At 43.2% G+C, this 72,089-nt stretch overlaps 1 protein-coding gene across 1 annotated transcript; it reads left to right on the plus strand.

Annotated features, from left to right (window-relative positions):
- Nucleotides 1-7,027: 7,027 nt before the first annotated feature.
- Nucleotides 7,028-58,821, plus strand: TIMP2 (TIMP metallopeptidase inhibitor 2). Its single transcript, XM_073684097.1, is given in 7 exon segments — nucleotides 7,028-7,186; nucleotides 7,189-7,219; nucleotides 7,222-7,590; nucleotides 31,035-31,135; nucleotides 40,819-40,927; nucleotides 51,070-51,194; nucleotides 55,695-58,821. Coding segments are annotated over 7 exon segments (1,077 nt in total). The 5' UTR covers nucleotides 7,028-7,042; the 3' UTR covers nucleotides 55,893-58,821.
- The last annotated feature ends 13,268 nt before the right edge of the window (nucleotides 58,822-72,089 follow it).

Below are 72,089 nucleotides of genomic sequence, written 5' to 3' on the forward strand. Positions count from 1 at the left end.
CGACCCACCGAAAGAAACCCTGAGAATTACAGCTCATTTAAGCTAGAGTTCCTGGCAGTGGTGTGGGCAGTCACCGAACGCTTTAAGCACTACCTCGCTGCTTCCCGGTTCACCGTGTACACGGATAACAACCCGTTGACACACCTGGACACTGCAAGACTCGGTGCCCTAGAGCAGAGATGGATGGCCCGCTTGTCCAACTATGAGTTTACAATCAAATACCGGGCAGGACGCTCCAATACCAACGCGGACGACCTGTCCAGGATGCCGAACCTACCGGACGTAGGGGAAGATTCAGAGGAACTAGAGGAAGTTGAACTCCCCGCGTTTCACCGTCATGGGACTATCCAGTATTCCCACCGTGTAAGGAGTAAGCAATCCGCTACGTTCAACCCATTACCTCATTACAACTGGGCGGAGACGCAAGACAGTGACCCGGCCGTCCGACTGGTAAAGGAGATGCTGACTCGGCCAGATGCACGCCTTGACCCAGACGCTCCGGAGGAAGCCAAGCAACTGTGGGCTGAGAAGAGTCGACTGTTCCTTTACAAGGGAAAGTTGTGCCGCAGAATGGTTAACTCCCGGACGCATGAACTAATCTGGCAAGTAGTGGTGCCAAGAAGAGACGCAGCTATGGTGATGGAGGCATACTACGACGGAGCTGGGCATTTCGGATGGAAGAAGCTGGAGTTCCTGCTGCGCGGGCGGTTCCATTGGGTAGGCATGAGAGGAACCATCGAGAGGTGGTGCAGAGACTGTGGCCCATGCAACTTAAGAAGGAGGGACCGTGCCAGCCAGAAGACTCCCCTGCGGTCCATCATCACCAGACAGCCGTTGGAACTGGTAGCCTTGGATCATGTAAAACTGACCCCAAGCAGAAGTGGCTACGTCTACGCGTTAACCATCGTGGATCACTACTCCCGGTTCTTGGTTGTCGTCCCCGTCAAGGACTTAACGGCTCACACAGCAGCTAGAGCCTTCCAGCAGCACTTCTGCCGTCCGCATGGATACCCGGAGCAGGTGCTGACGGACCAGGGGCCTGCCTTTGAAGCAGAGGTCTTCCAGGAGTTCTGCACCCTGTATGGCTGCCGGAAGATTAGAACAACACCCTATCACCCGCAAACTAATGGACTTTGTGAGAAAATGAACCAGGTGGTGATAGATCTTCTGAAAACATTGCCCCTGGAAGAACATAGTCTGTGGCCTGAAAAGCTGCCCGACCTGGTGGACCTATACAACCACATTCCTGTAGGTTCCACCAACTGTACCCCGGCTTACCTAATGAGGGCAAGACATGGTAAGCTTCCTGTTGATCTGGAGATGGGAGTCCTGACACCCGAGGACACTTCACCAGAAGCAGACTGGGACACAGAGAGGCAGCAGCAGTACCGGAGAGTACAGGAGAGCGTGGAGCGAAGTCTCTGTCAAGCTAGGGAAAGACAAGAGAAAACTTACAACCAGTATGCTCCCGCTGTTCCCCTGGTGCCCGGAGAGCAGGTCTTGAAGAGGAAAAGACGGCTCCATAAGTTGGACGACCAGTGGGAGAAGGACCCGTACACCGTACTGCCCTCAAGCCACGACAACCCAAAGATCTGTACAATCAGTAAAGACGGAGGGGAAACCACAGCCATTGTATCCCGGGATCACCTGAAGAAGTGTCCCGAACAGCTACGGAACCCTGAAGAGGAACAAGAAGACCCTCGACCCGTAGAGGCAAGGGAAGATATGTTTAGTACTGTGCTCGGAGACTTCCCTCGGTCTTGGACTCAAGTCAATGGTGCTGTAGTGGTACCCGTCCTCACGTTCCTCCAACCAGCATCCCAAGTGCCTACGAAGACACAGATAGAGCTGGAAGAACAGCCGGTCCAGGAGGCAGAAGACCCCACACAAGCAGACCAGGAGAATCAACCCTCTGCTTATAGTGAGCCTGCCATACCCCTAGTGAGCCAAAGAGTCCGTAGACGGCTGCCCAGTTTACCCTTGACAGCTCCTATACCCTGTAGCTCGGGACCAGTCAGCCAGCTCCGTAGGTCCACTAGGGTCACTAGAGGCCAGTTGCCCATACGGTGGAGGATCTAAATGTTCAAGCTATTTTATTAATGTTTACCTGTTTATTGTTGCTTGTGTATAATTTTGTGTTTCTAGTTATTTGTAGGAGTCTTTGGTGGATTTACCGGGAATCCTTTGTACATATGTTGGAGCGTAACCCAGGAATGGACTAAAAGACTGATAAGGACTCGGGGCAGGACAGACCCCTACCTGGTTACGTCTCCCTGTTTTGGTGAAATGGACACCTTTGTTTTCTTCAAAGACTGCACCCGGTTGCGGACATGCCGTAACCATCCTAATGTGTTTTTCTTTATTGTACTGTTTTTGTTTTTACTTGTTATGTTTACAAAAGTATGTTTAGTCCCGGAGTACTAAATTTCACTAGGGGGGAATGTGGCACCCCAGGGGTCTGGTTTCCACAGTAATAGCAATATTATGTCTGAGAGCAGGTGGGAGGTCTCTTGGTCAGGAATCCTATGCATGCCACACCTCCTGCCCAGTCCTGGGAGGGGAAGGACTTCCCCTATATAAAACTGGGGCTGAGGCAGGGTTAGTGAGTTAAGAAGAGTAGAGTTAAGAAGAGGAGCAGCTATAGGAAAGAAAGATCAGGAGCTCAGTGGGAGCAGTGCTAAAAGGAATCAGGGGCTGGCAGCTGAAGAGCTCGCCCTGATTGAAGAGTTACCACCGGACCCGGAGTCCGAGGCTGTGGGGATTAACCTTGACCCAGCAGCAGAAACCGACCGGCAGGGGATTTCAGGTCCTCTGGCCAAGAAACCCGAAGGCACGGTCACACGCGTGGGACCAGCACCGCCGTCGTGGAGCGGAAGCCACTAGAAGGCCCCGAGTCACCGGCCATACGGGTGAGCACCACACGGTACACTCAGGGACGTGGGCTACCTTTACCGCCTCTAGCAAGGTAGCCAGAAGAGTACAATTAGTTGGGGAGGCCTACAACTCCGCCTGGCCAAGGGGGATCCCATCTGCTCAAGGACTGACCAGGCCCCGACCGCTAGCCAGTACTCCGGGAGGGTCTATCTTTGTCACCAGTAAAGACCCTGAACTACACCGCATCGTCTCTGAGTGGTTCCTGCTACCCCCATCATCCACGTCGGCTGCCCTGAGGCCATACCCCTCCCGTTGGGGGTTATACCATCCACGCTGCACAATCCTTCCACCGGCCTCAGCGGTCTGCCCTGCAGCGGCAGCTCCATAGCTGCATTCAACGGGTGGCGTAGTCATCCAACATCTACTGCTAATACACCGCCACTTAGTCTGACACCCTGGGCACGGACCGGGTCACCGCCACAAGGACTACTACCCCTATCCAGATCCGGCTCCGGGTATCCCTTGAACATGGCCCAGGGGGCGCGTCACATACACACACCTTCACCTTCCACCTCAGACCACCAGAGGGAGCCCGTTAGGGATATAAAAAGGGAAGGTGGAGCTAGGCAGTAAGTCTGGAGAACAGTTTCCTCTGGGACAGAGCTAGTTCCAGTCTGTGAGGATCCAGTCTGTAGAAGGAAGCCTGTTGAGAGGAGCTCCTGCAGTAGCCATCCTGCAGTGGAGCACAGTCCAGACTCATTGAGCTCAGGTAGTGAGCCCAAGGCATGCCGACGCCATAAGAGGGGTGAAGAGTAGCGAGGCCTACTGCCAGTGTGAAGCCTAGTGAGGGCCCCGAGCAGGCCGAAGGCAAGTGGAGTAAGCGAGCTACATAGGGGGCAGAGGAGCTTAACCAGCTCACCCCAAAGCATTTACCGGACACCGGGTCCGTGTCTGCAAGGATCTCTAGGACCAGCAGAAACAACCGGGATCCCTGGCGAACTACATGTCCCAGGAGTACCAAAATCTGACCGTAATACCAGGGTCAGGAGTCACTGAGGCCCAAGAAACCAGGGAGTGTGAACTCCAACAGAAGGCCCTACCACCAAGTCAGCAGGTGCAAGACAGAGACCAAGTTAGGCCTAGCTTCTGGCGGGTCATAAACTTACTAGGAAAAGGCAAGAAACAGGAGGCCCCACACCCGCTCACTGGGGAGAGTCCTGAAATGCACCCTTCACCCTACAGTACCCCGGATCGTGCCTGAAAACACCACCAGTAAAGGTACTGAAGTGAACTGTCGTGTGTGTGCCTATTCTTCCTTTGACCCGGCTGGGTCCCCTCTGTCCTGCATCCCTTCTCCTACGCTGCCCTGAGGCCCCACTCCACATGTGGGGAGCAGAACCGACTAAGCTGCCCACCACCGGCCTCAGAGGACTGCAGCAGCGCTGGTGAGTCTCACCAGACACCACAGGTGGCGTCACAAACTTTCCCCTTTTCCCATACACCTTTCCCCCAATTCCTTGCTTTTTTTTAAGAGTGACCCCAGGGTACGGCCCCGGGAGCCCGCCACTGCGGCATCCCCCAAAACTAACAGCAAGGCCCAGGCGACGAGTCCCCATCCCTTGGGCACGTCACAAATGCTCATCACAATTTTCAGATTTATATTTTTTAAATAATTAGAAAACCATGTGTCATTTCCTTTACACTTCATAAATGCTTGCTATTTTATGTTGGTATATCACATATAATCCCAATCAAATACATTTAAGTTTGTGGTTGAAATCTGAAAAAATGTGGAAAGGCTCACTGGGTGTGAATACTTTTTCAAGGCACCGTATATCGGTGACCAGATGTTTTGGGTGACACACAGAATAGCATTGTGGGGTGCATTTGGTTCTCCAGGTCACAGGTTGTGTTCATCTCATTTAAAAAGAAGATAATCATTAGATGATACTAGTCGGTAGAAAGGAACTAGTTGGTAATTGGCAACACATCAACACATTTATTATGTCATTAATTGCAGTGGAGGAGTATAGTTTGGGATGTAAACCCCTATAAAAAAACTTTGTGTCAGATCAGGCAAATTAGAATATATTTGTCATTCGCATCAGTGATTTCTATGAATGGATGAGATTGCTTAACCAAGACTGTGGCGACTGTGGTGCCTCTGGCTAATGATCAATGTGGAATGATATGACCACCCAAATCAGTGTTTTCTTAGTAGAAGGAGACTGTCCCTAGATATGGGTGTCTCTTAGAGACCTATTAAATTGACAACTTGGTTTTGCAGATACAGTTGAAACCAGAAGTTTACATACAGTACATTATATAAAAAGACACATATGCATGTTTTTCTCAATATCTGACATGAAATCAGAATAAACGTTTCCCGTTTTAGGTCAATTAGGATTACCAAAATTTTTAATATTTGCCAAATGTCAGAATAATGAGAGAGAGAGAATTTTTTAAGGCATTTTTATTACTTACTACAAAGTCAAAAGTTTACACACACTACACTCACCGCAGCTGTCCTCCTCAGCCCCTCAGCTTCCTACCTCTTCTCCTTGAGCCACCCCCCTGCTCACCGCAGCTGTCCTCCTCAGCCCCTCAGCTTCCTACCTCTTCTCCTTGCCCACAGCCCTGCGCACCCCAGCTGTCCTCCTCAGCCCCTCAGCTTCCTACCTCTTCGCTTTGCCCACACCCCTGCTCACCGCGGCTGTCCTCCTCAGCCCCTCAGTTACCTACCTCTTCTCCTTGCCCACACCCCTGCTCACCGCAGCTGTCCTCCTCAGCCCCTCAGCTTCCTACCTCTTCTCCTTGCCCAAACCCCTGCTCACCGCAGCTGTCCTCCTCAGCCCCTCAGCTTTCTACCTCTTCGCTTTGCCCACACCCCTGCTCACCGCAGCTGTCCTCCTCAGCCCCTCAGCTTCCTACCTCTTCTCCTTGCCCACAGCCCTGCTCACCGCAGCTGTCCTCCTCAGCCCCTCAGCTTCCTACCTCTTCTCCTTGCCCACAGCCCTGCTCACCGCAGCTGCCCTCCTCAGCCCTTCAGCTTCCTACCCCTTCCCCTTGCCCACAGCCCTGCTCACCGCAGCTGTCCTCCTCAGCTTCCTACCTCTTCTCCTTGCACACACCCCTGCTCACTGCAGCTGTCCTCCTCAGCCCCTCAGCTACCTACCTCTTCTCTTTCCCCTCTTCTCTCCTGAGGCTTTCTCTCTTATGGGGGTATTGTGGCTTGCTCCCTTATGGGGGCTGTGAGGCTTGCTCCCTTATGGGGGCGCTGAGGCTTGCTCCCTTATGGGGGCACTGAGGCTTGCTCCCTTATGGGGGTACTGTGGCTTGCTCCCTTATGGGGGTACTGTGGCTTGCTCCCTTAGGGAGGGCTCTGAGGCTTGCTCCCTTATGGGGGCACTGAGGCTTGCTCCCTTATGGAGGCACTGAGGCTTGCTCCCTTATGGGGGTACTGTGGCTTGCTCCCTTATGGGGGTACTGTGCCTTGCTCCCTTATGGGGGTACTGTGGCTTGCTCCCTTATGGGGGCACTGAGGCTTGCTCCCTTATGGGGGTACTGTGGCTTGCTCCCTTATGGGGGTACTGTGGCTTGCTCCCTTATGGGGGCACTGAGGCTTGCTCCCTTATGGGGGTACTGTGGCTTGCTCCCTTATGGGGGTACTGTGCCTTGCTCCCTTATGGGGGTACTGTGGCTTGCTCCCTTATGGGGGCACTGAGGCTTGCTCCCTTATGGGGGTACTGTGGCTTACTCCCTTATGGGGGCACTGAGGCTTGCTCCCTTATGGGGGTACTGTGGCTTGCTCCCTTATGGGGGCACTGTGGCTTGCTCCCTTATGGGGGCACTGAGGCTTGCTCCCTTATGGGGGTACTGTGGCTTGCTCCCTTATAGGGGTACTGTGGCTTGCTCCCTTATAGGGGTACTGTGGCTTGCTCCCTTATGGGGGCACTGAGGCTTGCTCCCTTATGGGGGCACTGAGGCTTGCTCCCTTATGGGGGTACTGTGGCTTGCTTCCTTATGGGGGTACTGTGCCTTGCTCCCTTATGGGGGTACTGTGGCTTGCTCCCTTATGGGGGCACTGAGGCTTGCTCCCTTATGGGGGTACTGTCACAGGCTATGTTGCTGCAGGATACAGTGGCGGGGTATGTGCCCATCTTTATACATGGTGACATCGGAGCTGCCCTCACTATTGGGCGGCAGACACCGTGCTGATGACCTGCAGACTATCCGGAGTTTTCTGGCGGTGGTCCCTGATCACTGCGGTGCTGCTGCTGGAGCCATGACAGACAGACGTCCCTGTGAGGAGTCGCGCTGTCGTGCACACAGGGCTCCGCTGTCAGCCCCTCGGTCAGACATTTTGGGGTGAGCCGCATCCCTGCTCTCCGTCCCTCCTCTCAGTCTTCCCCGTGACTCTCGCACTCCCTGGCTCCTGGCCGGCTGCCCAGAAGGAGGCGGAGTCTGCGCCCCAAACCCCTCTCACTCCAGTCACTGAGTCAAGGCGTAGACAGAAGCCACAGCCCGGGACATCCAGCGATCCGCTCTCCTCCAACCTGGTCCTACATGCGGCTTTGAGAATGCGGACGGCCCCGGTTTCCGGCCTCCTGGCCCCCGTGGCCCTTCTGCTTCTCCTGTGGCCCTCAGAGCGAGTGACTGACGCCTGCAGCTGCTCCCCCGTGCACCCTCAGCAGGCCTTCTGTAACGCGGACATAGGTGAGGCCGGCGTTGCGGTGTGTGGACGGGCAGGGGGTGATGGGCAGCGGGCGGCTGTGTGCCCCTGACTGCTGATGAGAGGAGAGCATTGCGAGGCATCAGTCACAGGCAGGGCTGGGCATGGTGGCAGAAGGCTGTGTGCCCAGGTCTGTGCCCAGGATAAGAGTGAGAAGTGTCACCGCTGGTGGGGGCACTGCTGATGGATACATACTGGACCCCAATGCTTGGCAATGTATTCTGCTGTGGTCCCCAGGGTCAAGGCTGAGGACATGAGCTCAGCCTCTATTATCCTGCATAGCAGTACCCCATCAGCAGAAAGTCAGGGGTCAGCAGTGCTGCCAATTCTTCCCCAGGCCCAGGTGTGGTCCCCAAGGTCTGCTCTTTCACTAGTTTCCCCAGTCCCAGGTGTGGTCCCCAAGGTCTGTGCTGCCACTTGTTCCCCAGTCCCAGGCGTGGTCCCCAAGGTCTGTGCTGCCACTTGTTGCCCAGTCCCAGGTGTGGTCCCCAAGGTCTGTGCTGCCACTTGTTGCCCAGTCCCAGGTGTGGTCCCCAAGGTCTGCGCTGCTACTTATTCCCCAGTCCCAGGTGTGGTCCCCAAGGTCTGCGCTGCATCTTGTTCCCCAGTCCCAGCTGTGGTCCCTGAGGTCTGCGCTGCCACTTGTTCCCCTGCCCCAGGTGTGGCCCCCAAGGTCTGCGCTGCCACTTGTTCCCCAGTCCCAGGCGTGGTCCCCAAGGGCTGCGCTGCGTCTTGTTCCCCAGTCCCAGCTGTGGTCCCCAAGGTCTGCGTTGCATCTTGTTCCCCAGTCCCAGCTGTGGTCCCTGAGGTCTGCGCTGCCACTTGTTCCCCTGCCCCAGGTGTGGCCCCCAAGGTCTGCGCTGCCACTTGTTCCCCAGTCCCAGGCGTGGTCCCCAAGGGCTGCGCTGCGTCTTGTTCCCCAGTCCCAGGTGTGGTCCCCGAGGTCTGTGCTGCCACTTGTTCCCCAGTCCCTGGTGTGGCCCCCAAGGTCTGTGCTGCCACTTGTTCCCCAGTCCCAGGTGTGGTCCCCGAGGTCTCCGCTGGTACTTGTTCCCCAGTCCCAGGTGTGGTCCCCAAGGTCTGTGCTGCCACTTGTTCCCCAGTCCCAGGTGTGGTCCCCGAGGTCTCTGCTGGTACTTGTTCCCCTGCCCCAGGTGTGGCCCCCAAGGTCTGCGCTGCCACTTGTTCCCCAGTCCCAGGCGTGGTCCCCAAGGTCTGCGCTGCGTTTTGTTCCCCAGTCCCAGGTGTGGTCCCCGAGGTCTGTGCTGCCACTTGTTCCCCAGTCCCTGGTGTGGCCCCCAAGGTCTCCGCTGGTACTTGTTCCCCAGTCCCAGGTGTGCTCCCCGAGGTCTCCGCTGGTACTTGTTCCCCAGTTCCAGGTGTGGTCCCCAAGGTCTGTGCTGCCACTTATTCCCCAGTCCCAGGTGTGGTCCCCGAGGTCTCCGCTGGTACTTGTTCCCCAGTCTCAGGTGTGGCCCCCGAGGTCTGTGCTGCCACTTGTTCCCCAGTCCCAGGTGTGGTCCCCAAGGTCTGTGCTGCCACTTGTTCCCCAGTCCTAGGTGTGGTCCCCAAGGTCTGCGCTGCCACTTGTTCCCCAGTCCCAGGTGTAGTCCCCAAGGTCTGTGCTGCCACTTGTTCCCCAGTCCCAGGTGTGGTCCCCAAGGTCTGTGCTGCCACTTGTTGCCCAGTCCCAGGTGTGGTCCCCAAGGTCTGCGCTGCCACTTGTTGCCCAGTCCCAGGTGTGGTCCCCAAGGTCTGTGCTGCCACTTGTTCCCCAGTCCTAGGTGTGGTCCCCAAGGTCTGCGCTGCCACTTGTTCCCCAGTCCCAGGTGTAGTCCCCAAGGTCTGTGCTGCCACTTGTTCCCCAGTCCCAGGTGTGGTCCCCAAGGTCTGTGCTGCCACTTGTTCCCCAGTCCCAGGTGTGGTCCCCAAGGTCTGTGCTGCCACTTGTTGCCCAGTCCCAGGTGTGGTCCCCAAGGTCTGCGCTGCCACTTGTTGCCCAGTCCCAGGTGTGGCCCCCAAGGTCTGCGCTGCTACTTGTTCCCCAGTCCCAGGTGTGGTCCCCAAGTTCGGCGCTGCATCTTGTTCCCCAGTCCCAGCTGTGGTCCCTGAGGTCTGCGCTGCCACTTGTTCCCCAGTCCCAGGTGTTGCCCCCAAGGTCTGCGCTGCCACTTGTTCCCCTGTCCCAGGCGTGGTCCCCAAGGTCTGCGCTGCGTCTTGTTCCCCAGTCCCAGGTGTGGTCCCCGAGGTCTGTGCTGCCACTTGTTCCCCAGTCCCAGGTTTGGCCCCCAAGGTCTGTGCTGTCACTTGTTCCCCAGTCCCAGGTGTGGTCCCCGAGGTCTCCGCTGGTACTTCTTTCCCTGTCCCAGGTGTGATCCCCAAGGTCTGTGCTGCCACTTGTTCCCCAGTCCCAGGTGTGGTCCCCGAGGTCAACGCTGCCACTTGTTCCCCAGACCCAGGTGTGGTCCCCGAGGTCAGCGCTGCCACTTGTTCCCCTGCCCCAGGTGTGGTCCCCGAGGTCTGTGCTGCCACTTGTTCCCCAGTCCCAGGTCCCCAAGGTCTGCACTGCCACTTGTTCCCCAGTCCCAGGTGTGGTCCCCGAGGTCTGTGCTGCCATTTGTTCACCAGTCTCAGGTGTGGTCCCCGAGGTCTGTGCTGCCACTTGTTCCCCAGTCCCAGGTGTGGCCCCCAAGGTCTGCGCTGCCACTTGTTCCCCAGTCCCAGGTGTGGTCCCCGAGGTCAGCGCTGCCACTTGTTCCCCAGTTTCAGGTCCCCAAGGTCTGCGCTCCCACTTGTTCACCAGTCTCAGGTGTGGTCCCCGAGGTCTGTGCTGCCACTTGTTCCCCAGTCCCAGGTGTGGCCCCCGAGGTCTATGCTGCCACTTGTTCCCCAGTCCTAGGTGTGGTCCCCAAGGTCAGCGCTGCCACTTGGCCCCCAGTCCCAGGTGTGGTCCCCAAGGTCAGCACTGCCACTTGTTCCCCAGTTTCAGGTGTGGTCCCCAAGGTCTGTGCTGCCACTTGTTCCCCAGTCCCAGGTGTGGTCCCCGAGGTCTGTGCTGCCACTTGTTCCCCAGTCCCAGGTGTGGTCCCCGAGGTCTGTGCTGCCACTTGTTCCCCAGTCCCAGGTGTGGTCCCCGAGGTCAGCGCTGCCACTTGTTCCCCAGTCCCAGGCGTGGTCCCCAAGGTCTGCGCTGCCACTTGGCCCCCAGTCCCAGTTGTGGTCCCCAAGGTCAGCACTGCCACTCGTTCCCCAGTTTCAGGTGTGGTCTCCAAGGTCTGTGCTGCCACTTGTCCCCCAGTCCCAGGTGTGGTCCCCAAGGTCAGCACTGCCACTTGTTCCCCAGTCCCAGGCGTGGTCCCCAAGGTCTGCTTCCACTTGTTCCCCAGTCCCAGGTGTGGTCCCAAGGTCTGTGCTCAGCACTACAAGTTGGAGCAGCTCCTTGTAAGTCTGGACTGTTCTTGTGCCTTTCTCCTACCATAGGCTGTGGCTGTACTTGTATAGGGATGAAGCATGTAGAATCCTCTGTATTCTGTAGGTTGTAAACACAGTTATCTTCTGTACAATGTAGAATATTCTCAGACGCTGTGACAAAACACACAAGCCCACATCCAGATGTAAGGAGGGTCTACTGTGTGCAACCAGACAAATGCTAGAAATGGTGGTTAACAGCCCAATCTGCCCTATAGGATGATGGCCTCTGTCCACATTCTTCTTACTTAAAGGGAACTATTGATTTGTTATTAGTTATTAAAGGGAATCTCACATGATTCATGCCATCCATACACTGAGAGTATGACTTAAGAGACCAGCTTGGTTTTTTTCAGGCATGTATATTCCTCTGAAACTTTGTGAAGCTTCAGAAAAAACATACTTTTAGGCCACGTTCACACATTCAGTATTTGATCAGTATTTTACCTCAGTATGTGTAAGCCAAAACCAGGAGTGGAAAAATCAGAGGAAAAGTATAATAGAAACACGTCACCACTTCTGTATTTATCACCCACTCCTGGTTTTGGTTTACAATACTGATGTAAAATACTGACCAAATGCTGAATGTATGAACGTGGCCTTAGGACCACGACCCCACTATCAGTATTCGGTCAGTATTTTTTCTCAGCAGTGGGAGCCAAAACCAGGAGAGGAACAATCAAAGAAAAGGTATAATAGAAACAAGTCACCAATTCTGTATTTATCACCCACTCCTGGTCTTGGCTCCCACTCCTGAGAAAAAATACTGACTGAATACTGATAGTGGAGCCGTGGCCTAAAGGTGCAACTAGAATGACTAGTCTAAGCGGTCAGTGTGTTCTGCCCACCCTGTTTTCCCAGACTGATTTAACAGACAGTCGCTGATTCATGCTGCCCAAACCACCATTGTGAGGTTCCCTTTAGAGTTGCTGGTGCTTTTGGACATTACAAAGGCATTTGACGCTGGCCCATACAGACCACTGATGAGTAAACTAAGGTCCATAGACTTATGAAGTAAGTTTTATAATTGGATTGAATACTGTCTCAAAGACCGCACCCGGAGAGTTACTAGTCTGAATGGTCTCTCATTGTAATTGGTGGTCCCCAAGGTTCAGTGCTTGTTTCGCTATTATTCAGTTTATTTATTAATGATATAGAAGACTAGATTAATAGTACAGTTTCTCTTTTTGAAGATGACACCAAACTATGTAGTACAGTGCTATGGATGATGTTCATGTGTTACAGGCTGACTTGGACAAAGCTTGGGCATCCACTTGGCAGATAAGGTGCAATGTTGCTAAATGTAATGTTATGCACATGAGCGCTAATGATATGTGGGCATCCTATGTTCTAGGGGCCATACAACCAGGAGAGTCACCGGTATAGAAGGGTCTGGGTGAACTTGTAGATCACAGGCTAAATTGCTTGCAGCAGTTTCACAGGCCAGCATGACAGGGATGTCATACTACCACTTTACAAAGCGGTTTAGTGCGACCTCATCTGGAATATGCATTTCAGTTCTGGGCACAAGTTCATAGAAGGGATGTGTCATTGATGAAGAAAATAAAGAGCCACAAAACTGATAAGGAGCATGGGGGATCTTTGTTGAGGAAATAACTATATTTATTTAGTCTTGAGAAGAGACATCTAAGGGGAGACAGTATTAACTTGAAAAAGTACATACCCCCCCCCCCTCAAAAGACAAGGGGGCACTCCCTCCATCTGGACTAAGATAAGTTCAATCTCCAGAGGAGACCACTTCTTTACTATGAGACCTATTAGTCTGTGGAATAGTCTTGCTCAGGAGCTGGTCACAGGCGGAACCATCCATAGTTTAAAAAAAAGTTTTTGATGTTTTTTTTTATAAGAGAATAACATAAATGCTTATGTACAATATGTTGTATCAATCAACATGGGATCAGAAGGGGAAAAGCTTGCTCTTTAGGGCAGACTGGGTCATGGATTATGGATGTGCATATACCCCTTCCTTCTATCCTTTTCCACCCCTCTGTTGAATTTGATGGATATTTGTCTATTTTCAACCGTATCATGTTACTGTGCTGATTGTCTGTGATGCCCGTCATTTGCATTATTCTACTATTCTACATTGACCTCAGTCTAGAGCTTGAGAAATTTTGAAAAGCCAGTTAGCCATTGTGCCCAAAAAATTTTCATTGGTGTCTAACTTGATGGATTGTTTTCTGTTGGTCTATGAAAGTTCTTATAAGATCAATCCTATTGTCTGGCTTCTGAAACCAAAAATTGGTTGAATCCTGAAGTGGGCTAACTAGCTCCTAAAGTCTGTACTATCCCCTCCATACCTGTTTTAGCCTTAGGCCATGTTCATACGTTCAGTATTTGGTCAGTATTTTACCTCAGTATTTGTAAGCCAAAACCAGGAGTGGGTGATAAATACAGAAGTGGTGACGTGTTTCTATGAGACCACGGTCACACGTTCAGTATTTGGTCAGTATTTTACCTCAGTATTTGTAAGCGAAAACCAGGAGTGGGTGATGAATACAAAAGTGGTGACGTGTTTCTATGAGACCACGGTCACATGTTCAGTTTTTGGTCAGTATTTTACCTCAGTATTTGGAAGACAAAACCAGGAGTGGGTGATAAATACAGAAGTGGTGACGTGTTTCTATTATTATTTTCCTCTCACTGTCCCACTCCTGATTTTGGCTTACAAATACTGAGGTAAAATACTGACCAAATACTGAGTGTGTGGACCTGGCCTTACAATGTAGCTCGGATTTCATTTCAAGGGGCGGTTCCAGCTATATTTCCACCTGGAAGCTTAATAGATGACTCGGGAGAGCACTCGGTCCAATTGCCTAGGCATCCATGCAATGCCATAAGTGTCTCCTTAATAGGATAAAAAACCTTGAAGACACCTGTCACTGGGTCAAATGTGGCCAGTTTGTGCTCCGATTGTATTCCTGCTCTTTCCCTAAGTGTGCTCTTTGTTTGTTTTTGTATAATCCACCATACCATTCCAGAGAGAAGGGCCTTTATATTTAATACAAATTTTTATCTTTAAAAAGGGAGCGTGGATCACATGGTAATAATGCGGATCAGCCTATAGACATGCTTCCAGAGAATCCTCTGAGCCATGCCCCATTGGCAAACACCATAACAACTAGCACTGAATAAATCATCTCATATCTCTGGAACCGTATAGCAGATTTAAAAAAAATAAAATATGGGAAGTAGGGGAATAAAATAAGAGCAAATACTGGAAACTTTTGACCTGTTGATTGGTCCTTTTTAAAGTGTCTGGCATTGTACAATTGCCTAGCAACCGTATACACCACAAGTCATTTTTATTCTCTTGGGGAAACATGGCCCTTTTCATTACTGGAATTACCCTTTAAGGGGTATCTGTCACTAGATGTTGTGACAGAGATCCTGATTCCAGCGATGTCACTTATTGGGCTGCTTGGTGTAGTTTTGATAATCTCCTGTGGATAAAATAGTGATTTTATCACTAGAGGACAGTAAACCTGCTGCCATGTAGTCATTCATATTCATGAGTTCTGTATAACCCCTCCCCCACTACTGATTGGCAGCTTTTTGCCTATGCACAGTGTACACAGAAAGCTGCCAATCAGTGGTGTGGGCGGGGTTATACAGAGCTCAGCATTCAGAGAACTGTTAGATCTGCAGCAGAGAAAACAGTGATTTTCTCAAAACTGCAGCAAGCAGCTCAGTAAGTGATACATGGCTGGTATGGTCTTCGTTTCTACACGATGCTTCTCTCTGATGAGGTAGAAAAACCTGGTGGCAAATTCCATTTAAAATGGCCAATGAGTCTCTCTCTACCTGTGCAGTGAGTTTATTTATTTATTAATTATACTTATATAGCGCCATTAATTCCACAGTGCTTCACAGACAATATAGGCACTGTCCCCATTGGGGCTCACAATCTAGATTCCCTATCAGTATGTAGTGTGGGAGTTTTTGGAGTGTGGGAGGAAACCGGAGAACCCGGAGCAAACCCACGCAAACATGGGGAGAACATACAAACTCCTTGCAGATATTGTCCTTGGTGGAATTTGAACACAGGACCCCAACGCTGCAAGGCTGCAGTGCTAACCACTGAGCCCCCTTGCTGCCTGTTGGTAAATGTATGGTTCCATCAGTCTCACTATGTAGGGTAAGCATGTTAAACAGGTATGCTTAAATTTGGAAGTTATCCCCTATCCATCAGATAGGAAATAACTTCCCGATTGCTGAGGGTCTGACCGCAAGGACCCCCACCAATTCTGAGAATCATTTAAATGGAATAGTGGAAGTGCTTATGGGAGTGCTGAAGACCATCAGTGCGCAGCATTCTCACTCCCATTAAGAATGAATGGATAGGCGGGAGGCCCAGCGGACAGTCCCCCTGCAATCGAGAAGGTATCTCCTATCCTGAGGATAGGGGGATAGCTTTGAAACTTGAGTACCCCTTGAAAGGTGTACAGAAGAATATTGAGGATGAGCCTGATGAGCTGAATGGCCCGATTGGAGGAAGGTACCGGCACTATAGGGAGTGCAGAGATAAGTTGTCACTACAAGATGGAAGGCAGCTTTTTGGGGATGTGAAGAGGGGAGTGTCGTCCTGATGTCCTTATTTAATCTCTAGCTACAATAACCACCGGAAACCCTTTAACACGTGTGAATGATGTGAGCGGATCTTTGTGTAACCTTGTTTGTATATACTGTTTAGGCTGAGTGTTCCTTTATGTCAGCTGTTTAATAACTTCTCTGAAGTAGATGACAGTAGAGGCAATAGTCATTGCTGTAGCTTTCTGGCTGGGCTAGAAATACCTGATCTATGCATACTCTGTAAATATGTATGACTTTTCGTAGAAAGCCCTGGCTACCTCCCCACCTTTGCACAGTAATGATATCCAGATGAAGGGAAATAGGGAGGAGAGATGCTGACTTAAAGGAAACATTCAGTGTTTATAAGAGGTAGTCATGCTTCCTTCAATGGGCAGTCAAACACATGGGCACAGTTTATTGTACACCGACAAGATGCCTGTTCAGCATATTTGTATATTTACATATGGGGATATGCTTTGTGGACACTTCTGGAATTGGAAACAGTCCAGATTGAAAGACAATCTGCCAAAACATTTCAACAAACAATAATGATAACTTTGCTGATTTTTTTTGCTGATGAAGCATAGAGGAAATGGTACCCAGAATTCTTGCTGGATAGACATTTGGTTACATTGTAAAAATAAATGATGTTTCTTAGAGTGCTTTATCTCCCTTCGTTTAATATTCAGAATTCTTTTATTTTCTAAGATTACCTGCTACCAGTATAATTTCTTAAACTGTTGGACACCCCTTTTAATCCCCTAACATACTGTTTGTTCAAATGTGATAAAGTCAGAAAGACAGCCCCGGGAAACAAAACACCAGGGCCTACACGTTTTCAATGGAGAACACAAGGTACAAACAAAGCTGCAGGCAACTGTAACGGAATGTGATGTATTTGATTTCTTCACACTGTTAGGCCATTGGCAGAAAAAGTCTTAAAGAAAAAAATTACAAACTTATAATGTACATTGATAGGGAAGACCTATGCCAAATGTGTGTATTTTTACAGAAAAGCATGGGCTGCTGAGGTTATAAAACAGAGAATAACCGAATAACCGTAAACCGAATGTTGTATAACAGAAGATCAAATATGAATGTGAATCAGTTCCTATTTCTATCAGCTGAGAACAGAAAATGGCAAAATGGACATAGCTTTTTAAAAGTTGGATAGTTGAAGATTAAGAAGGATGAGACTGTTGTATTTCAACATACCCAATCTTTCATTCTCGTGGTTAAGACACAATCAGTGATGTTTCACAGTGGCTTAAACATTGTAATATATTTTATCAGATAAATCCTCTTCCTTCCCAACTTATCAGACTCTTCTTCCTCTCCCTTCTGGCTCCTGCATTTGTCATCCACTCTTAAAAAAAACAGCTCAAATATGTTTGTACAGGTAAGGCACAGCTTATTGTACTCTATGGAGGGAAGATGAAGAGTGAGGAGTAGGCAGAGGAAACAGGCAGAACATTGTGCTGAGCTCTCTAGCAAGTGTTTTACCTGACACCAAAGGTTGACTCAGATCTAGACAGCTCAGCACTGCTGTTTAATTTTTTCCATGTGCTACTGTTTGTCTATATGTTCCAAAAAAACAAATGAAAATCCGGAATCCCTCTGTGTGCTGTGCTGTCTATATGAGAAATCATGGCAGCTAGTCTTCTTCCCCCAGCTCCCAATGGATTGCAAATTAGAGATATAGGCTGTAGAGGGGAAAACTGGTGAAAATGCATGTTACAGGTCATATAATGGCTAGAAATGGCTTTATTCAGCAAACACACATAGGACAATTTCCTCTGAAAAAGTACTTCAAAATACAATTCATTTAAAGAGAAAATTAATAGTGTGCAAAGGAATGGCACACCAAGAATAGGCATAAAAATCATTTTTTTTTTATGCTTTTTATATTTTTTCTCCCAAAAAATGAAATAATTACACGGCCAGCAATGTTTCAGGTGAAGTACCTTTCGTCATGCTAAAAAATGGGAATTAGTCATTTCCACACTCTATGGATCCCTAGACAGCCCTGCGATTCCATCCCTTCATAAACTGATACAAATTGATTTTTTTCTTTTTCCCTTCATACATAACCCGAAACTTTGTTATACTTCACCTTCTGATGTAATTTTTTTGGATATGAGGATATAAAAATAAAAAGCATAAAGAATGTTCCATTTACAATGACTCATTGTTTCCTATCCCTTGACCAGTTTTTTATTCATTTGCATATAGAGTCCCATTGTCCCTACTTCTGTAGCTTCAGTATAAGGCTGTTATGTGGTACAGTATCAAATGCTTTTGCGAAGTCGAGATAAATCACATCAGCAGCGTTACCAACATCCAGATTTACACTTACCTCCTCAGAAAACCCCATGTTGGTTAGACACAAATTATCTTTCATGAACTTATGCTGGTTGTCAGTTATTATATTATTCTCTGCAATATATTTTTGCAGGTCATCTCTTATAATGCCTACATTTTTTTGCACCAAACTGATATCAAATTTACCAAATTGTAGTTGCACGGTGACACTTTCTTAACCTTCTTGAGTATTAGTACCATATCAGCCATCCTCCAATCTTACGGCACTGATTCTGTTACAAGAGAGTCTAAGAAGATGAGATACCGCGATCTGTCAATTACTGAGCTAAACTCCCCCAATACCCGTGGATGAATGTCATCGGGCCCTGGGGCTTTGTCAGTATTTAATTTACTCAGATGCAATCTTTTATTCTCATGGATAAATGACAGTCAGTGATGTTTCATAGCTGCTTATTCTCCTTTTCAAATTGAAAATACATGGAGGGGAATGATTTCTGCAGGGATAAGAGACTTCCTGTTTCTTCATAGAGCAGAGAAAACAGAAGAATTAATTGAGTAGAAGGGCAAACTTAGCAATTGTAAGTACGCAGTTCTATATAATATGATGGTTGAAATATATTAAGAGGATAAATGCTTTGATGGACTGCTTCTTTAAAGTATTTACTTAAAAGAATAAATATTGCTCAAAGTAGTTTTCCTAGGCTTGCTCTATGTGAATATGACAAAATCAGCTGTTACTCACCCTCCGCAGATCTAGCTCTGCCTTATTGACTCCTATATTGACAGGCTGCAGCGGTGACTTCATAACTGCAGCTCAGGTGATCGTCACAGGCAATCACTTGGCTCAGCAGTGATTGTTGGTGCTGTATTCCCTAGTCCAGAAACATCGATTTGTTGGGCTATACCTTAATGTAGTCTGGAGCCTTTGCTTACATTTTCTAAAGCAGAATGAAGAAGTGCTATCTGATTGTAGATGTTCTTTTAAAGGGAACCTGACAGGTGATGCATGCTGCCCAAACTGTGAGCAGCATGTATCAGGCACTGGCTGAAAGATCACAGCCAGGTATGTTTATCTATGAAACACTGCTGCGTTTCAGAGGAGGACACACTGCCAGTCACTGTCAGCAGGCGGGGAGAAGTTGCCAGGGACTCGCCTTTACGACTAGTGCACAGTGCGGCTCGGTCTCTGGCAGCTATTGAAAGTGTGTTTTTTTCCTCTTAAACACCACAGCGTTTCAGAGTCAAACACACAGCTGGTGGCTGGTACATGTTGCCCACAGTTTGGGCAGCATATATCATCTGTCAGGTTCTTTTTAAAAAATTGTATCCAGTCATTTTCCCAAAGAGGCATGTAAGAGAATTTCTCTGAAAATAGTGGACCACATATGTAATTATTCTCCAGGTGGTATGCGCTCCCGGAACACAGTAGGTAGCATGCGAAGATATATAAAATAACCAAATTTTATTAGCATACAACGCGTTTTGACTCTATATGACCCTTCTTTTCAATAGCATATATAAAATCCATACACAAAATTCATATCTCATTAAAAAACTTGTATTCTTTCTTTCTCTTTTCTTCTCTCTTTTATGTATATTTATTTTATTCTTGTACTTTAAGTATTTAAATGCTATCTTTTATTTTTTAAAAACTTTAAAAAAAAAAAAACGTACATTTTTTTTTTTTTTTTTTTTTTTTAAATAGTGGAAAAGATGCTACCAAAGTTTTTCAATATGTTTTTGGAATTTGAAAGGTAATGGTAACTTTGGTAAAACTAATTTAGTTAATGAAAAATTTTATCAGATCTAAAAAAAAGAAGAATCTGAAAAAGGACCTAGTTTATCGATTAAATAGACTTTGCTCCAAATCTTGACATGCTATGTGTAGAAGCCATGGTTGTTAAATATATAAGTACCAAAAGTAGGAAATCTGGTCTTTAACTCTTGTTACCAGGGGTTTCTGGACATTTTAAACTTCTTGTAGCTGGGACTGCCTCAATTAAAATTTGTAAGATACTTTCATACCTAAATATTATCCAAAAGTATACCCTGGCAAAGTCATTCAGCGGTTTACACTCATGGGCGCCTTCATGCAATTTTTCATCGTAGTGTAATGTTTTCTAAAAAAAAAAAATGCATACAGAATTCATCTCTGTGGCCAACTTAGGCCCAACACCATTTTCTAAACATAAGAGTTCAAAATATGCAGAGTTCATAAGTTTATATTCATAAAATGGATATATCTTGACAAAATCATGCAAAAAAAATTAGATTGCAAATATAAAATGTAATATTTAGTAACGACTTTCTGGGATATATTCAGTAAGCCATGGTTAGTTCCTACCAACAGTGGAATCCGCTAGGATAGCTAATGTGCATCAGAGGCAAAGTCTGTCTTGTCTGTTCCCTCAGAAGAGCTACTGTAAAGCCAATGCTGGCTACAATAGAAAGGAATCAGAAGACAGTGCTTCATGTAATGCTTATGGGGAGGCATAGCCACTAGCAGGTCACGGTGTCTGTGCTAACTCCCATCCACTAACAAAAGCACTAATGATTTGAAAGTGAGCATCAAAGCTGGACCATGGCGGAATGGTAGAAGGAGCCTGGACTGATGAAGCACATTTTCTCTTAAAAATGGCAAAGAGTTTATTGTGTAGACTTGTCTGCCAATGTCCCATTAGTTCAGTTGAGCTTCTGTGGGATATGCTGGAAAAACAGGTCTAATGTGGGATATCCTACTTCTCAGCTTTACAGGACACCTTCAGAGGTCTGTAGATTCCATGCTTCGACAGGTCAGAGCCAGTTGGCTGCATGATCGGACCTACACACTTATTAGGCCGGTGGTTTAATGTTATGGCTATAAATGGGGTGACTTGTATTTTTAACTCTTCATGCTGTGGTTGGTAATGGGCTAACTTTATGGTACTTGGTAATACCCTACAAAGCTTGTCAGACGACACGGATAGAAATCAGCAGCAATTATCACAAAAAGATTTTTCTTGATCGGAAGGCAAGAAATCCACAGCATCTTCTCCTTTAAATAACCCACTAGGCCTGCTGGCAGTCACAGGGGCTTATGGGCATAGAAATCCTTTTCACCTGAATTCTGGGGCAAAACTTTTTGAACGGAAACAACATTTCTACGGCAGGCCTGGCACGCTTCGCCAATGTTTTAAAACGTGAACGGAGATTAATTGAATTGGTGCTTGTGTAAGGCCCTCGTACAAGAGTTAAAGCAAACTGCATGGGGTCATTACCCCATACAGTTGTATTCTGTGTACATGGGAGGTGTGCACAGAATGACAACAATGATTTTAAGGCCTGCAGAAATAATCAATGCTTTTTGCTCGTTCAGTGGTTTATCACTGCCATGTTTACATGGGCCAATGATTGGGAATGAGCAATTTTACAAACCTGTGTAGAGGGATTTTTAGATGATTTCCCTTCATAGCAGATTGGATTGTGCCTTATGATTTCTTGCAATTTCCTTTGGATGAATAGAGGAAAACAAAGTTCTAGTATTTACCATTTCCCGCCATCCACATTCTCTCTATTACCCGGTTTGAACTTGATAGTCCGAAGTCTTTTTTTCAACCATACTATGTAACTACTTTGTAACTATGTAATTTTCTTATAAAGGAAAGGCTTCCCGGTGCTGTTCAGTTCAACAGTATGTTGTGTATTTTCAATGATGCCTTGTTTTCCAGCCTGAAACTTAAATATATTTCTCAGGAAGCATACAGACCACATTGTGGCTAGGAGGGATAGCAGCTCATTCTGAGCGTCAGCATTGGCTCCCAACAGAGAGCGTGCCAAAAAGTTCACCTACCCCCATCTCTACAAACAAGTACGTTTCTTATTGCCCATCTCTGTGTCAAAAACTTCCATACGATCAGACATCAGACCTTTCTTTTCTTACTTTTTACTTTTTCTTTAGGGTTTGTTCCAAATTGGCAAGTTATCAATAATCCATAGAATAGTGATAATTTACTACTTAATCCATAGAATAGTAGTAACTTTCAACTATTGATTGTTAGGGGTCCGACCTTTGGGACCCCCATCAATTCCACATAGACCCATCTGAATGGCGCAGAGGTCATTGCACACCATTGTTATGTTCTTTATGAATGGGACTGCTGGAGATAGATAAATATAAGCCAACCAATAATGAAAAACCATTGGCTTTGTGTGTAGATGAGTAATTAGACTTAAATATTTATTGACAATAACCTCTTTTCTTAGGGCTCATATGCTCATTTTTTCTAGTGAGACTTCAAGAGTTTGTTTTATTTTTTTAAATAAATCACTAGTACACATGAAAATAAGCAACTTTGTAATATATCTTAGCAGAGAAATTAGCTTTTTTCTCCATATTCTCCATTCTGTAAGTCTGTAGAAATCAATTTTTTCCATGGACTCATTGACTTGCATGGCCGAGTGCGATCCGATTTTTGGATGCTAATCGAGCATGCTGCGATTTTATTTTTTTTTTGCAGATAGACTCAGTCCAAGGAAAAAAAATCGGACATGTGCATGGCCCCATAGAATAACATTGGTCCATGTGCGATCCAGTATTTTGACAGATCACACTGACACCGAAAATACGGTCATCTGCACCAGCCCTAATGATAGGTCATCAATATCATATCAATAGGGGTCTGACACCTGACAACCCCACGATTCAGTTCTTATTTTCGGCACCGGATGTAAGTAGGCAGTTGTAGTAGCTGAATAGCACAATTGTGTAGTGGCCTCTGCCAGGTAGTGCAGATCCCCCCTGTTCAAATTAAAAGTATTGAATCTGCAGTACTTGGCAGTGGCCACTACACCAATATGATTATCAATATAAAAATAGTGGAGCAATAGCTTGTAAAAGCCGAACAGTGCAAAATTTTTGATAAAAGCCAACTGCAAAATGATTCTAAGCCAATTCATCCATTTAAGTCAAATAAAATCCCCAAAGGTGTTCATATCCTTCTAATACTGGTAATAATTAGCTTAGTGTGCAAGTTAGGCTAGGTTCACACATCCTTGTGATTGTTGCCATCCCAGAGAAATGGACAATTTTTTTTCTCAGATGTGCACATGTGTGGGGTGCATGCACATGTGTCCAGCAGTTATTTCATGGACAATGAATTAACACCCATCTCTCTTCACACAGGTATAACATCTCTGCTTGCTGTATCTATATCATCTGCTGCATTCTCATCTTGAAACAAATTCATGGTATAACATCTCTGCTTGCTGTATCTCTGCTATATGTTATCTGTTGCATTCTATTCAATACTCACTGATATATCTGTCATTCCCTCATTGTAGACTTTATCTGATGATGAAAGGTATGATTTAGTGTAGATGGGAGTCATAGTGTTAGATCTGGTCTTTGATCAGCTATTCATCCCCTGGTGTGCTCACCAGCTGCTAATTTATCCTAAAGCAGCTCCCACAATCCCCCTTACCTGATCCTCTAGTCATCCCTAAAAATCTAGATACATCATAAGGGGTGCACGTGTCCTCTTAAGTAAAATGTCCTAGTCAACAAGTGTCCAGCAATTATTTAAGTGGCAGTTAGTCAGGGCAGTAGTCAGGTAACCCACACTTTGTACTTTTTTTTTTTAACTACGTACTTTATTTCTACTTCCATGTTCCTGTGTGCTTTTGTCATCCACATTCACCGCCCCATCCCCCCCTCCATCACCACTCATCCACATCTGCCTCTCTCGCCTTCTCTCCCCTATGTACAGCTCCCATGCTCTTTTCAACTTAGTGCAAAATCTCAGCCCATCTTGTCCAAAGATACTGCACAAGAAACCATGTCACAAATCCAAAATCTATTTGCTCTTTCTCTTTTTACTGCGTCTACTTATTTCAGGGGATGTCTCATCTAACCCCGGTCCTCCCTCCACCAACTTCAATCCCTCTCACACCTCACATCGTAAGCCTGCTAACTTTATTAACATCTGTTGTACTCCTTCATCTCCCTCTTTTAGTTGTGCACTCTGGAATCCACGGATTCTATGCAACATGCTTCCTTTCCTACACAACTACTTTCTGACCAACGCTCTCAATCTGCTGGCCCTCACTGAAACCTGGATTCAGGAATCTGCCACTGTCTCACCTGCCACTATTTCTCATTGCGACTTATTTTTCCCACTCCCGAGACCCACAAACAGGCTTGGTGGTGGAGTCCGCTTACTCTTGCCCCCACAATGCACTTTCCAGGTCATCCCCCCAGTTCTATCACTTTCATTCCCTTCTTTTTAGGTCCACACCATCAGGCTCATTCATCCGCTCTCCCTCAGAGTAGCGGTCGTATACCGTCCCCCAGGCTCACCCACCCAGTTCCTCGACAATTTTTTTGCTTGGCTGCCGCACTTCATGTCCTCAGAATTACCAGTCCGTATCCTGGGAGACTTCAACATCCCCATAGCCTCTCACAGCTTTCAACCTATGAGCCACACAAAGACGGTAACAACTTTGATCTGGTCTTTGTCTGCCTCTGTTCAATCTCCTACCTAGATAACTCTCCCCCCCCCCCACCCTCTCTGACCATCTGACCACAACATTCTCTCCTTCATGCTCACAAATCTTCGCCCACCCCAGCACACTCCTACCTATCACACATTCAGAAATCTACAAGCCATAAACCCCAGGGCTGTGGAGTCGGTAAGCCAAACCTCCGACTCGTCAATTTCTATAACACCGACTCCCTCATACATGGCTCATGTTTAAGTGATGCATTAACTGTAGCACAGATTAATCTCAGCTAAAAGTCTAGACCCTTAGATCAGGAATAGGACATTTCATAACTTTCCCAAATTCTTATGAAAAAATATTCCCCACAAACTGCATTGAACTACTGTACCCAATTTATTATATATTTTAGGAGTCGGAGTTGGTCCATTTTATTGCGACTCTACCAAAGTGGGCGCCGACTCCACGACTCTGACTCCACAGCCCTGATTAACCCTCCCTACACTCATCACTGTTCCCACTCTCCTCTTTTTCTTGTCCTAATCAAGATGTATATCACTACAACGATGCTCTCAGAAGCACCCAGAACCAAGTAGCGCCCTCACCATCCTAACCTCCAAACATAGATTAAAACAGCCTTGGCTCACAACGCAAACTCGATTTCTCCAGCGATGCTTTAGGAGTGCTGAGCGCCTATGGAGGAAAACTCGCACACCAGAAAACTTTATCCACTATAAATTTATGTTAAGAACCTATAACTCTGCCCTTCACCTCGCCAAACAGACCTGTTTCACCACCCTCATCTCCTCACTATCCAACAACCCCAAAAAAACCTCTTCAACACCTTTCACTGCCGCCACAGTCCTAAAGCGCAGGACTCTATCACAGACATTTGTGCTGATGATCTGGCATTACAGAGAAAATAGAAAATATCCATCAGGAAATCAGCTCCCAGCCACCAAGTGCCATGACTCCAATCCCTCCCCACATCTCCTCTGGCTCACTGTCCACATTTAACCCAGTCACAGAAGAAGTCTCCAGGCTCGTGTCTTCTCGTCTTATTACATGCACTGTTTATCCCATTCCCTCACACTTACTCCAGCCTCTCTCTCCAGTCGTCACTACTCACCTAACTAAAATCTTCAATCTCTCCCTCTATTCTGGTATCTTCCCCTCCTCCTTCAAACACTCTATTATCACTCCCTTATTAAAAAAAACCCCTCTCTTGACCCATCCTGCACAAATAACTACAAAACAGCCTCCAATCTCCCCTTCGTCTCTAAACTCTTGGAGCGCATGGTCTACTCCTGCCTTACCCGTTACCTTTCCACTCACTTTCTTCAAGATCCATCAGTCTGGCTTCTGCCCCCTACATTCTACAGACACTGCACTCATCAAAGTGATCAATGACCTTTTGACAGCAAAATGTAAAGGTGACTTCTCTCTGCTCATTCTTCTTGACTTCTCTGCAGCTTTCGACACTGTTGACCACCATCTCCTACTCTCTATGCTCCACTCAATCGGCATAAAGGACACCGCTCTCTCCTTGTTCTCCTCCTATCTTTCTGACCACTCTTTCAGTGTATCGTTTGCTGGCTCCACTTTTTCTCCTCTTCCTCTCACTATTGGGGTACCTCAAGATTCAGTCCTTGGTCCTCTTCTCTCTCTCTACACGGCCCCAATTGGACAGACCATCAGCAAATTTGGCTTTCAGTACCATCTTTATGCTGATGACACACAACTACACACTTCATCCACTGAAATACCCCTTCTGTACTATAGAACACCAGTGACTGTCTGTCCGCAGTTTCCGGCATCATGTCTGCTCTCTATCTGAAGCTCAACCTTTCCAAAACTGAACAAATTCTTCTCCCAACTTCTACTAACCGCCCCAAATCTGACACATCTCCTTCTCCGTGTGTGGCACCACAATAACGCTGAGCCAGAAGGCGCGCTGTCTGGGTGTTAAGTTTGACACCAATCTTACCTTCACCTCCCATATTTAATCTCTTGCCCGATCTTGTCGCTTGCTCCTGAAGAACATCTCTAGAATCCGCCCCTTTCTCACCATGGAAACAACAAAAACCCTCACTGTTGCCCTGATCCACTCCCGCCTTGACTACTGTAATTCTCTATTAATTGGCCTCCCCCTCAGTCGACTTTCTCCTCTCCAGTCCATCCTTAATGCAGCAGCCAGGGTCATCTATCTGACTAATCGTTACTCGAACGCTTCTGCTCTGTGCCAGTCATTGCACTCGTTGCCCTTACATTATAGGATCTAATTTAAGTTGCTTGTTCTCACCCACAAAGCTCTCCACAGTGCAGCACCCCCCTACATCTCCTCCCTCATTTCTGTTTATCGGCCTACCCGTTCTCTGCGCTCCGCAAGCGACTTTCGACTAACATCCTCCCACTCCCTGCTCCAAGACTTCTCCCGAGCTGCACCTATTCTTTGGAATCCTCTACCCCAAGAAATTAGGACGAACCACAATTTACACCCTGTCTAGGGCGGCTTATCACGTTCCCTAATCAAAGTCCTTTTTATATATAGCCCATTCACTATTTCCCTGAAAATAATTCTCCATCAAACTCCACCGCATCCAAAAGCACTACAAATATTGGCTGGTGACTAGCTCATGCAGCCTTTATCCATCCCCCATTCCCTCAAGATGGCTGGACCATCATTGTAAATAAGCCTCTGTATTTTGTGCCACCCCCACTTCATTGTAGATTGTAAGCTCTTACGAGCAGTGTCGTCATTATTTTTGCTTTAATTATTGTATTATCTTTTACTTTGGTACTTATGACTGTTGTATATGAACCTCTGCATTGTAAGGCGCTGTGGAATATGTTGGCGCTATATAAATAAAGATTATTATTAGATTTCATACGACTTGCATTCTAGATGCTTCCCAGTTGCATCAGTTTTTGTTTCATCCTTTTTTACTGAAACAGTTAGATTTTCTGAACTTTTTTTTATCCATTGACTCTTAATAATGGATCAGTTAAAAACGGATGAAGCTCTGATGTAACTCTGACCAAGGCTAGGCTCACTCGACCGTTTGCTCTCCATCTCAGAAAATCGGTTTGATTATGGCAATCAGACTGATCAGAGTTTGTTGAAAATGGGATAAGATTTTCTCGGAGGAGGAGTGGAAAAAAAGAAAAAGTCTACACCTTCTCTATTATGTCAGTCCATGAAAATTAGACCACACTTGGATGTCATCCGAATGGGGTCCAGTTTTTTTCACGGACCCATAGACTTGAATGGGCGACTGCCATCCAATTATGGGAGGCAAATCGTGCATGCTGCGATTTTTTTTTTCCACGGACCACTCCTTCTGAAGAAGAAATCGGACATGTGCATTGCCCCATAGATTAACATGGGTACGAGTGCGATCCGTCAAAACCACGGATAGCATTCGTCATCTGCACGAGCCCTTACAAAGTATGTCTTCCTATTTTCATCTGTCTCACTTTCCATAGACTTTAATTGCTGAGTCTAATTCACACTCTCATAGACCGTAGACACCCTTTTTTAAAACTGATAAGTGTACAAGTCACAAATTTAATTTGGCCTAAATTACAGGGACCAGCTCCCTGATTGCAAACATCTATGCTTGACTCAGAAACGCTGCAGCTTTTAAAAAACATACGGTAGTTTATGAAAAAGCATGAAACGTGGAGACTAGTCATCTGGGTGGCTCCCTGCCGACTCCTACGTGCTCAGCTTAATCTTGTGACAAGTTCTCTTTAGTCATTGGTTGTTTGCCAAATAGGAAGTTACTGTATAGTGTAGAAATTGACTGTATTGGTATACTGAGAAGATTTCCACAGCGAAATGTAACTGAAATATTTCCACATATACAGGTCCCCTCACTTGCTTATTTTAGTTTGCATGAGGTTCTGTAAGGCAATTAAATTAAAGAAGGAAAGTCTGAAGTCTCCCTAGGCGACTGTAGATTGTCAAATCATGACAGTGTCCAATATGCACACTATCACAAATCCCCTTATTCCCTTGTGAGTAGGCGGTCTATGCGATTTGCATACTTGCGGTCATGAGACGACTAGTCTCATTCAACTTCTCTTAATTCACGTCTTAGAAATCCACCACATCTTTGGTTCTGATGCTTCCCTCGTCATCCAACAGTTTCTGGACTCCCTGCTCTGTCTGAACTGGTATGTGATTGCTGCATCCAATCATTGGCTGCAGTGGGGGCCAATAAATCACCACTACAGGCAGGCATAAAGAAAGTGAGAATCCCGGGTGATGTGTGTGCTCTGTATGGGAGACATCATGGTAGCTAGTCTCCAACCACTATCTCAGAGACCACTGAAAATCAAAATAGAGCATATTGAGGGGGGAACTAGTGGAGATGCAGGATAAGTCATATAATACGGTTAAGTCATATAATGACCAGAAATAGAATTGTTCCTCATGTACACATACAGGACAGCATCTCCTGATAAGGCACCTAAAGCTACAAGTGTGCTGGAAGGGGTTTTTCTCAAGTTGTATTTTGAGCAGTACACAGCTCTCCAGTCTTGCACTTACATGTTTTTAGAGGGAACGGGAACTCCTCCTTGAGTGACAGTTCTTGTTCAGTAGGTTCTTCATACTGCTGAGCTACTGAATGCTACTATGTCACAGTTTGTCAGTGCTTGTTCTGAAGTCTAAATTGTTATTACTATGTTTGCATTTAGAGATAACAGGAGATTGAACAATCATTTGACTTTCGTGTGAGCAGTAATTAGGAGAACTTATTTAGAAAATGATGTCGGCTGATGGTTTTGCAGGACTGATAACAGCAGCTCAGTCAGGAACTGAGAGGAAGGTGGGAGGTGAGCAGCTAACTGCTGTATATAAATCAGTGGGTTGGAGAGAGGTGGCTGGGAGCAAAGTTATCACCTAGGCCTGGAATGTAACTACTGGGCATAGTCGGACAGGTTCTGGTGATTGCTTTTCTTGGCAACAAACTGTACACTGAGTAAGCTAAAAGCTTGCAGAAGAATGGCAGCAGGGAGAAAAAGCAAGTCATTTGCAAATTTGCTTATTTTCATTCTGTCTTACAAGCTATACCAATTTCACAAAATGAAAATACCCCTCTAAGGGTTATTCCCAACTTTAGAAGTTATTCTTAGAAAGCACTGAGCTCTTGTACTTGGCTATCTCTAGTAGACCCATACAGAATGAATAGAGCAGCGGTGAGCATATCTGACTACTGCTCCTTTCAGATGGGACATTTCAGAGCCCCATTCTCAGGATCAACTCTGCTGTGGATAGGTAATAAATTCTGAAGATGGCATACATTTGACTATCAATTATCCATTAGTTAAGGAAACAGTGACTGTGAAGAGAGAAGCGCACCATATGGTAAAACCCTAATATAGCAGACAGTAAAAACAATAGTTTTGCTCACCTTGGGTGGTTGTGTGAAGACACAACTGCTATAAAGATTTAGATAACCAGCTGCCGCTGCCTCGTAGGCTGGGCTGGTTTTTTACACTTGATAAAGATACCAGTACGGTATTGAAACGTGTAGTGGATAATAAAGAACCTTCTAAGAATATCGCAGCAAGAGACTTCTTTCCAGCAACGCAGCCAATTTTTTAACGTGTTTCTATCCTGTTTTTGATAATTATCCATTAGTAGTATATCGGAAACTGGAAACCATTTTATCAAGAAAACTTTCTGGACATTTGTTTTGTAAATAATTTGTATCGTGCTGCAAACAAAACAAACACAAGCTACCATCATATTACAACAGTCCTATCAACATGAACAATGTGCACAGACAATGCTTTTATAGCAAAGAGATGTAAATGGAAAGTTGTAGTAATCAAGCTTCAGTTTACAATGATGGTACAAGTGTGTCACATTTATTACCCTTATTGCATCTAAATCTTCTGGCGCCCAACCCCCTTCCTCATCTTCACTGTGTTTCTCCTCTCTTCCATCATGAATTTTGCACTAGCTCTGGCTCTGTTGCTTTGGTTTTGGCTTGGAAAGTGCAGAGTAGCAGTTCCCTCCACAAAGCTTCTCTGTTTCCAACAAATCCTCTCTGAGTTTGGATGCATTTTTGTCTAATGATTCAGCAGCACGAGAGGAAAAGATCTGGATCTTACCGTGACCCATAGCCATCATTTGTCTCTACCACCCACTACTGCCGATGATTTCTTTGCTTTTATTAATGTCTTCCTACACACCTTGACTAAACTCATTTTTCTAAATGTCATCTTCTTTAAAGTTATGGAAGAATCAATAGAAATGTTTAAAGCAAGATCATGTTACTGAAAGCTGCAGCTTGTAAGATGGTAATGCACTTAACTGTTGTCATATGATTCACCTGAAATACTTCAGTGCCTTTCTCACTAGGAAATAACTCATCACTGTCTGCAAAAGCGTTTAGGCATGGGCTAAACTTCACTTTATGAAGATTGTAGTATATAATGGCAAATTAATTTCCTTTCAAAATGCAACTGTGGTTTCTTTTGTGTAGTATTCATGAAAAACTTGAGTATGGGCATGTATGCCATTGTGATTTTAATGTTTTCTTCTCTTTACACACAGTGATCAGAGCAAAGGCCATTGTGGGAAAAGAGGTTGACAGCGGGAATGATGTCTATGGAAATCCCATCAAAAGAATCCAGTATGAAATCAAACAAATTAAGGTAGGAAGTGTAACTTCAGCTGTTCACATACTCCACGTGTCATGGCAGATGGGCATTTTTGACTATGTAGCTTATTGGCTACATCTTGAGAATAAGAATACTTCCTGTAGTGCTTGTGTATAATCAAATGCAGTGGTCCGCATCCTTATTTACCTGGAGAGCAACATTCAGCACTTACAGAGGTTTGCTAGCCACATCCAGACCTCTCTCTTCTCCAAATTAGTGACATCCTGCTCCCACCCCCCTTTCAGAAGTTGTCCACTACTTGGACAACCCCTTCTCATACCCCACACTTGGCCTGGATAAAATAAAAAAGCTTATACTTGCCTCCCGTGCCGACGTCGTATAAGCTTTTTAATTTTATCAGCGCCAAACATTTTGATCAAGAAGGTGTTGTCCTAGTAGACAACCCCTTTAACCCCTTAATGGCCCAGGGCGTATTAGTACGCCCCAGGCCATCACCACCGGTTGAGTGAGAGCATCGGCGGTGAGCCCCCCTTTTGCCCCATTCAAAATAAAATAATAAAAAAAAACACATACACATATTTGGTATGTCCGAGTTCAGAATCGCCCGATCTATCAATCTAAAAAAATAATACGATCGGTAAACAGCGTAACGAGAAAAAAATTCCAAACGCCAGAATTACTTTTTTTTGGTCGCAATAAAATGCAATAACGGGCGATCAAAACATTGTATCTACCCCAAGATGGTATCAATAAAGACGTCAGCCCGGCGCGCAAAAAATAAGCCCTCACCCGGGCCCAGATCACGAAAAATGGAGACGCTACGGGTCTCGTAACATGGCACCATTTTTTTTATTTTTTTTTAGCAAACTTTGGATTTCACCACTTAAATAAAATAGAACCTATACATTTTTGTTGTCTATGAACTCTTAATGACCTGGAGAATAATGATGGCAGGTCAGTTTTAGCAATCGGTGAACGTGGTAAAAAAAGGACCCAAAAAACAACTGTGGAATTGCATTTTTTTTGCAATTTCACTGCACTTGGAATTTTTTTCCCGTTTTCCAGTACACAATATGTAAAACTAGTAATGGCGTTTAAAAGTACAACTCGTCCCACAAAAAATAAGCCCTCACACGGCCATATTGCCCAAAAATTAAAAATGCTACGGCTCTGGGAACAAGGGGAGCAAAAAACGAAAATGCAAAAACGGAAAATCCCAGGTCGCGAAGGGGTTAAAGTAGCTTCAAGCATTTTCTCTGACTTTCAGTGTCCTAGTTTCTCCAGATTACTATTCTTAAAATATATCTAAAGCCCCAAGGCTGGTATATATGCATCCACATCTGCTTTTCTGTGTGGAGCGACTTATAAGTCACCATCTGGAGACCTGCCCTTCATAGCTGTTTACTAGACCTGGTGCAAATGCAACAAGCTGACAGACAGCTGGGAGCCACAGATCATAAGCCCATGAGCCACAGGTGGGGACGGACCCCTGGTCTAATGTGCATGTTAATTTCTCGTTATTCTTGAAATTTTTGCTTTCTGCGAGTGTATAGGGGTATTCAGAGGCTTATATCCTAGAGATATGTCTGCTACAGTGTATCCAGACTAGAGAATCCTCTTGGAGTTGAACAGATAAATTGTATTAAACTACAGTATTGGGACAGGAGAAAGAATGATGCTACTGATATATTAAGTTTAGGCCTCATTCACATTTAAATGGTGTAATTTTCTGAGCCCTGCGTCGGGCTATTTAAATGTCTCTAACCTCTTAAATGCTGCTGTCCACCTCTGATAAACAGTACCGTTAGGTGCTAACGTGCGTCACATGTCAACACATAATCACTGTTGTCAGAGGCTAGCCCCTATCTCTGTTGTTAAAGGCACGTGTCGGCTGTATAACTCAGCCAGCACCTGCCCTTTGTGGAGCCGCACCAGTTCCTGAGTCCACTCCATTCCACCGCATTCGCTTCATGACGTAATAATATGCTGTGGTGCAGGAAGGGGTTAAAGTATGTTGCTGGTTGAATGACCATTGTAATGACGTCACGTTTGAATCAATATCTGCCTTCATAGTCATAAATGTTCAGTGAAGCCAAGCCACAAACGAGCACCTTTCTTGGAATAGTCTTTCATCCAAATTTAGGATGTAAAAAGATCAAACCCTGCATTTCAGATGAGGACGGTTGGCTAAAAACGATCACACGCTCTTATGTTTTTACTGGACAAACGATCTTTTAATTTCGTTTAAATCATTCCTATTTATGAGCTTTCATCTAACGTCTGTGGATACAAAATGAATAAGGAACAATAAAATTCAATAAGTCAATAACAGGAAGGCATGTACAATCATAAATGCCAGTCACTACATGAAAGTTCAATATGGCAAGATACATATATATATACACAGTACAGACCAAAAGTTTGGACACACCTCATTTAAAGATTTTTCTGTATTTTCTTGACTATGAAAATTGTACATTCACACTGAAGGCATCAAAACTATGAATTAACACATGTGGAATTATATACTTAACAAAAAAGTGTGAAACAACTGAAAATATCTCTTATATTCTAGGTTCTTCAAAGTAGCCACCTTTTGCTTTGATGACTGCTTTGCACACTCTTGGCATTCTCTTGATGAGCTTCAAGAGGTAGTCAACGGAAATGGTCTTCCAACAATCTTGAAGGAGTTCCCAGAGATGCTAGGCACTTGTTGGCCCTTTTGCCTTCACTCTGCGGTCCAGCTCACCCCAAACCATCTCGACTGGGTTCAGGTCTGGTGACTGTGGAGGCCAGGTCATCTGGCGTAGCACCCCATCACTCTCCTTCTTGGTCAAATAGCCCTTACACAGCCTGGAGGTGTGTTTGGGGTCAATGTCCTGTTGAAAAATAAATGATGGTCCAACTAAACGAAAACCGGATGGAATAGCATGCCCCTGCAAGATGCTGTGGTAGCCATGCTGGTTCAGTATGCCTTCAATTTTGAATAAATCCTCATCAGTGTCACCAGCAAAGCACCCCCACACCATCACACCTCCTCCTCCATGCTTCACGGTGGAAACCAGACATGTAGAGTCCATCCGTTCACCTTTTCTGCGTCCCACAAAGACAAGGTGGTTGGAACCAAAGATCTCAAATTTGGACTCATCAGACCAAAACACAGATTTCCACTGGTCTAATGTCCATTCCTTGTGTTCTTTAGCCCAAACCAGTCTCTTCTGCTTGTTGCCTGTCCTTAGCAGTGGTTTCCAAGCAGCTATTTTACCATGAAGGCCTGCTGCACAAAGTCTCCTCTTAACAGTTGTTGTAGAGATGTGTCTGCTGCTAGAACTCTGTGGGGCATTGACCTGGTCTCTAATCTGAGCTGCTGTTAACCACTTCGCACCAGAGCCTGTTTTTGACCGGGCCAATTTTTTCAATTCTGACCACTGTCACTTTATGAAGCAATTACTCTGGAACGCTTCAACGGATCCCCCTGATTCTGAGATTGTTTTTTCGTGACATATTGTACTTCATGATAGTGGTAAAATTTCTTTGATATCACATGCGTTTATTTGTGAAAAAATCGGAAATTTGGCGAAAATTTTGAAAATTTTGCAATTTTCAAACTTTGAATTTTCATGCCCTTAAATTAGAGAGATATGTCACACAAAATACTTAATAAATAACATTTCCCACGTGTCTACTTTACATCAGCACAATTTTGGAACCAAAATTTTTTTTTGTTAGGGAGCTATAAGGGTTAAAAGTTGACCAGCGATTTCTCATTTTTCCAACAAAATTTACAAAAACATTTTTTTAGGGACCACATCATATTTGAAGTCACTTTGAGGGGTCTTTATGACAGAAAATACCCAAAAGTGACACCGTTCTAAAAAATGCACCCCTCAAGGTGCTCAAAACCACATTGAAGAACTTTATTAACCCTTCAGGTGCTTCACAGGAATTTTTGGAATGTGGAAGAAAAAAATTAACATTTAACTTTTTTCACAAAAATGTTACTTTAGACCCAATTTTTTTTATTTTCACAGGGGTAACAGGAAAAAATGGACCCCAAAATTTTTTGTGCAATTTCTCTTGAGCGTGCTGATACCCCATATGTGAGGGAAAACCACTGTTTGGGCGCACGGCAGGGCTCGGAAAGAAAGGAGCGCCATTAGACTTTTTGAATGTAAAATTTGTCTGAATAATTAGCAGACACCATGTTGCATTTGGAGAGCTCCTGATGTGACTAAACAGTGGAAACCCCCGACAAGTGACACCATTTTGGAAACTAGACCCCTTAGGGAACATATCTAGATGTGTGGTGAGCACCTTGAACCCCAAGGTGCTTCACAGAAGTTTATAATATTGAGCTGTAAAAATAAAATTTTCACATTTTTCCCACAAAAACGTTTTTCATCCCTTAATTTTGCATTATCATAAGGGTAATAGGATAAATTGCACCATGAAATTTGTTGTGCAATTGCTCCTGAACACGCCGATACCCCATATGTGGGGGAAAACCACTGTTTGGGCGCACGGCAGGGTTTGGAAGGGAAGGAGCGCCATTTGACTTTTTGAATGTAAAATTTGTCTGAATAATTAGCAGACGCCATGTTGTGTTTGGAGAGCCCCTGATGTTCCTAAACAGTGGAAACCCCCACAAGTGACACAATTTTGGAAACTAGACCCCTTAGGGAACTTATCTAGATGTGTGGTGAGCACCTTGAACCCCAACGTGCTTCACAGAAGTTTATAATAATCAGCTGTAAAAATAAAATTTTCACATTTTTCCCGCAAAAACGTTTTTCATCCCTTAATTTTGCATTATCATAAGGGTAATAGGATAAATTGCACCATGAAATTTGTTGTGCAATTTCTCCTGAACACGCCGATACCCCATATGTGGAGGCAAACCACTGTTTGGGCGCACGGCAGGGCTCGGAAGGGAAGGAGCGCCATTTGACTTTTTGAATGTAAAATTTGTTTGAATAATTAGCGGATGCCATGTTGCATTTGGGGAGCCCCTGATGTGCCTAAACAGTGGAAACCCCCCACAAGTGACACCATTTTGGAAACTAGACCCCTTAGGGAACTTATCTAGATGTGTGATGAGCACCTTGAACCCCCAGCTGCTTCACAGAAGTTTATAATATTGAGCCATAAAAATAAAATGTTCACATTTTTCCCACAAAAAATGTTTTCCTTTCCCTAATTTTGTACTATCATAAGGGTAACAGGATAAATTGCACCATGAAATTTGTTGTTCAATTTCTCCTGAACACGCCGATACCCCATATATGGGGGAAAACCACTGCTTTGGTGTACGGCAGGGTTCGGAAGAGAAAGGAGCGCTATGTTGGCTGGGATAGGCAGCAGACACCATGTCACATTTGAAGAGTCGCTGACATGCCGAAACAGCAGAAACCCCCACAAGTGACCCCATTTTGTAAACTACACCTCTCAAGGAATTCATCTAGGGAAGTAGTGAGTATTTTTTAATTTTTAAATTTATACCATTGGGCAGTGAAAAAAGCATAATTATATTTTTACCACAAAAAAATGTTTTACCCTCAGATTTTCCATTTTCACACAGGGCAATGGGTAAAAATGGTGCCGAAATGTGTCACACAATTTCTTCTAAAAGTGGCAATACCCCATATGTGGCTGTATCGTACCGCTCAGCCATATGGCGAGATCTGGGGGGGACGGAGTGCTATTTGACAATTGGAGAACAAATTATTGTAGAATAGGCATTTGGATTTGGGAGCACAAAATTTTTTGAATTTCTTTTGGGGGGCAAGGGCCATTTCGCTTTTCCAGAGCCTTTCTGCTACCAGTAACTTGGAAGTCCCTTATATTTTTAACAGATGACGGACCTGAGTGGGGACTAGCTTTTTTTGAGGACTGAGTTGAAGCTTTTATTGGGAACATTTTACGTAACATTTATCCGGCGCTCTAGGCTGAGCACTTAAATCGGGGTTTCCATCTAAATTTCCAAGTGATGTAATTCAGATGAAACCCCTGCGGGATCCATTCACTGTAATGAGGCAGCAGAGTTACTCTGGACTCCGTCTGGCCTCTGTTTAGTGGTGTCCTTTTTTTTCAGAAGTGCACAAAACTGTGGCCAACCGCACTTTTATGCACGCCTAAAACAAATGACACCGTGGGATCACAGGCCAGACGGCATCCACAGTGGCCTATATCTGCCTCATTACAGGGAATCTTCCGTCATGGGTTCCGGCTGAATCACGTATTTCAGAGATTTACACGGAAACTCTGGTGTAAGCGCAGAGCGCAGGATAAATGTGTGCCGAGCCATACTGCCATCTTTGGGAGACATAATAAACAAATCAGTAGCAGGTGAAGAATTGGTTTTATTTATTTTTTACGCCGTTCCTAGTGTGATATAACTGATTAGATTACTTTATTCTTCGGGTCGGTGCGATTACAGAGATACCAGATTTATAACGGGTTTTTATGACTGACAGCTGTCACACACTAAGAGGCGCTTTTTTTTGCAAAATCTAGTTTTTGCATCGCCATATTTTGAGAGCTATAATTTTTCCATATTTCGGCCGACAGAGTCATGTGATGGCTTGTTTTTTGCGGGACGAGTTGACATTTTTATTGGTACCATTTGTGGGTACGTGACATTTTTTGATCGCTTTCTATTCCGTTTTTTGGGAGGTAAAATTAACAAAAAACAACAATTCAGGAATTGTTTTTTGAGGTTTTTTTTTATGACGTTCTGCGTGTGGTAAAAGTGATCAGGCAGCGTTATTCTTCGGGTCAGTACGTTTACAGCGATACTACACTTACTGTATATTTTTTTCTGTTTTGGCGCTTTTACACAATAAAACAATTTTATAGAAAAAATATTTTTTTTGCATTGCTTTATTCTGAGAGGTATAACTTTTTTATTTTTTGGCTGATTGAGCTGTATAGCGGCTTGATTTTTGCGGAACAAGATGACGTTTTCAGCGGTACCATTTTTATTTCCATTTTGCTTTTTGATCGCATTTTTTTCCACTTTTTGTTTGGCGATATGAAGAAAAAGCATAGTTATTTGCTCAGTTTTTTATTTATTTTTATTACGGTGTACACATAAGGAGTTAATTAGCATGACAGTTTTATAGCTCGGGTTGTTTCGGACGCGGCAATACCAAATATGTGTACTTTTTTTATTTTTGCATAAATATATGGATTTATCGGTTTAATATTTTATTTCTTTATTTTTATTTATTTTTTTTTTTTTTAACAGTTTCAAAACATTTTTTTTTACTTTTTTTTACATTTTTACTTAGTCCCTGTATGTGACATTAATTTTTATTTTTCTGATCCCTGATCTCATGTAATGTAATAGACATGTATTACATTATATGAGATCTTCACTGACTGTTTCACAGTCTCCTGTCTGGCATCAGCTACAGGCTGAAGCCAGACAGGAAGGACACCATATATGGCAGAGCTGGAGGCGGTCATGTGACCTCCAGCTGCCATAGCAACGCCAGGTCCTGAAAACAATCAAGGGGTCGTCGGAGAGGTAAGTGGACGACCCCCTCTCCTCCTGCTATCTTCTATATGCCGCGATCACTATAGATCGCGGCATATAGAAGACAGCAAAGGGTTAACATCACTGGGACCTGATCTAGTCAGGTCCCGATGATGTTCCCTGTCAGAGCTAACGCTCTGCACCGCTCTCACAGCGCTTGCAGGACCCTGGGGGTCCTGAGCGCTGCGAGACCACCCACCGTTTTTAAACGTCCGCGCTGCACAGAGCCCAGGCAGCGCGGACGTTTATCTACAGTGGGCGGTCGGGAAGCGGTTAACCTGCGATTTCTGAGGCTGGTGACTCGGATAAACTTATCCTCAGAAGCAGAGGTGTCTCTTGGTCTTCCTTTCCTGGGGCGGTCCTCATGTGAGACAGTTTCTTTGTAGCACTTGATGGTTTTTGCAACTGCATTTGGGGACACTTTCAAAGTTTTCCCAATTTTTCGAATTGACTGACCTTTATTTCTTAAAGTAATGATGACCACTCATTTTTCTTTACTTAGCTGCTTTTTTCTTGCCATAATACAAATTCTAACAGTCTATTCAGTAGGACTATCAGCTGTGTATCCACCAGACTTCTGCACAACACAACTGATGGTCCCAAACCCATTTATAAGGCAAGAAATCCCACTTATTAAACCTGACAGGGCACACCTGTGAAGTGAAAACCATTTCCGGTGACTACCTCTTGAAGCTCATCAAGAGAATGCCAAGAGTGTGCAAAGCAGTCATCAAAGCAAAAGGTGGTTACTTTGAAGAACCTAGAATATAAGACATATTTTCAGTTGTTTCACACTTTTTTGTTAAGTATATAATTCCACATGTGTTAATTCACAGTTTTGATGCCTTCAGTGTGAATGTACAATTTTCATGGTCATGAGAATACAGAAAAATCTTTAAATGAGAAGGTGTGTCCAAACTTTTGGTCTGTACTGCATATATATATATATATATATATATATATATATATGTATATATATATATATATATATTATAAAATGCAATCTATTCAGTAAATGTAGCTGACATGAGGCACACTCCAACACACATATAAATATATATATATATATATATATAAAAGTTCTATTATTTAGATATCTAGAAAGCTAATTGTGCGTTTATTTGCCACCTTACAACAGCACTGAACAGTAATCAGGAGTAAACCATACCAATCATATGCCATTATGTGTCAAACTACACTGCCCAGTATCCCAACGTGCATTTTGCGTGCAGCTTCGTCAGGGGCCTCCTATATGCCTGGGAAGCTGGTATATTTCGGTTAGGAGACCTGTAGGTGCACTGCAATTGGTGGACATGTGAAACTGGCCTTAATCTTCACAATGGCAAGGACCTTAAACAAAGTATATTAGAATGTTGCAGAGGATACATAATGGCCTGATTCATCAAAGCAATTTCACCCAAATGTTTGTGGTTACTGGCAGTTTCTCCCACTTCGGCCCATTTTTGGCTGGGATTGGGGCATTACACCAAAACTCATCTAAATCATGATGAGCTATAGAGTTACTACATCATAAATTTTACTCCAGGATCAGTTTTTAACATGCTCTTTATTCGTCATGTGAACTCAGCAACACAACAACCTGTGATTAGCTTATTTTTTGAAGACTCATTTATTAAGAAAAAAAATCCAAATGCTGCATCACTTTAAAGGGGTTTTCCAGTACTATGAAAGTTAATCATAATGGGGCTTGGTCAGTGTAAAAAACAAAAAAAAACTATACTTGCCTTCTGAACTTATCAAAGCTCCCCTTCACTCTAATCTGTGTCCCCCACCAGTCTAATGACATCAACATCTGGACGGGGCATCACGTGACCACTGCACCCAATCAGCAGCTGCTGACCGCTGATGTCAGCACATCCGTCCGGACAGGCTCTTCCAGTTTGGGCAGAATGAGAACACTGCAGCCAATCAGCAACTACTAATTAGCTGCAGTGGTCCCAGGAAATCCCCTTCCCAGCAGAACACCTTGGAGTACAGTAGCGAAGGCAGAGCAGTGTCGTTTGTCCAGGATGTTAATATTGTTGTTTTTTTTTCTTTAATTGCCACCATGAAATATAAGCTGTAAAGTAGGAGACAACCACTTTCTATATATTCATGATCCATTTATGGAAGGATTTGTCATTCATACCGTGTACATATTTTTTACATGCTTTTGTAGATGTTCAAGGGACCAACCGAGGATATACAGTACATCTTTACTGCTCCTTCATCAGCTGTATGTGGAGTGACACTGGAGACTGGAGGCAAAAAAGAGTATTTGATTGCAGGTTTGTACTTTTTACATGTGACTGTGTTCGCTGTGATTTTGGTAATATTATATATCTTAGCTTTATACAATACTTGGAATGGTAAATTAAACTAATTATTTCATCTACTGATGACATAACAAAATAAGCCTGTTAAATCCCCTGCCTCACCAGCCACTGACAGCATTGGTGTAAACAGGCTGACGGAAAAGATGGAGGATTTAAAAGGTGTAACTTATTATGGTGTCTTATGTTATGTCTATAATCCTCAATATGAAAGGCATCTAACCCGGGCGTTGGGCATCTACTTTTCATTAACATTCTCGACTTGTCTGTTTCACTAAACACTTATTCTCATGAAGTTACATACTTTCTATGCTCTCAGATCACTGTTTTCTCATTGAAATGTATGAATTCAATGACAACTGGTCGTTAACAGAGGAATGGCATAATGCATTATGAAAGTATTAATAGGGAATGTCTCATCAGAAACTGACCTGTTTGAATTATGTTTTCTGTTAAATGCATTTTTTTTACATTTTCATAGTCTTTTTTGTTTTGTTTAATTTTTTTTATATATTTTACCAATAAATATACATATACGGTACATGTATTTACACACACAGTGGATATGAAAAGTCTACACACCCCTATTACAATGCCAGGTTTTTGTGACATAAAAATCATACCAAGAAGAATCATTTTGGAATTTTTCCACCTTTAATGTCAACCATAACCTGTACAAATCCATTGAGAAACAAACTGAAATCTTTTCTGGTGGAAAATAAAAATAAAGAACTAAAATAATGTGGTTGCATAAATATGCATACCCTTAAATTAATACTTTGTTGAAGTATCCTATGAATTTATGACATAATTCATTGTTTTTGGGTAGGAGTCTATCAGCATGGTACATCTAGAATTGGCAATCTTTGCCCACTCTTCCTTGTAGTAGCTCCAAATATATCAGATTGTGAGGGTATATTCTATGTACAGAGCCCTCTTCAGGCCAACCCACAGATTTTCAATTGGATTTAGGTATGGGCTCTGGTTGGGCCATTCCAAAATTTGATCTTCTGGTTAAAGCCATTCTTTTGTTGATTTTGAGCTATGCTTAGGGTTGTTGTGCTGAAAGGTGAAATTACCGTATATTCCGGCGTATAAGACGACTTTTGAAGACTGAAAAATCTTCTGTCTAGTCTGGGGTCGTCTTATACGCCGGTAATGCTTTTGAACTTTCAGAAATTGACATGCGGGGATACTCTGGGGGTGTTAATAAGCTGTCGTGGCCGTATCCCTGCCATGTCGGAGTTAATATAAGGTGGAGGGAGTTAAAATACGGCGGCGGTAGGTCCAGACAGTCACCGCTTCTGTGCTGAAACTGACACATCGCTGCGTATTCCCAGCTCCGGACACAGCGCAGGGCTTCTGTGCCGACAGCTTTCACTTGTCACAGAAGCGCTGCGCTGTGTCCGGAGCAGGGAAGTTCGCATCGCTTCTGTGACAATATATGAAAAGCCGGCAATTCAGCAGCGGCATAAGCCGGCACCCGACAATTTAGAATAGAAAGAATAGAGCATCACACATAGATTAGATAGATAGAAACATGTCAGTCACATATATATGAAGTACAGTGACAGTATTGCTTACTGTACTTGTCATTTAGTGTAAAGGATTTATTAAAACAAATATTAGTGTTTTCATGCACCGTCTCTTTAAAAAAGCCGGCCGGCAATTCAGCATCTGTACCCGACAATTTATAACAGAAAGATAGAGCATCACACATAGATTAGATAGATAGAAACATGTCAGTCACATATATATGAAGTACAGTGACAGTGCTGGTTACTGTACTTGTCATCTAGTGTTAAAATAACGGATTTATTTAAAAAAAAATTGGCGTGGGGGTCCCCTTAATTTTAGTCTCTAGCGGAGGTTAAGCAGACGGCTGGGGCAGATGTTTGAAGCCTGGGAAGGGGGTAATACCCACGGAGCTTCCCAGGCTACTAATATCAGCCCCCAGCTGAATACCTAGCCTTTACTAGCTATTAAAATGGGGGATCCTAAAAAAATGACGTGGGGTCCCCCCTATTTTAATAGCTAGCAAAAGCTAGGCAGACAGCTGGAGGCTGATATTAATAGCCCAGGAAGGGTGCCATGAATATTGGCCCCTAAAGGCTAGAAACACCAGCCGTCAGCCGCCCCAGAAATGGCGCATCCATAGGATGCGCCAATTCTGGCACTTAGCCTCGCTCTTCCCACTGCCCTGTAGCGGTGGCAGGGGGTAATAGGGCTGGGGTTGATATCAGCTTATAATGCCAGCTGACATCAAGCCCAGGTTAGTAATGGAGAGGCGTCTATAAGACACCCCCATTACTAACCCCATAGTCAAAGTTAAAAGAAAACACAAACACCCAGAATAAAGTCCTTTAATTGAAATAAACACACAATTCTTTATTGTTCTAAATTAAACCATACTTACCATCACGCCCATTCCAGCTGAAGCCAACGATCTCCTGCAATAAAAGTAAAATAATAAAGCAACCTCATCCTTACCTCTCCATGGTTCCCAGGACAGCTTCAGCTCTGCTACATCGAGATGACAAGCGGGACCGCAGCAGAACGCTGCCATCCAGCCTGTCATCCCACAGACACTGAGAAGCGCAGGCATGCTGGCGCTCCTCAGTGTCTCGAGGTGACGGCATCCAGATGAGCCGACAATGAACTCAGCTCACCTCCTGGACGTCCGTCACTGACAGCGTGGGAAACTTCTACTGCGCATGCGGGGAGCAGGAGAATTTTCCCACGCTGTCAGTGACGTGCATGAGGTGAGCCGTGTTCATTGGACATGATCTCGGCTCATCTGGATGCCGTCACAGTCAGACACTGAGGAGCACAAGCATGCCTGCGCTTCTCAGTGTCTGCCGCATGGCAAGCTGAACGGCAGCGTTCTGCTGCGGTGCAGCCTGTCATGTGAATGTAGCAGAGCTGGACCGGTCCTGGGAACCATGGAGAGGTAAGGATGAGGTTGCTTTATTATTTTACTTTTATTGCAGGAGATCGTTGGCTTCAGCTGGAATGGGCGTGACTGTAAGTATGGTTTAATTTAGAACATTAAAAAATTGTGTGTTTATTTCAATTAAAGGACTTTATTCTGGGTGTTGTGTTTTTTTTAATTACTTTACTAGAAATTCATGGTGGTCATGTCTAATATTGGCGTGACCCCATGAATTTCAGGCTTAGGGCCAGCTGATAATGCCAAGCTGGCCCTAACCCCTTTATTACCCAGTGAGCCACCGCACCAGGGCCCTGGATGAGTTGGGTACAGCGCCAGAAGATGGCGCTTCTATGAACGCGCCATTTTCTGGGGTGGCTGCGGACTGCAATTTGCAGCGGGGGGGGGGGGGGGGCAGAAAGCTTGGGCCTCCCTGCGCTGCAGATTCCAGCCCCCAGCTGCCTAGTTGTACCTGGCTGGACACAAAAATAGGGCGAAGCCCCACGTCTTTTTTTTTTAAATTATTTCATGAAATAATTTAAAAAAAAAAGGGCTTCCCTATATTGTTGTGTCCGGCCAGGTACAAATAGGCAGCTGGTGGTTGGGGGCAGCCCGTTCCTGCCTGCTGTACCTGGCTGGACACAAAAATATGGCGAAGCCCACGTCAACATTTTTGGAAAAAATTAATTACAAAATTAATAATAATTTAGGGACTGCATCTTTATTAACCCCTCAATTGTCATTTAGTGTTAAAATAAAGGATTTTTTAAAAAGAAAATTGGCGTGGGATCCCCCATCATTATAGTCTCTAGCGGAGGTTAAGCAGACGGCTGGGGCAGATGTTTGAAGTCTGGGAAGGGGGTAATACCCACGGAGCTTCCCAGGCTACTAATATCAGCCCCCAGCTGAATACCTAGCCTTTACTAGCTATTAGAATGGGGAACCCCCCCAAAAAATGACGTGGGGTCCCCCCTATTTTAATATGTTTATGAGTGACAGTTTTCCTGCTATATACCTGCATGTCATAAGAATTTAAATTAAAAAAGGACCATGTTAAATTCAAATCAGTTTTTTTTTTAATTTTTACCGGTGTTTGGTATGCGTTGGAAAAGGGGTAGTCTTATACGGTGAATATATCCTAAACTCTATATTTTAACAGGAAAGTAGGGGGGTCGTCTTATACACCAGGTTGTCTTATACGCCGGAATATACGGTACTCTTCATCTTCTTAGCAGACACCTGAAGGTTTTGATGCAAAATTGACTGATATTTGGAACTATTCATAATTCCCTACATGTTCACTAAAGCCCCTTTTCCAGCTGCCAAAAAAATGTCTCCAAGGCATAATTCTGCCTCCTCAATGATTCACATTGGGTATGATGTTCTTTTGGTGATGCGCAGTGTTAGCTTTGCGTCAAACATACCTTTTGGAGTCATGGCCAAAAGAGTTAACTTTGGTCTCAACAGACTATAACACCTTTACTCCCATAGACAGACTAAGACAGACTTGATATAGGTTCTGGCATAACATAGCCGGGCTTTGATGGTTATCTTTGTAAAATAATTTTTTTTTAAAAAAGGCTCCCGTCTTACCTTCCTACTCCACTTCCACAGGCCAGACATATAAACAATATGGACATTGTTGTCACATGCATACACCAGTACTTGCCAAAAATTTCTGCAGCTCCTTTAATGTTGCTGTAGGCCTCTTGGCAACATTTTGGACCAATATTCTTCTTGTCCTTTCATCAAATTTTGAGGGATGTCCAGTTCTTCGAATTGTAATGTGTTGTGCCACATTTAAGCCATGACCATCTTCGCAGTGTTCCATGGTATGTCTAATGCTTGGTAATTTTTTTGTACCCTTCTTCTGACAGATAACTTACAACAATGAGATCCGTTTGGTGTGTTGTAAGCTGCTTACAGACCATCACTTTTTCTGTAAAATGCAAGTAAGAAAATGTCGGGAAAATCCTACTAGAACAGCTAAACCTTATATGGGGTTAATGAGAATCTCTGTAAATGATGAGAGCTGTGTGCTGACTACTATTTAACATGAGTTTAAGGCCAGGGTCACATGAGCGTAGATTCTTTCATGCGAGAGAATCGGATTGAGTATGTAAGTGACCGAGAATTTGATCTGAGTGTCAGGTGAGGAGAAGATGGAGAACAAGATTTCTCCATCTTTTCCATTGTGTGAGTCCGCGATTCTCTCGCAAGAGAGAATCTACGCTCGTGTGACCCCACCTAAATGTGATTGGCTAATTCTGAACACAACCTCATCACCAATTATAAAGGTGTGTTCACACTTATTTTAGTTTTGTTTTATTCTTATTTTACCCCTCAGAATGATTTCAGTTTGTTTCTCAAAGGATTTGTACAGATTAGGGTGACATTAAAAGTTGAAAAAGTTCTGAAATGATTCGTCTTAGAATGATTTTTTTTACATGACAAAAAAGGGGTGTGTAGACTTTTTATAGCCCTGTATGTATATGTATTATACCTCTATTGCATCAGATATCTTAGTGGAGTCGAGAGATCCTATTTGTATTTTTAACCTTAGCTGATTTTGTTTAAACTACTTTGTTATAAGACTGTTAAGGGATTTGAGGTGTTATTTCTAGTAGGAAATAATGACTTATTTTCATGACATATTCACCCCATGTCTGTTCTGTTCAATTGTGATTTGTTATTTTACAAGGCAGGCAGCATTGTATTCAGTTGACAGATATATTTTTTTCTTTTAAGCAGGCAATGAAAAGAGTTATACAGCTGTGTTTTTATACTTAATATTCTTCTAAATTATTTTACTAAATGATTTGCAGCAGACTGGTTCTGGTTTGTTTTGTACAACCCCTACAAGAGTTGAGAACAAAAATTCACTCCAGTCCTCTATGGCAGCCTTCCCTTCTGCGTTCGGCATCCTGGGCTCCCCTTGCAGATATGAGGCCCTGCATAGTCATGACGTCATGTGGGACCTTGTCACTATTCCTCAAAAAAATTTATATCGCTAGCGGTAATTAAGATGCGGGTGACTGCCCCAGAAATGAAGACTGCCATGGTCTGGTTGCCACAGAGAACTCAACTGCACGTGCCATTTTTTTGCTCAACTCTAGCACCTATGCATGTTCTATAGTCTGCATGATAAAATTAAATCTCACAACACAAATTGATTGGAAGCTGGATTGTTTCCAGTCTTAATGTTTCTCAATTAGCTCATGACAAAAGACTAACCAGTTATGAAGTAAGTGTACAGTAACTTTCCGGAGAATATTACTACAGATCTTTGGGTTATGGCCCCATTTCCTTTCCATTGAGGAAACATTGCACATTCATGTTTATGTAACACAGATGGAAATTACTAAAATATAATCTATTCGTAAAAGTGGGTATTCTTACAACATTCCAAAATCATGTAAATTATCATAAAAAATCATGGACAACCTTTGCTTAAAGGGGATTTCCTTGTGAATGAGATAAAATGGCATCCATTACATATTTCAGACTGCAACCTGTCCTAGTCACGTGTCAGTCCTGAAGGCTGCCTACTGAAGACCTACTGCTTCCGAGACCTGTGTGACAAGAGCTGTATCACACACACCTCAGTACCTGTTATATGTGAAGAAATACATCTCTTCTTAGCTGAGCACCACAGGAGTTATCTCCAGCTTCATACTTCTCAACGTTTGTTTTCCATTTTGGATGCAGTCAGTCTGCACTGCTGTAAAGCTGTAAAATTAATAGAGGAAGAGGAGGTCTATGAAGCTGGAGATCTTCTCGCCGGGCACAATGTGGGTAAAAACATATTTCTTCACATATCACAGCCGTGCTCCTGGCAACCAACAGGTTATGCGTGATACAGCTCTTGTCATTTGAGGCACATGTCTTGGGAGCTGCATGTTTTCCGTCTTAAGAAAGCAGCACACATCAGCTCACCTGTCCAGTGCAAGGCGCTAGTACTCTTCCAACACTATAAGTCCAAGCAGAAGCCAGCACTCAAATGTCCCATAAAAAGGTGCTTTATTAAATCAATTTAAAAACATCGGCATAAAAATAATCAAAATGGCAAAGAGGAAACAACTGCAAACTCCAGGCAACAAGTTTCTGACCTACATGGTGCTTAGTATGAGCCTGAGTGAACATGGAAAGCCACAAAGAATATACGGTCCTGACTTCATTTAATTAGGAAATAGGTGAATATGTAAGTAGCATAAAAACAATCACAAAAAATAAATATATATATGTGTGTGTTTGTGTGTAAATACAAAGACATTTGTGCATTATCATGATGAAAGTTATAAAAATACCTAATAATGAATGATCAGATCAGATCTTTTATTTAAACCCGAAGGGTGGGAGGTATTTAACATTACAATCCAAAACATCTCCCTATTCAGCTAGGCTCTTGTCCAATTTCCACCCTGGGCTGGTCTATTAACCCTTTCTATAGCACAAAAGGAAAAAGATGTGAGAACAGTACAGTATCTGATTAAAGTGTTTTGAAACATTAAAGGGATTTGGTGCATTAGAATCCACAGAATCTCTAGTAAATTCTTGTATTCTTTGTTTGGGTTTTATTGTGTTGTGATGTTGTACATCCTATATAAGAAATTACATACTACACAATGAACATGATATACCAAGAAAGTGGAGTTGCAATTAATGAATTGTTTTAGGTTATAAACATTATTATCAATACAATTATAAATCTCTGTAGTCTTTACTGCACACTGGCAACATGAACACTTTTGTGATCCACATTTGTAAAATCCACTACAGTTAAGCCATGTTGTATTGTGGCTTTGTTTCTAATGATACTGGGAGTCAAAATGCTGTCTTGAGTCTGCAGCCCATGCTGACACGTGAGTAGGACAGGCTGCAGTCTGAATTATATCAAAGACTTCATTTTATCTCATTCTTTGAGAACCCATTTAGGTGCTTCAGAGCTCTCTAAAAAATAAGATCAATGTATAATAGCCTCCTACAGTGACGCCATTCCAGCAATGTCGGCGCTATTATTCTCGTCGGGTCATGGGACACTGCACCAGCTCATTAAAGCCGACATTCGCTCTGTCAAAATAGCAAAGGGTGCAGCAGAATACTGATTTTTTTTTTTAGATTTGTTGTGTTTGGGACTTTTATTTCCTATTACTTTTTTTTATTTTTATTTTTTCCAGATGTTTTATACCTACATATAGTTTGCCATAATTTTTCCACAAAGAAATCATAAAAGATTTCTGGGGAACATATTTATTTTTCTTCATGGCTCATTTTTTCCACTGTAACTGATGCATTCACAGGATCCTCCTTGTGGTAGAAGGCAGAGCTGATCCGGGTCTGCTAGGTCCCAGCAGCACTGCTGCGCCAGGCAGTATCCGGCGATCATCTGATCACCAGGTCCTACAGATGGATCGGCGATACAGATACTTCTGTACACTACACAGCACCACATATGTTAGACCAGACCTGCTCTTGGTAGAACACAGGAGCAGGAACTTACCACTGCGCTGTAAATTTACAATGGCACGGAGTTACATACCAGGATGAAGTGCGCTTTCTCTTTATTGGGATAAAATCAACGCCATGTTCATTTATTTATATTCCTTAGTTTATGGTGATTAAAAAGGTATTATGAAAAACAGGTCACAGTGTTAACCTTTTTTACAACACTGGAACCAGGCAGTTTATGGAGCAAGCCTAGGCTCTAAGGCTAAGTGCACACGATGCGTATTTGAAGCGGAAATTTCCGCTTCATTTCCGCATGTCCTTTTTCCTGGAAAACGCATGCGGAATTTGGCATGCGTTTTTCGCGCGTAATTCGCGCATTTTGCACATGCGGAATTGCCTTGCGTTTTCTACTGCATTGTAGATGGCAATTCCGCATGCGTAAACTCACAAAGAATTGACATGCTGCAGAATTTTCCGCACAACAAAACGCTGCGGAAAATTCCGCAGCGTGGGCATTACAATTGCGGAATGCCATAGGGGACCATGGCAGAAGGCTAACATGCGTAATTCATGCGTTTACGCTGCGGAATTTTCCGCACAAAATATGCATGAAATACGCATCGTGTGCACATAGCCTAAATGTAGTTGGTAGCTGCAACATCTGGGATCTGAGTTAACTCTAATCCCAGCTGTTTAACTCCATAAATATTAAGGTCAATAGTGACTGTTGCATCTAAGAAGTTAGACATCACACAGCTATCCCCCCATTCATAATATCAATGGATTTTAACAGTAGCTGGGGCCTAATGTAAACCTGTAACAACTGAGCTTGGCATATAAAACTAGCGTATAGTACTGTATAAGGCTGTCTGCACTCTGCAACGTATGACTGCATCCTATATGAGTGAAATGACTGGATCATAGAATCACAGAATGTTGGCGGGGGCCTCCAGGGTCATCGTATCCAACCCCCTGCTCAATGCAGGATTAATTTTAAACCATCTGTCCAGCCTCTAAAGACTTCCATTGAAGGAGAACTCACCACCTCTCGTGGCAGCCTGTTCCGTTCATTGATCACCCTAACTGTCAAAAAGTTTTTTCGAATATCTAATCTGTGTTTCCTCCCATTCAGTTTCATTCCATTGCTTCTCGTGTTTCCATGTACAAATGAGAATAAAGATGATCCTTCTACAATGTGACTGCCCTTGACATATTTGTAGACAGCTATTAAGTCTCCTAGTAGCCTTCTTTTTTTGCAAGGTAAACATTCCCAGATCCTTTAACCGTTCCTCATAGGACATAGTTTGCAGTCCCCTCACCATCCTGGTAGCTCTTCTGTGAACTTGCTCCAATTTTTCAATGTCTTTTTAAAAATGTAATACCTAGAACTGGACACAGTATTCCAGAGGAGGTCTGACAAGGAGGAGTAGAGGGGGATAATTACTTCACATGATCTAGACTCTAGACTGGATGGGGGGCCTGGGAAAGTTTGAGGGTTTGTAGACTGTCGGTGCCACTGTGCTGTGTTTAGCATCGGCAGCACATGAGAGGAATGGGATGACTTAGGAGCAGGAAGGAGAATCAAAGTTTTGCAGTTTAAATTGACAGTCAGCTGCATAGCAATGCAATGGAATAACTTATGCAGGTACTGGGGTTTACATCAAAGCATTTCATTCTGGGATAGCCCTTGTAAGCATTGTCTCTGTTTCCTGTTTTTCAGGTAAGGCAGAGGGAAATGGAAAAATGCATATCACACTGTGTGACTTCATTGTGCCATGGGAATCTCTCACTCAAACCCAGAAGAAAAGTCTTAATCAGAGATATGAGATGGGCTGTGAGTGTAAGGTAAGTCATTGAAGTGAAGGATAGTCTGTCTGCTAACTATCATTATTTTTTTTCAGAATTTCAAATAGGATGTGTACCATTTATGTTAGTACAATTTTAAATCTCAAAAATGTCTTTATCTGCACTTGATACTTTGAGTGTGTTCATGCAATTTGTATCAAGGCATAAAGTTTTGTAAAAAAAAATGCAGAAAAATTCAGATTTGTGGCTATACGTCAGAACCAAGTAGAGCCTGACACCAAACTCCTCCTGAACATAAAAGTATATTATTTGAATTCATACATGATACTTGCGCAAAAAAATCTGTATGACTGTGTGTGTAAGTTTTAAAGAATATGTGAACATATGTTCATGTAGTTGAACATATCTTAACATATTCTATAAAACATATTGTAAGGCAGCGGCTTTCACGTCCGTGCGGTGATGAGGCAGTGACCTAAGAAAGTTTATCTTAAATGTCTTTATTTGCCAACTTACAAAATAAATCAAAAGTTATGCTTCGATTCACAGTCAGAACATCTTTATCAGTCCATTATCGTGGGCGACTGCACCACCATATAACTAGTTGATGCAGTAATGGCTTTGCTCTCTCTGGCTCTGGTCTGTGGTCAGTCTCACACAGACAGGCATACACAGAACCTCCTGCTCTGCTGTTTGCAAACCATCAATCACACCCAACCCTTACCTGAAAGTTTAAATGTGAATCATGGGCATAGACCACTTCCAAGATCCAGGCTGGAGGGAGAGATCCGTCCCACTACCTTCCTACAGATCTCTCCAAAAATAAAAGCCCATGTCAGGTTTTCCTTAATCTGACTTGATCAAATAACTTAACCAAGTCCACACTCCCTTTCATTTCGCATTGTAATCACAACGGTGGCTGTAATTACAATTCTCTCCAGCGGGTTCAGTATGTTTCTATGCACAACCTGGGGGACACATAACGACCCTCGTATATGATTCCCCTCACTGCCTCACAATATACACACAGAGTCATACACATTTTAGTCCATATTGGTTGCTACAACCTGGCCATACATGCTCAGTGACATCGAATAGCGGATGAAAAGCAACTTCTTGCTAGATAAGTATAATTTGTTATCGGTTGGCTACAACAATTGTTTGTAAAATTTTTATATGGCGAACAATTGTTTTCGTTAGAAAGTTTGCTTTGATCAAGGGAGAGACCTGTCAGTTTTGGAGAGCAGGGTGTGGATGTGCCACCAGGGACATGCCTCTGGCTAGGCTTTCCAAGATGCATCATCCTCAGCTTTTCAAACTAGGTTTTCTTTGAAAACGTTTCTGAATAAAACATATACAACTGCCTGTAGCGCATCCAGTATCTGATTCTTGCCACCCTTGGTTCGGACAGTATGAAACTCTTGTCAGGTTACCGTTAAGATGCCGATGTCGTACAAATTTCTGTCTCAGCGTTAAGAGTGGCACTGATTAGATTTAGGGTTTGATAAAAGGTGATTAGAAACTTCTCAACAGCGCACTTCTTTAATACGACAGAAAAAAGTCCCCCTGTATTGTGACCAATCCGATGGCATACATACTCTCTAATTTGTAAAGTGGGTGATAATATGATAAAAAGTTCCTGTTTGCCCATTGATGTCATTGGATACTATACTAGGAGAGTAACATTTCTTCATGAAGCCTCTTGCCGCACACACTACCATCCTTTATTACACTTTCATCAAGTGAGAAAAAAACAAGAAAAAACAAAACAAAATGAGCATATACCCCACAGCAAGTAAATAATAATAGTACATGTAAATAACAGGGTACTTAATTAACACTATTTTGATCATAAAAGCCACCTCACCGCGACAAGGTGTACTCATCAGGACGGTGTCTAGTATTAAAACCTTACCATGTGTCATACGACATTAATGTGAATAAGGGCAGGACAGGACAGGGCTCCAACTGAGACAATCAGCTAATGGCTATACAGATAAAATACTTAGCTCAGAAAGGGTGGCCACTCCCCCTGTTTGTACAAAGAACAAAAGATTACTGCAAAACCAAATAATTGAGCCAGACTATAAGCTGGTATACGTGCAAAGTGTAAGAGCACGGTCACACTGTGGTCTGTGGTTATTTCACAGACAAAACCTGAGAAAAAAAAATCAAAATGAGCATATATCCTACAGCAAGTAAATAGTAATAGTACATTTAAATAACACAGGGTACTTAGTTAACACTATTTTAATCAAAAAAGCGTAAAAGCCATCCTACCACGACAAGGTGTACCCATCAGGACGATCCTAACCTGTCTGGTATTAAAACCTTACCATGTGTCATACGACATCAGTGTGAATAAGGGCAGAGTAGGACAGGGCCCCAACTAAGACAAACATCCATGGGAAGCTATACTGTACAGATGAAATAGAAGCAGTAAAGTGTGTCCAAACAGGATATTCATATATTTCTACTGAATCAAATAGTGCACATAGTATTTAAACAAAGTACACGCATGCAGAGTAAAGATAAAAAAATTATTGTATAGGCACTAGTGATGAGCAAACGTGCTCGGATAAGGGGTTAACCGAGCACGCTCGGATGTTATCCAAGTATCTTTGGCATGCTTATATATTATGTTCGAGTCCCTGTGTCTTCATAATTTGTGGCTGTTAGACAGTCTCAACACATGCAGGGAATGCCTGTTTATTAGGGAATCCTCACATGTGTTGAGGCTGTCTAACAGCCACAAATCATGCAGAAGCAAAGACTCGAACATATTATATGAGCACGCCAAAGATACTCGGATAACACCCGAGCATGCTCGGTTAACCCCTTATCCGAGCATGTTCGCTCATCCCTAATAAGCTCCAATACCTGAAGATATATTGCAAACTTCCAGCATGCAGGAGAGTCCACCTGTGTCCCACCACCCCTCAATACACTTTCATTGAGTGGAGCTGTGCCAATCTCATATATTCGGCATGTGACCGCACTTATGCAAATCACATACTTGCGGTCATATGCCCGCCGCTCCCAGCATCGAAGGATCATCAAATACAAGCAAGAGTATTGATCGAGACTGGACTAGTCTAGTCGGAATGTGGCCGGAAGTATACAAATTGCAGTGCGCACAATGTGAGAATGCACAAGTCTGCAGTCACATAGAGTGACAGGCTGGAGAACCCCTTTAAGAAGAAATGCAGCTGTTAAGTTTATTGGCTGAGAAGCCAAATGTCATTCTTTGTTAACCTTGGCGCTGTTCGAGAAATTGTGCATAATTAGTGATTTTAGTCTGCATGCCCTTGACCATAACACTCTTTGTTGATATTTTAAGACTTTGGCAGTGGCCGCAGTCAGGAAAACATTACTTTTACACAACCTAGTAAAATTGGCCCATGTGTGTCTTCCTGTGTAATGTTGGGAAGAGTACATAGGCTAGGAATCTTATTAAAACCTTAGGTAAAAAAAATTGTTGATGAGTCAACACTACATAACAAGCTCACAATGCAGCTTTATAATGCTCCATAACAAAAATGGATGCCATTACTAAGAGGGCAGAATCTCACATTACACACAGAGTTTGCAGCAAACCATTTAACTGTTATTAAAAGCATGTGACAAAAGGTTTTGTGGTCAGGCGAGACAAAATTAGAACATTTTGTTCTAAGTTCAAAGTGCTACATCTGGCAAAATCTCTACAACAGGGTATGAGGATGAAATGCAGTAAGTTTTACATCAAATCCTTGTTCCATTATTTCAGGCCATGAATCTTTTTGTGATATTATCTAAAGTTTTTAGCAATTTAGTTTCCTCAATTGGTAAGTAGGGGGGCATGAGTTATGCCCATGGCATTACTTATGGGTGCTGGCTGTACTATACAGCCATTACCTTGTTGTAACAACTGGGGTCAGAGATACCTTTACTATGTATTAGTTATCAGCTCACCCATCTTCTTAGTTGTGATAGTTATGAAGAACCGCACCTTTGCTAGGCATACAGAAGTTTCAGAGAAGCAGTTAAATATGGTCCACCTCAATCCAGTTATTAAAATCCAATCCTTTATTAAAGCTGCATTATCCAATCAAGTGCGGTACAGGTTTTACCAACACGTTTCGAACACAGAATGCATTTTTAATCCTGATGTTGTCAGATATAACTCCATTCCTGGCTGTATGATGATAATGTAGATACACAGCCGTCAGAAAGAATCGGGGTGCTCAAGTAGGGTACCAATCCGTAGTCCAATGTAAAAAGAACTTGGTACTCCAAATAGTAATGCTGATACTTGTAATTGTAGCAATGCAAAATAATACATATGACTCTTCGGTCTTATAACTCAGACCTTCATCAGACAAACAGATTGAACCTGAGTGAACAGAAGCCAAGTAGAGAGTACACAGTGAGGGAGAAGTGACAGTCAGGCAGTGTGTATGGCTTGTGCTTGGTCTCTGTATGACTTGTACTTGGAATTCCTAATTAGTAAAAAATGTATCACATAGTTCTGATTGTCGTCTGTCTACTTTGTTTCCTCAGATCTCACGCTGTCCTTCCATTCCCTGTCTTGTCTCTTCCCAAGATGAGTGTCTCTGGACAGACTGGACGACAGAGAAGAGCATAAATGGACGGCAGGCAAAACATTATGCCTGCATTAAGCGTAGTGATGGATCCTGCTCCTGGTACCGGGGAACTGCCCCGCCAAAACAGGAGTTCCTCGACATAGAGGACCCCTAAATTTCATTTTGTGCAAGTTCAACCCACCAGTTCTGAGGGTTTTTGTTTTTCTTTGGCCCAGGTTAAACATCAGTTCCTGCAAGTCACATGCCTGAACAGAAGAAGCTGGACTGCCAGCTGTCATGGGACATGGGTTTAACCCCTTCATTGCTGAACCTTGCAGCACTGAAAGGATTAAATGGATCAGGATGAGGATGGAGTCTGCTTCCACCCTACTTCTTAGACTTCCTTTTACCACTTTCCCTACCATACAGTTTGCTGGAGCGCACAAGGCCACATATAGAATCCCTTTATTCTGTGTAGCTGGTCTACAGTCCTTTCCATGACTTTCCCCAAGTGCCCTATTCCCTTTCCAAAAGAGATATCTTACAAAGCGAGGTCCAAGCTCTGAGTTCTGTTCCCCAACCTTACCCTCTAGTAATTAGTGTAATTAGTGTTCTCATGCAGTCGAAGCAGGGACTGGCTTTCTGTGTAATTCTGAGAATGCTTTCATTATACAATTTGCACCAATTTCTTCAAGTTTTCAGTACCCGGTGTTTTTATTTTTGAGACTTTCTGGGAGTGTTCTTAAAGGAACTCTAATGCTAAACTAAAGGTTGCTGTTAAAAGATGCATGCTATATATTACACTGACTAACAACAGTAAAGGTTTGTAGAGATTTATTTTACATTTAAAGAGGATCTGCAAATTCTTCTGTAATATCTTGTCAATAATCTTATATTGTCAATGAACAAGTAATGATGGATTTTATTAGAAATTTGGGATGTGATTGTCTTCTGTTATTCCTCCAGCAAATGTATAAATAAATTGACTACTGGATATTATTATTTACCTTGTCCATTGAGTGACTTCTAAGGGTAGGTGCACACCACGTCTTTTTTAGATGTATTCTGCTTGGAACATGCCTGAAAAATAGCTTAAAAAATTGTAAAAAAAAAGAATGAACAAATGCACAGCAAAGTAAAAACTTGCTGTGCATGAGTTCAGTCTTTTTAAGCTTCTTTTAACCACTTCAGATTTTCAGTGGCATGAAGCAGTTAAAATAAGTCAGCAGTGCATTCTTGTGGCGTCTTCTGCTTGGAAAATGTTCACTATTAACACACAACATAAAAAAAAAAAATGCTGGCATCAAAGATGCCGCAACAAATGTCTAAAAAGACACTTCAGGAAAAACACCGCTGCGTTTTCCTGAAGCGTCTTTCTACAGCAAAAGCAATGCCGGTACACCATCATCTAGAAGACGGCATGTGCACATACCTGAAGACATGGTCCGTACTTGGATTAGCATGCCTGACCTGTGCTAACTGCCTCCTAGGCATACATGTGCAGTTAGGTTATGTCAGGAGACCCAGATGTGGAGCCAGATATTGCCGCCCAAGCCCAAATTGTGTTGCACGGATGTGTAATTCCAGCCTAATGCTGTGATAACTGACTACACAATGTCAGAGCGTATAGAAAGATGCACGTAGTCAATTTATTCATACACTACAAGTTGGATTAATGGGAATAGCAAGAAAAAATATTCCATAAGGTTTTTAGTTTGTTTTTTAAGGAATGCAATTATTAGCTAGCAGAGAGCTAACACATCCTCTTTAAAACTACGATTTCGATTAAATGATTTTGGGAGAAGAAGGTTTTACATAAACATGTATATTTCATCTAATCAGCTTGTGCGAAGAACCAAATGGAATCCTACAAAGAAAACTGTCATTTTTTTCTACCATTTACCATGTTATCTAAATGAATTGTGAAAAGGGTGAATTTAAATAGTCCATAAGGCAGTTTATCTTACCGATTCTTGTCTGCTCCCTGTGGACTTGAAATATAACTATATATATATATTTGTCTCGTAAAAGATATTACCAACATTTCACAATTTCCGATCAGCAAGGCCTGCCTGGAAGAAGCAGCACAGAAGCAGTAAAGTGTGCCACTGACACTGCATTCTAGCGAGGAGCGGAGGCCTAATCCATAGGATCCCTGCCAATCACTGCAACTTCCTAGTGATATGCTAGAAATGTCTTTGAGACAATCCATATATGAACTACAGGACAGACATTCATATATGTTTCCGTATACAATCTGTGCATGCTGCAGCTCGGACTGAACATTTAGCATTAGTATTCTTTTAAGTTGATTGCGGTGTAAATGTGTTGCATTGTGGCAGCAATATAAGCCATGTGGACTCTGCATCATAGCTCAGCAGTATTCATGTTGTAATTATATAGGACTAAACTTCGTTGAAAAGCTGTAGATACCAGACATGCTTTAATGGCAAACTAAAACAACATACATTATGCACACATCTCATAGCCTCCGAGTACACAGGACCCACAGTGCACCCCACTCTCTATACACTGTACCCTCTTTATTAATACAGTCACCATGGTCCAATGTGCACAGGATATTCACCCCTCTTTTTACTCCCCACAGGGCACAAGTTGCATGTACACAGACCATAGCACCAAATCCTTTAAGGTGCATAGGAGAGAATGTTAACCGTGCCTGATGTACTGTATAGCTTTTGGGAATATTTAATCCCTCATTACTAGAAACTTTTTATCATATTTATATCATACTATTTGTTATTTCCCTTTTTATTCCTGATATGGCTTTATGGTCTTTGTGTCAAGCCACTCCCCTTTGTACAAACAAGTATACTGTAAATCACAGTAATGCTATTTGTAGAGTTCTTGCTTGGTTAAATATAAAACGGAATGTGTATTTTTTTTTTCTGCTGCAAGTATTAATTTAAAGCTTTTGTTATCTTTTGTGTTTTTATTATTTTTTGCTGAAAATAAAGTCTGAGACTTGTGGAGAGAGAAGATGAAAGTTGCATGTTCTGTGCTTTGCACTCATTCCGATGCTCGATGACAAATTCTGTATGTGAAAGTTTCATCGGTGCCATTAAAAAAGTATTATCTGCCAATAGGAGAGACTATTATTGCGTGTCACCCTATCACACGGCTTTTCTTTTCAGTTTAGGTTTCATACTTTTGTGTGGGTTATTAGAGCTGCATTAGCAGATCAGGCCATGTCCCTCAGGCGATATCCTAAGGCCATGTTCACACATTCAGTATTTACCTCAGTATTTGTAAGCCAGTAGCGATAGCATTTCTATTTTCATCCCAGTTTTGCACCAATACTAGTATTAGATAAGCTTCTTTTAAAGTTAGATCCCCCAAAAGCATATATCGTCTCCAGGGGTGTACATCAGTAATCCTGTTTTTACTTTTCTCACGAAAATTTGATTTCTTCCAAGTCTGTTGACACTGTATCACTAAGCTTTTCATCTGTCCTATTTAAAAAGATTGTATGTTTAGTATGGACATGAGGTATTATAAGCAATATAGACTAATGGATATAAACTCTGGACAGAACAGAAGTTGTATTGTGCCAAGCACAGTTACTTTGCAGCTATTTACTAGGTATTAACATTGTTAATGCATGGAGATAAGCTGATTATAGATGGAAGACATGGTACAACTAATTCTAGAAAAACATATCCTAAATTGCAGCACTTACAGACTGCAGCTGGGTTGTCTCCTGTGTAAGGCTGGATTCACACACGCAAATCTCTATGCAGTTTTCAATCGAAACACAAGTGGGTACAAAATAAAAGAAACTAAGCATTCTTCCTTTATTTCCTTTCCTTAGGACCAATTTACTTTTGGCTTTGGCTATAAAAACCTGTACTGTGTAAAGCACACATGTCAAACTCTACCCCGTGGGCCAACTTTGGCCCTCAGGGTTATTATATTTGGTCCGTGACACCATATGGAGGACTATGTGGGACCATTATTCTGTATGGAGGTCTATGTGAGACCATTATTCTGGATGGAGGACTATGCGGCGCCATATTTCTGTATGGAGGACTATGTGGGGCCATTCTGTATGGAGGACTATGCGGCGCTATATTTCTGTATGGAGGACTATGTGGGCCCTTTTATACTGTGTAGAGGGTTGTATGGGGATCACAGTTGAGCAGCATACTGTATTGGGGTCACCATACTTTGCCTAGTGAGTTGAGGGAGGGGGAAACAGTAAGGTCATCATACCATACGAGTGGCGGGTACTGGGGAGAAATTCACTGTGGGGGTATCATACTGTGTTTGGGGGCACTTTTGTTGGTATTATACTTTATGGGGTCAATGAAAGGGCAATCTAAGGGCTTCAATAGGAGGAAAATTACTCTATACAGGCTTCAAAGTTGTGAGATATGCTCCTCTGTGACCCCACCGAATATTAACGTTTTTTCCTTTATTATAATAAATTATCAAGGTTGGCCTGCGACTTTGTACAAGTTTTTAATTTTGGCCCTCTGTGTGTTTGAGTTTGACATACCTGGTGTAAAGGTAGCCTTACTAAAATTTTACTGACTTCATCTTACCCCCTTCTTACTTTTTTTTTTTTCAACTCTTTTTATTGAAGATTATAAAACATAACAAGGTTACATTATAGAACAAAAGTACAAACAGCATTTCTCATCGCTCATTAATACTGTCTGGCAAAGTTAACCTTTCCCTTAAAGGGGCTGTCCTGCCCAAATTGATAAGTCTGCAGTCAGTCTGTGTGACTGCAGACTTATGAATCCCCACGGACTGTGCGCTGCAGAGATTCGCCGGTTTCTGAGCCAGCACCGGAGGGTATGTATGCATTATACATACTCCTGGCCAGGGCCCATCTAGTGGGCTTGGCCTCGCTCCATACACTTTTATGGAACGAGGCAGCGCCCAGACTAGTAGAAAGAGATTCACCACACTCTGTCGTAAATTTTTTCAATGCAATAAAGTTTATTAAACACAAATAGTGATTTCACATTTGCACATGAATAAGAAGGTGCAGAGTATGCGACTGTAATAAATAATGTTTCAACCCACCAGGGTCTTATTCATATAGTCGCGTGTAAGGCAGTAATGGTGCAGAAGCTTCAGGGCTAAGTAGGTTCAGGGCCGGATACGGCTTTCACAGAGTATGGCCTTGAGCAGGTGTGTTACAGGGACGCTCCCGCACCTTCCTGGTGTGCATGGGTGCTCTCAGACTAGTGACTCGGCCATCCAGTGGGCGTGGCTGACAAGAGGGTGCAACCTTGCTCCATACAAGTGTATGGAAGTGAGGCCGCGCCCACTGACCGGGAGTATGTATAGCTCATACATACCCTCCAGTCCCGGCTCAGAAACCGGCGAATCCCCGCACAGTGCGTGTGTTGGGGGAATTCATAAGTCTGCAGTCACACAGAGTGACCGCAGACTAATCGCTTTGGACCGGAGAACCCCTTTAACAAACGATGGGTCTAATATCTTAACGAAAAGCATAAGACGCCCATGTCAGGCACCAATTATCACTTACTTTAATCATGAGAGAATACTCATCACCTTGGGACTAATGTGAGACAAAGGAGAATCAAACCAAGGTTTCCATACCTTATCAAATTTTTGAGGACAATGTCTAGTTTTATATACCACCCTCTCAGAGGAAGCTGCAGTATTCACCATATTGACCCAGTGTGAATCCGCGGGGGTATTCTATTCATCCATCTCATGGTGATAGACTTGCTAGCCAAAAACAATGTTCCCCTGAGAAGAGTGCGGGGTAGTGAGGCCAGGTCTCCTCATCAAAGATTCCTAACAAACACACCTTAGGGCAGATTGGTACAGGGGATTGTATGGTCTCGATGAGGATAGCTATGACCTCCTTCCAAAAGTCTACAATAGGATGGGGATACCACATCAGGTGTATAAAATCTGCTGCCTCTTCCCCACACCTATGGCAATCTGCAGGGGTGGATCTACCCGTTTTATATAACCTGCTAGGTGTCAGGTAGCATTGATGGACTAGCTTGTTATTAATTGCCTGTGAAACATATTGTGGTGAGGTCAATTTTGTACTCCAATCCTCCTCTGATAGGGAGGGTATTACTGTCCTCCATTTGGCCTCAACCAACAATGGCGATAAGGAGCATCTCCTGCTTAGTAACTGGGTGTATAAAAAGGAGATCAACCCCTTGGGTCCCTGGCTCCTTAGAATCCCAATCAGGGGGTATAAGAGAATTTTAAATGTCTGGGTCCTGGGTATTTATAGCATGTCTTAGCTGCAGATACATAAATAAAGCATAAGTCAAAAGGAAAGGAAAGCGGTACTCACCATATAAAATCACACATTTATTGAAGTCCTTTAAAACGTGCTGTCAGAGAGAGAGGATGAGCAGGTGTGGCTTGAGCTCATCCTCTCTCCCTGACCGTGTGTTTTAACCCCTTTCCGACCTGGTCAGTAATAGTACGCACCAGGTCGGAAAGGCCGGTTCAGCTGGGGCTCCGGCGGTGAGCCCGCACTGAACCGAGCACATGTCAGCTAATTATTACAGCTGACATGTGCCCGCAACAGCCGTGGGTGCAATCGCGATCCACCAGCGGCATTTAACTCGCGCTTCCGGGAAGCGCGTAATAAGCTCCGCCCATCAGTGACCCCGTCACGTGATTGCAGGTCACCAATGGGTGGGCATTACAACCCAGGGTCTGCAGCAGACACCTGTGGTTGTCATGTCTCAATTGCTATGAGCGCCACCAAGTGAGCATTTCTCCTGCATACAGGCGATCTGCTCATCGCATGTATGCATTAGAAGCAATCAGACAACTGCTGCTTCTAGTCTCCTATGGAGACTATTGAAGCATGCAGAAAGTGTAAAAAAAGTTTTTAAAAAAATTAAAAAATATATAAAAGTTTAAATCACCCCCCTTTCGCCTCATTCAAAATAAAATAATTTAAAAAAAAAACACATACACATATTTGGTATCGCCACATTCAGAATCGCCCGATCTATCAATATAAAAGAAGAATTAATCCGATCGGTAAACGGCTTAACGAGAAAAAAATTCTAAGTGCCAGAATTACGTTTTTTTGGTCGCTGCAACATTGCAATAAATGCAATAACGGGCGATCAAAACATCGGATCTACCCAAAAATAGTATCAATAAAAACGTCAGCACGGCGCGCAAAAAATAAGCCCTCACCCGGCCCCAGATCCCAAAAAGTGGAGACGCTACAGGTCTTGGAAAATGGCGCTAATTTTTTTTTTTTTTTAGCAAACTTTGGAATTTTTATTCACCACTTAAAAAAGAACTTATACATGTTTGGTGTCTACAAACTCGTAATGACCTGGAGAATAATGATGGCAGGTCAGTTTTAGCAATCAGTGAACGTGGTAAAAAAAAGGACCCAAAAAACAACTGTGGAATTGCATTTATGCTGCAATTTCACCGCACTTGGAATTTTTTTCCCGCTTTTCAGCACATGATATGGTAAAACCAGTGATGGCGTTTAAAAGTACAATTCGTCCCGCAAAAAATAAGCCCTCACACGGCCATATTGAACGAAAATTAAAAAAGTTCTGGCTCTGGGAAGAAGGGGAGCAAAAAATGAAAACACAAAAACAGAAAGACCCAAGGTCGTTAAGGGGTTAAAGGCCTTCAATAAATGTGTGATTTTATATGGTGAGTTTCGCTTTCCTTTACTTTTGGCTTTTGCAAGATTTTTTTCACCTGTCGTAGGAACTTAGTAGCAGAGCGCCACCGTTTTTCACTGGCTTATTTTTATCATGCTATATGTGCATTTGCTAACAGCTCAATTTAAGCAACTCTGATAGTGCCGAGTTGTTTCCTTTGCTTTTCCTGGATTGTTTTACACATAAAGAAAGCATGTTTGGGGGCTTGATAGAGCTGTTGACCAAAGGAAACTAACACCCTGGATATATACCTGTGTCAGTGTCTTGACCTCCAAGTTTGACCAAAACTGTCCATCTTGGGAATGTAGCAATTTGGGAAGAGCAGTGTTATGCCATAAAGGGGACTCAGCTACTGTGTCCTTGAATTAAAAAATATTTTTGGTGGCTCTCCACATTTGAACCACAAATCTGAATTTGCAAGAAGTGTGAGTATTGCGCCGGTGCCTCCAAGACCCCTTATGGACTTTGAAGACTCAAAGAATTAGGCAAATGATCTGCTATCCAGTGTTGTAGAAAGTGAAGTTGGCCAGAAGTAATATAAAAAGAAGTCTGGGAGTACTGCACCTGCCTCATCCCTAAGTCTCTGAAGAGTGGTCAGTTTCAGTTTGTGTCTTTTTGAGCCCCATATGAAGGATGCTAAATGGGAGTTGATCAAGGCAAAGACCTTTTGTGGGACTATGGAGGCTAAATGTTCCAGAACATATAGGAATTTAGAGAGGACTATTATTTTAATGACATTGATTCTCCCAGCTACTGACACAGGGAGGGCACCCGATATTCTAATTTTCTCCCTCAGGTATGACAAAAAAAGGGGATCTTTTTAGTTGCTTATGATTTCTTGCTCTGTGTATACCTAGATATTTAAAATGGGATACTATTCATAGCCTGCAGAGTTCATCCCATAGTGCTTAGAGGTAACATAATAATAATAAATAATATTTTTATAGCGCCAACATATTCAACAGCACTTTACAATTAAGTAGGGACATGTACAGACAATCAAAACTATACAATGTATCACATTTCCACATTTACAGGAGGAGTGAGGGCCCTGCTCACAAGTTTACAATCTACATGGAAATAAGGGGTACAATAGGTAGAACGTGCTTTTATGTACAGTCCAGCTATCATTATAATAAATAAGGGTTTTCATATTAAGCTGCATGATCCGGTCATCAGCCAGAATCTGTCTAAGTGCAATTACCAAGTGCTATTGAGTGCATCAAGAATGTGGAGACAGATGAATAGGCAGGAGCAGATTATGATTAACATTTAGGAAGGAACAAGGGATAGTTAGGTTAGTTAGTTGAGGTGAAGCCTGTCTAAACAGATGTGTTTTTAAAGCACGCTTAAAAACATGGGGACTGGATATTAGTTGGATTGTTTGTGGTAGTGCATGCCAGAAAACTGGCGCAGCACAAGAGAAGTCTTGGAGACGGAGGTGCGAGGTTCGGATTATGGAGGAAATTAGTCTTAGATCAGTTGCAGAACGGAGGGCACGGGTGTTGTAGAACTGTGGAGAGCTTTGTGGGTGAGAGAGATGAGTTTGTATTGTATTCTGTAGTGAATGGGTAACCAGTGCAATGACTGGCACACGATAGAGGTGTCAGTGAAGGAGCCTGATAGAAATGCGACCCTGGCTGCTGCATTCAGGACAGATTGGAAATGGAGAGGAGAGAGTTTGGATAATGGGAGACCAATAAGAGAGCTGCAGTAGTCCAGACAAGAGCGAATAAAAGACGAATAAGAGTGAATAAGAAATAATAACTTCATGGATTTTTGCCAGTTTATTTTTAGAGCAGAGAACCAGCCAAATTCTTCAATCAGATCAGTTACCAAAGGCAGTGTAACTCTTGGACTGGCCATAAAGAGGATTAAATCATCTACATAAAACCCCACAGGAACCCACTTAAATCCTTTGATACCCTATTTAGTCTAGTCGCTAGAATTTTGGTCAATATTTTATCACCTAAATTTTAAAAGGATATGGGTCTATATGATGAACCATCTTTGGGAGGCTTATCCAGTTTTAGTATTACCATGATATTGGCATCGTAGAAAGATTCTGGCAGAAAGTCTTCCAGTGAGGCATTATATATTTTAAGATGAGGGGCCAGTTGGTCTAAATATCTTTGATAGACTTCCAAAGGGAGTCCATCTGAACCCAGAGACTTCCCCTGTGCCATACCTTTGGCCGCTTCCATTATTCTTCTTCAGTAAAAGGATTCTAGGACTGCAGCACTCTCCTCTCGTGGGATTTATACCGTTCAGATATTCGTGTAAAGTCTTATCTGGTAATCGGCCAGAGTGGAGTACAGGTTCTGGTAGAAGTCAGAAAACACAGACAGAATCTCATGACAATTGGACACCAACCGCCCCCCCATGATCATTAATCCGAAGTACTGGAGGAGAGGCAGTTTTACGGTTAACTATACGGGATAGCAGACACCCAGTTTGATTGCCAAGCTCTAAAAGGACTGTCTGGTAAAGAGTAGATGTCTATCTGCTTTGTATTTTAATAGTTGTAGGTATTATCTCACAGTCTGAAGCCACAGTGTTTATTTTGGTCAGAGGGGTCAGCCAAAAAAGCAACCTCTAGTGACCTATATTGTGAGGCTAACTCCTCCTCTTCCTCCTCCTCCCAAGAGGAGATGATAGAGAACACTCTAGAATCACAGTTTTTCACCCTCCAGAGGTCCAGCCACCCCAACTCACCCACAAAAGCCTATAGATGTGAAGGCCCCCGACCACTATCTTGCATAATGTTAACCAACAATTAACTTTTTGAGGGTCCATTAACAAGTTAAAGTCCCATAAACAGAATGTTAGGGCAGAGGGATATGTGCCGGCGAATATGTCAGCCTCTTTTAAGACTTCCAGATTTGCTGGAGGGGGATTGTATATAGCTAGGATAACAAGGGGTGAACTGTCAAGGTATGCACAAATGAAAATATAGCGACCTTTGGTGTCAGACCGTGAAGATATTACCTTCTACCTAAGGGATTTATGCACAAGCACTGAGACTCCCATAAAGTATGATGTGTAATAGGAGTGTAGGGACCCCTGTACTTAGGGCTTCATTAAGACACCTCTTGTGTTTGGGGTGAGTTGGGTCTCCAGAAGGCACCCCACCTGGGGGGTTATATTTACGAAGGAAAAAAAAGACTTTAACACTCTTCTTGGGTGTTCCCAAGCCCCTTACATGCCATGATAAGCAATGTATCTTAGCCATTATAAAACAACTAAAGGGAATACAGCTTGTTGCGTCTCTTTTTAAAGGAAGACAAGGGACGCACACGGCCCATGTACATGATGTTAAACCATTTCACTATAGTAATAGAAAATAATTCAAAACATAGTGTATACAGAGCAATCATCAATGCAAGAGACATATACAACATTAAACATGTCAGGCTCAACTGGAGCCATAGAACAAACTAGTTGAACCTAAACTCAGGAATTGTAGTCATCTGGTAACAACGGTCCCGTGCTTGTGGCACACACAGTAGAGGAGTCTATATGGTTGCAGCAAAGCCATCACTGCACAGGCTGTATATCCTGCTGGAAAAGATTGGGAGTAAAGTCAGCCTTTCCTAGACAAAATAAATGGGTTGGAGAGAACTCAAATCCAATTAATTACTTTAAAAATTCAACATAGAAAACCAGAAGATGTAGTTCTCTTTGCCAGATTCTAGCACTACACCTTCCATCTCTTATTCAGCCAGTGTTCAGCCTCGTTAGGGTTGGTAAAGAAATGGGCTTGTTCTCTGTCAACCACATGTAGCCGAGCCATGAATGCCATAGAATATAGTATCTGGAGATATCGCAAGTGACATTTGATGTTGATGAATGTGTCTCTTTGCTTCTGCAATTCTACAGAGAAGTCCAGAAAGATGGAATTTATGGCATTGTCAAACCGGATCTCTCCTTCATGTTTAGCCATGCGACGTGCTGTGTCTCGGTCCCGGCAATTTAGGAGTCTGGCCAAGAGTGGTCTGAGAGGTGCCCCCGAAGGAGGGTGTTTTGCGGGCTTCCTATTAGCACGTTCCACAGCAAAGGCCAAGGAGAAAGGTGACCCAGGAAATAATTCCTTGAGCCATGTCTTAACAAATTCATCAGGGCGCTACTCTTTCAGGAAGTCTGATAATGTGAACATTGTATCGGTGGAGTTGATTCTCCAAGTCATCTGCCTTTTGACTCCAAAGCTTTGATTTCTCAGTGAGGTCTCATATATCATTAAACCTGCTATGAGGTCATCCAGAGCCGATAGCCGATCCTCCACCTCAGACACCCTCGATCTCAGCTTTTGCATAGTTGGCCAACATCAGTTTTGACTTCTTCCCATTTTCCAGTAAGGAAGGCAGTACTAGATGCAATAGCAGATAGGAGTTTATCGGATACCTGTTTCAGAGTCGGTTCGCCCTCCTCCATCTGTTCCTCTGGGGGTGCCTGGTCTTGTTCCTCTTTGAAATCTGATGGTGGGTCTGAAGGAGCCCAGTTGCATGCCTCTTTTCTTGGAATATGACAGGCAAATTCTTTCAATTTCTCAGTAGTGGAAGAACTTCTGGATAGACTCATCGTGTCGGGGTGCGCTGCCCACGGAATTTGTCGCATTTAGGAGAAATTATGTTTAAAAATCCTGTCTCCAGTAATATAGGGAATCACAGGGATTTAGGAAGGATGACACACTTAGAAGTTACCAAGACATAAGGTCATCAGTAACGACGTAGCCAAACCTCTTGTGATGGAAATTATAGTTTATTAAAAAAATATACAGGGTGGTCCAAAAGTAGGTGGACAAAAAATAATAACATTTATTTTGATTTATATATAAAATTATATTTACTAACACAAGCATAACATTGACAATTAAATTTTATTCTGAACAATAATACAAAAGCCCTTAAATTTTATCAACGCAGATGCTCATACTGTTTTCCATTACAATTTGCACAGCTTTGAAGTCGCCTCTTACGCTTCGGCAAACTTTTTTGCACAAGTCTCGTTGGGTATTAATTTCTTGAAATGCATCTCTTATATAATTTTTCAAATCACTGACAGTTTTTGGTTTTCGACTATAAACTCTGTCCTTGAGTACTCCCCAAAAGAAAAAATCCATTGGGGTCAAGTCTGGTGAACGTGCCGGCCAATCAAGTGGGCCTCTTCGACCAATCCATTTATTAGGAAATGTTTCATCAAGACACTCGCGGACCACTCTTGAATAATGTGGAGGGGCCCCATCTTGTTAGAAATAAAGGTCATTTGAATTAGGCTGTTGCTGTAACTGGGGAACAACTTGATTCATTAGAATTTCGAGATGCTTATCTCCTGTGACTGTTCCATCAAAAAATATTGGTCCTAAAACACCAAAACTTGAAATACCACCCCAAACATTGACACCAGGCTCATTTAGCTGTTGCTCTAATGTTAAGTGCATGTTCTCATTATACCAGTAAATAAAATTATGTCTGTTAATATGGCCGGATAATTTGAAAGAAGCTTCATCACTCCACATAATGTTATCTAAAATTACTGGATTTTGTTTGATAAATCTCCCCCTTCATAACCTTATTACACTTCCTGTCCACCTACTTTTGGACCACCCTGTATATAGAGAAAAAGAGTTCCAAATGGGTGAGCCCAAGTTTTGCAGGATTGAGTCAGACAAAAGGATAGATGGTCATGGTGGGGTGGGTGAGATGACAGGCAGTATATGCCCACTTTAGTACTCTGCAATCAATTGTAGCAGGTTACTTCTTATTCAGGTTTATCTGTAGCCAGGTACTAGCTCCCAGCAGGAGCAATTACAGGGTTAATTCAAGCTCCCAGACAGATGCTTGTAGCTTACATTGAGGTGGCTAAGTGCCAGACTACGGGTATCTATATAGTTTTGTGAGACAAGGTTCAATATAACTTGTGTTTTATGTATTTAAACCTCAGCTCTCTCTGGGATTTCGGTCCAGTGGGTGGTCCTATCAGTGACTGATAGCTTTATTTGTATAACTGCATGCAAAAGTAGCTGTCAGTCACTGGTAGGACCTCCCACCAAAAATCCCTGAAAAAGCAGTGGACTAAATGAAGAAAACTCATTTTATACTAAATCCTTTCTCACAAAATTATATATAAATCTACTCACCTCTCCCTGCTATATATCATGATGCCTGCAGATTGGACATCATTTTCATTGTCACAGTTTCCCATTAATTCTTAATACAAACCACAAAAGAAAGGTATAAAGAGACTACAATACTATCAAGTATAATTCATATATTTTATTACATTTAAATGAAGACAAATAAAAACTGATAAGACAAACAATTAAAAATGTATAAAACATAAATAAAATACAGCTCAGGAGGGGGGAGGGGGATGCTCACAATAAATATTACACATGGATCTCCTATACAAATGATGTATATATTTTGTGCCAGCCAAATTTAGATTGTCAATAATTAAATATACATGATCAGCTCTAATAGGAGTAAAAAATAATAATAAATATACGTATTATAGGGAACATGGAGTGGTGTGAGGGGGCCGGGGTATGTCTCCAATCTTACCTTTATCATCATGGTCTCCTATGTTTGCTATATTATCTATGTAATCCCCTGCTTTGGGGTTCAGACATGATTTGATTCCTTCCAGCCAATTCTGAGTGATTCTGAGATTGTTTTTTCATGACATATTTTACTTCATGGTAGTGATAACATTTATTTGATACAACTTACGTTTATTTGTGAGAAAAACAGAAATTTGGCGAAAATTTTGCAAATTTCTTTAATCTTTATGCCCTTAAAACAGAAAAATATGTCATACAAAATAGTTAATAAATAACATTTCCTACATGTCTACTTAACATCAACACAATATTAGAACCAAAAATTTTTTTCGTTAGGAAGTTATAAGGGTTAAAAGTTGACCAGTGATTTCTCATTTTTCCAAGAAAATTTACAAAACCATTTTTTAGGGACCACATCACATTTGAAGTGACTTTGAGGGGTCTATATGACAGAAAATACCCAAAAGTGACACCATTCTAAAAACTGCACTCCTTAAGGTGCTCAAAAACACATTCAAGAAGTTTATTAACCCTTTGGGTGCTTCACAGGAATTTTTGGAACGTGGAAGGAAAAAATAAACATTTAACTTTTTTTTACAAAAATGTTACTTTAGACCCATTTTTTTTACTTTCACAAGAGTAACAGGAGAAAGTGGACCCCAAAATTTGTTGTGCAGTTTCTCTTGAGCACACCAATACCCAATATGTGGGGGAAAACCACTGTTTGGGCATACGGCAGGGTTCGGAAGGGAATAAGCGCCATTTGACTGTTTGAATGTAAAATTTGCTAGCATAATTAACGGATGTTATGTCGTGTTTGGAGAGGTTGATGTGCCTAAACAGTGGAAACCCCCCACAAGTGACACCATTTTGGAAACTAGACCCTTCAGGGAACTTATCTAGATGTATTCTGAGCACCTTGAACCCCTAGGTGCTTCACAGAAGTTTATAACATTAAGCCATAAAAATACAATTTTCACATTTTTCCCACAAAAATGTTTTTCAGTCGCCAATTTTGCGTTTTCATAAGAGTAACAGGAGAAATTGCCCCATTCCAGTTGCTATGCAATTTCTCCTGAGTAAGCCAATATCCCATATGTGGGGAAAAAACACTGTTTGGGCACTCAGAAGGAATGGAGTGCCATTTGACTTTTTGAATGTAAAATTTGCTGGATTAGTGGATGCTATGTTGTGTTTGGGGAGCCCCTGATGTGCCTAAACAGTGGAAACCCCCCACAAGTGACACCATTTTGGAAACTAGACCCTTCAGGGAACTTATATAAATGTATGGTGAGCACTTTGAACCCCCAAGTGCTTCACAGAAGTTTACAACATTGAGCCGTGAAAAAATAAATAAATAAAAAATTTCACAAAAATGTTTTTTAGCACAAAATTTTGCATTTTCACAAGGGTAACAGGAGAAAATGGACCCCAAAATTTGTTGTGCAATTTCTCTTGAGTATGCAGATACCCCGTATGAGGTCAAAAACTACTTTTGATGCATAGTGCAAAGCTCAGAAGGGAAGAAGCACCATATTGGAGTTCAGATTTTGTTGGACTGGTTTGAGGGTGCCATGTCACATTGGCAGAGCCCTTGAGGTGCCAGATCAGCCAAACCCCCCCTGCTTGCTCAGGGCCCGGCACAATACTTACCTCTCCCCGTTCCTCCGCAGCAGCTCCCGTCTCTTCTGCGGCTGCTGCACTGTGATGTCTCAGGTAAGAAGGAGCAGTGACATCTTTACACCGCGCTCTCTCCTGAGCTGTCACAGGCAGCGCAGAGTGGGAAGACGCCAGCGTGGGTGACAGGTCCGGAGCAGCGTCAACAGGTGAGAAGTAAGGTGAGTATTTGATTTTTTTATTCGTATGGAGGCATGGGGCATTATATGGTGGGAGGGAACAAGTGACATCCTGCATGGGGCATTATATGGGGGGGGGTGACATCCTGCATGGGGCATTATATGGGGGGGAGAGGTGACATCCTGCATGGGGCATTATATGGTGGCCAGTATTCTGTATGGAGCGTTATAAGGGGGCCAGTATCCTGTATGGAGTATTACATGGGGACCAGTATCCTGTATGGAGCGTTATATGGGGACCAGTATCCTGTATGGAACATTATATGGGGACCAGTATCCTG

This window comes from Phyllobates terribilis, unplaced genomic scaffold (genome assembly GCF_046119375.1).
Source record: "Phyllobates terribilis strain yellow unplaced genomic scaffold, ASM4611937v1 Scaffold_5__5_contigs__length_657084704, whole genome shotgun sequence".
NCBI lineage: Eukaryota > Metazoa > Chordata > Amphibia > Anura > Dendrobatidae > Phyllobates > Phyllobates terribilis.